Raw genomic sequence first — 60,948 nt, forward strand, 5'->3', positions numbered from 1 at the left:
TCTCCTCCCCAGAGTTTGTTGTTGCTGCTTGTTGTGAGTTAAAGTCATTTGTATGTTTAATGATTTTTCCTAAACTATGTTTTGAAAGACTATTCTTTCTCTTGTGTGGCCACTGAAGTCTTTGTTTTTCACTAGCGTAATGGTCAGGTAGTGATTTGATGGAGATTTCCTTAAATATCTGGAAACAAACAAGTCTTTGCAGATTGCCTTTGTGTTGGGGCACTCCTTCAACACCTCTCCGGGATGTTTAGAGCTCTTAGTTTTTACTTGCTGCTTGTGTAGGGCCTAAAGGTCAACCAAAGGTGAAAGCTTAGGTTTTTTTTCTGGGCATGTGTCCAGCTCTGGGCATGTGTAGTCCTTCTAGATTCCCTGGTATAGGTGGGAGCTTTTCAAAGCTCTTATTCTCCCATGCATCTCCTTCCCAAACTTCTGGTCTGTCTACTGCTTGGGAAACCTTGCCCCGGGTGGCTATGATTAGTATATATGCCTTTAAATGCTTTAACAAATGCTATCTAGGAGACTGCTTCAGCCCTGAGAAAACTCTGAGGCGGGTGAAACAAAGGCAAGTCCCTGGCTATTCCCTCAGGGAGCCACCAGACAGGTCAAGCACACAACTCTAATTCTTTGGGAACAAGATTTTTATTGTTCCCTCTGCCACCAGCAAGGAATGTGGCCAGGAATGTGGGCTGTCTTCATGACCACTGACAAGCTGGGGATTAAGGGATGGCAGGCAGGTTAAGTAAAATGCTACAACATTCTCTTACCAAAATTCAACAGCCTCTTTCTTCATTGAGCATTCTCCTGTTTTGTTTTGTTTTGAATTAGATTCCAGAGTTCTGAAAAAGTCGATTCTGACAGTTTTTGAGAACCTAATCATTGCTTTAGTGGAAGGACAGAGATTTGGAGTCCCCACTCTGCCATTTTTAGTGATGTCACTCTTATTAAATCTGGCGGGTTCTCAGTCACTATCACTTTGAATATTTCTTCTCTATTCTCTTGAGTGTCTTCTTCTGGAACTCCTATTAGGCTTATGATGAACTTTCTCATTCCATATTCTATGTTTCAACTTCTCTCTTTCATATTTTCTCTCTTTATCTGTCAGTACTATAATCTGGGTAATTTCCCCACATCCTTCAGCTCATTACTTCCCCAGCTTTTGTCTGATATGCTTTTTAACCCATTTATTGACATTTTTATTTCAGTAACTATATGTTCAATTCTAGACATTATATCTTGTACTTAAAAAAAAATCTGTCTATTCCATCCTAATAATGTCTTATTCTTTTCTTAGGGCTTTTATTTATGTCTTTATAATTTAAGTATATTTTAAATTATTTTCTGACAGCTCTTTTATTATCTCATATTCTCAGGGTTCTAATCCTCCCATTTCTTACTTTTGCTGGTTCTTGATTCTTAGTCATGGGGATTTAAAAATCAGGTGTTTTGTAGTTTTGAACTGTGAGTTCATTTTTGTACCCCCCCACCCCCCCACCCATATCTGTCCTGTGAGAATCTCTTTATGCTTTGATTATGATTTTGCATTTGTTTTTCAGGAGTCCCATGGATTTCTTCAGAATACCATCAAATTGGGATCGATTTTTATGCCAGTTCCCAGGCACTACATTTTCTAAGCTGCATGAAGGTTTCTAGGCTGAAGGTAGGAAAAACTTAAACCAAATCTGTACAAAGTGTAGGCTTAAGGTTTGTATTTCTCAAGGTGGTCTTTTTTGCTCTTCCCCACTCAAAACTCGGGCAGAGATGAACATGCTTTCTTGTTCCTCTGTGTGGGTGAAAGGTATCTTCTCTGTCTTTTCCCTTAGGGTGCAGTCTTTGCAGGGTACTGGCCTTATGCAGGATTCTCAGTTCTAAATCCCCACTTTGCTTGGGACCAAGGCCTCATCTCCTAACTTGAGAGTATATGAGAATCCATATTCTAGGTTCCTGGGATAATATCTCGTGGGTCATTTCCACCCACATTGAAGCAGCTGATTTGTCACTGCTCCTGTTTTCCATTTCTAGCACCTCTGTGTTTCCCCTTCTTTTTTTTGCCAGCTCAGCCATTCAGTTAAAGCAATAGTGTTTACATTTCCTCTAGTAGTTTTAGGAAAGTGCAGCAGGAGGATTTTCAGGGTTCAATGATTTTTCATCTTGCTGGAACTAAATGTATCTTCTCAAGCACCTTGGCTGGGAATCTGTCCTCTGCCTGTCTCTTTACTTTGTCCTCTGCGTATCCGTTTCCCAAGAGTCTTATATGGCCCTCTTTTCCTTTCTCCTGATACTGGAAGTCCTCATCTACCCCACTGAGACCTGTGGATCCCTGGACCCTAATAACTTTTAATAAGTAGGCAGGACAGAGTGTAGTTAGGGACTCAAGACTCTACTGATAAAGCTGGGTTTGAATCCTTTTTCTGCCACTTACTACCTGAGTTACCTGGGGGCAAGTTACTTGGCCATTCTGAACCCATTTCATGTATAAAGTGAATGAAACAGTGAACATAGGGCTCTGGAGACATTCTGTGAATGTGCAATAAACAAGGGACCTTGGGTTAGTCCGGAGTTAGGTAGGTAAGCTTTGTGATTATAGAGGTAATGGGCAGGGATTCAAGTCCATGAGTCTTCAGGCACAGCATCAAGGGCTTTACTTTTACTCCTAAGGAACAATCTCACACAAGAGTATTACTGTCTTCATGTTACAGATGAGGAAACAGAGTCTGGGAGTGGTTGGTAACTTGCCCAGCTCAGTCCCATTCCAGTGGATGACTGCTTTGGGCTGAACATCCTTCTGGGCTTAATATCCCTTGCAGGGATAGTCACTGGAGATCTGAGGCTGCTTTAGATGTGATTTTTTTTTTTTTTGATTCTCATTTTATATTACTGATTTTTTTCTTTGAATTCTGGGGATGGGGTACCTTCAGAGTGGTCTTTCCAGTCAGGTGTGAGCTGGCACAGGGGTTGGAAGGAACCACTGATTGCTACACCTCCCCTGCTCCCAAGGAGAGCAAAGCCTCAGGAAGGCAAAGACTCCTTCCTTTGACCACCAGGTAGGAAAGAGGCCCTCCACCCCCAAGCTGGGCTTTCTGGAAGCCTTTTCTACCTAACTTAAGCTGCCGCTGCTCTGGCCCCACTGGAAGGTCTGAGCCCATGCCCGGAGCACAAATAAGGGAGATGAGGCATATCTCTCTGTTCAGTCACTTTCCAGGTGCCAAGATACACGCGTGAACGCATACCAGGCTCAGGCACTCCCCACTGCCCCTCACTTACAGAAATGGGCCACAGGATGAAGGGCATGTATCTCTGGATGGCGAAGGTGTAGATAATGATGAAGAAGGTGAAGATGGACAACTCCATGGTGATGATGAGTGTCAGGAGGGGGTGCACAGTGGTCCCCGTGAACATTATCAGCGAACCTATTAGGCAGCCCTGCCGGGAGACATGCCCTTTGAGCCACGGCAGAGGGCTGGGGCTAGAGGAGGCCTCGGGGAGCCCGCTCCTTCTCCCCCTTCCCGTCTTTGGGCACTCCCCCACCCCCCACGCCCTGCCCAGGGATATGGGCCCACTTACCAAGCTAATGAGCTTGACCTCAGCGTACCCCATAACCCAGAACTCTCTATTGCTGTCCTTGAATTCCCACTTGTAACGGCGACACCCCTTCCTCGTTCCCACTTCATCCTTGGGCTGCTCGGACTTTTTCTTCTCCTCTGTCTTTTCCTCAGGCTTGTCGCCCGGAGGAGGGGCCGCCCCCGGCGCGGCTGCGGCGGCAGCCGGGGCCGGGGCCGGCGCTGCTGTGGCCCCGGGTTTGCCGTTTTTGCCTTTGCCAGCCATCTTGCCGTGGAGTTCTCAGCTTCTCACGGCCTGCCCAATTTTTGCTGTCTCCGGCCAGGCCTGGCCTTTGAGCGAGCCGGATGCCCACCGACCTGCTTAAAGGCCGCGCTCAGCCAACGGCCGGGAAGGACGAGCGAAGGCCAGCGCTTAGCGCCCTCTCGGCGCGCGCCTAGTCTCCGCACGCGAGTCCCCTCCGCCCAGCCACCCCCCGCCGCCGGCGCGCCACGCGGGGCCCGGCGCGCCCGGCAGCAAGCACCTCGGGTGTCCGCGGCCGCCCAGACCCTGCGCGGGAGCCCCCGCGCCCACGCCGGCTCCGGTGGTGGCCCCGCCTCCGCGCGGAGCATTCCCCACGCGGCCTCGCGAGGCCTCTGGGGGCTGCCGGGGGCTGTAGCCGCTGCTCCCGCCTTCGGGTCGGGTTGGCTGAAACTGTGGCCTCCTGGGGCAGCCGCGCCCAGAGCCCCGCGGGCGCATTGGCACTCGCCTGAAAATGTAACGCGACTTTTACACAAGGCAGCACGAGCAAGCAGAAGTGTTCCGGGTTTAGCAGCCCTGATTTTATGATCACATGTGGGCTGAAATGGGTGACAGCGTGCGAGCTCAGCGGCGGGAGGGAGAAGACGATGGTGCTTGCGAAGGTGTCCGCGACGGTGGCCGAGAGGGTGCCCGCGACGGTGCCCAAGAGGGTGGCCGAGAGGGTCCCCGCGAGGGTGCTTCCGAGGGTGGCTCCGACAGGCCGCGTTGCTTCATGGTTGCCCTTGTAGGTGCCCTTGGGCTTCCCCTTGTGGGTACCCTTGTGGGTGGGATGGGTTCTTGGGCGGCGGAGGCACTGGCTTTGGTTTCGATTCCCAGGGCTTTTTTCATGGTATTCCTCATCGTCTTGGTGACCACAGTCTCATCGATGAGACACACGATTGCCGCTGTGAGACACAGGGACTGTCAGACACAAGACCATATGCGGGAAGGAAAGGCGGGGTTATTTTGCAGCTCCGCAGCAGCCTGGCCTCCCTATCCGGGCGGCGGGCGTGCGGCCTCCTGTCCCTCTCTGACCCTCCACTACCTTCCTGGTGTCTGCCCAGTTGGCTGCTGCAGCCTATTCTGGCATTCCCAGAGAAAGGGTTTTTGGAAATGGGCTTTTCTGCCAGTGACGGCCTTGCCTAAGGTCTGAGGCACCAGGACAGGAGTAGGGCACTGATCCTAGGAGGCTTCGGGTGGCAGTGGGGTCCTGAGAAGGCCCCTCAGTGGAAAGGACTCTTGGGCTATGTTTGAAAGGGCAGGAAGGCGTTTCCAAGGGGACCAACTGGGAGGAGAAGAACTCCAGGTACTGGACTGGGGTCTCCAAGGAATCTGGTGTGGGTGAGACGTCTGGAGCTGGTGAGGGTGGGGGCAGAGTTGAGGCTGGGGAGGTGCAGGATCTGGGACTTCATCAAGAGGGGAGAGGAGGTTCCAGATTCAGAAAGCCCACTTGTTGCAAGATGAATGGAAAGAGAACCAGGCTGGAGGCAGGGAGACCAGTGGGGGGTGGTGGGAACCCCTGCCATCCAGGTAAGAATTGATGGAGACCAGGTGGTGGGAGCTCCTGGCAGGTAGGAGAAGGCTTGGTGGCGGAGTTAGCAGATGGGGGTCAGCGGGCTACAACACCCTAGATTCCAAGTGCTCCCCAGCTCCTGTCTACCTTGTATGTTTCTCTTTACGGTCACTTAATCCTTGGCTGCCTTCATGAACTTTTCCTAGGTAGGTCTTGCTCTAGCTAATCTATGAGCTCCCTAAGGGGGAAGGGACTCTATCTCCAACACTGAGCTCAGGCCTGGCGCAGTCGAATGGGATCAACAAATACTTACTGATCATAGAATGAATTCAAAGAACTTAAACTTTTTTTTTTCTGGATTAATTTCTGTTCCCATAGCTTAACTTCTTGAATCAAAGTCTCACCACCCCATTCCCCACCCCCTATCTTCCAAGCATTTAATCTGCCATTTCTTGTGGTCTTCATATGATGAGGATTTGTCCCAGCCTTGTGAGCCAGGGTAAGGTATTTAACCTCAGTTCCCATATCTGTAAAAATGAGAGTTATAAAGATTAAAACAGAACGTGCCTAGCCTGGTGTGGGAACTTCTTCTTCCTTCCTCAACAGGCTGAGTCACTCACTTTTGACAATGCACTTTTTCTTTTCTACAATCATTTTTTTCTTGTGATTTAAAGTATGATTTTCTAGTCCAGAAAAGTCAAAGTCCTACTTATAGATAAGAACATCTTGTTGCAACATTTAAAAAAATAGTGTGTATGATTTTCAAAAGAGGTTCTGTAGATTGTTTTCGTACCTATTTGGAGAATGAGCTTAGAGTTTGTGCAACTTCAAATCTTCTGAAGAAGTCAGCGCAAGAAAGAGAAAGGGTGGTGGTGGGGATGGTGTTCTATAAATGAAATAATGATAGTCTGCCAGTTTCCCTTTTTCAAAGAGTCTTGAAATACTGATCTTAAATGGAGTCATGAAGGCCTCTACTTACCCCTCCAACGTAGAATAAATGACTTCTTTCCTTTTCTTGCATCGCCAAGACGGCAACTAAGAAAAGGAACACAGCAGTAATGAAACTGTTGATAAGATCCTGCAATACAGAATTGAAAATTGTCAACTTTACATGAAAATGTAATTTCATAAAATATTTAAATTGGTCAGTTACCCATCTAAGGATGGATGCCTTTTAAAAACTTTCCCCTTGAGGAAACCTCCTACACTGTTGGTGGGAATGTAAATTGATACAGCCACTATGGAGAACAGTATGGAGGTTCCTTAAAAAACTAAAAATAGAACTACCATATGACCCAGCAATCCCACTACTGGGCATATACCCTGAGAAAACCATAATTCAAAAAGAGACATGCACCACAATATTCATTGCAGCACTATTTACAATAGCCAGGACATGGAAGCAACCTAAATGCCCATCAACAGACGAATGGATAAAGAAGATGTGGTACATATATACAATGTAATATTACTCAGCCATAAAAAGGAACGAAACTGGGTCATTTGTAGAGACATGGATGGACCTAGAGACTGTCATACAGAGTGAAGTAAGTCAGAAAGAGAAAAACAAATACCGTATGCTAACACATATATATGGAATCTAAAAAGAAAAAAAAAATGGTTCTGATGAACGTGATTGCAGGGCAGGAATAAAGAGGTAGACATAGAGAATGGACTTGAGGACTTGGGGTGGGAGGGGGAAGCTGGGGCAAAGTGAGAGTAGCATCGACATATATACACTACCAAATGTAAAATAGATAGCTAGTGGGAAGCAGCAGCATAGCACAGGGAGGTTGGCTCGGTGCTTTGCGATGACCTAGAGGGGTGGGAAAGGGAGGATGGGAGGGAGGCTAAAGAGGGAGGGGATATGGGGACATGTGTATGCATATGGCTGATTTGCTTTGTTGTGCAACAGAAACTAACACAGTATTGTGAAACAATTATACTCCAATAAAGATCTATTAAAAAAAAAAACCCCAAAAAACCTTTCCCTTTGATTAATATTAAGAGGAACTCTCAGCAGCATAATTCTTATATCTTCCAGAGACATGAGTTTATGTGATTATAAGGTTCTGGATAGGATCGTCAGCAGAAATGGGTTTAACTTCATTAAACAACACTCTTAAAAAAAAAAACAAACTGACAACTTTTCCATCAGACTTTTTAAAGGTCATAGGAAAATGGGCAAGAAAAAAACCTAGAGGTCTAGGGGCCTCACCCATATTGACCCTCCATAAATATGATCTTATTGATGTTTTGTATTTTAAATTAATGTAAATTCTGCATTCTATTCCATAATACATTTGTTTTAATATAAAAATAAAAATGTAGATGAACACTTTACTGATTTAATTCTACTTCCAAATCTGCAAATCAGTAGAACTGATACTTTGGAAGTTGGATCATATTTATTCTTTAGGGTCCCACATCCCAAGAAGCAGGAACCCATCTGAGGAGCTAGCCTGAGGTTCTGGAGTGAAAGTGACTTTCTCTCTTTCCTAAAACATGGCCAGAATTGAGTCTGCCCTGACATCTATAGGCTATCTGTGTCCTTCTTTTTGGACATTGGTACTGGGTTCTTCAAATGCTGGCCCAATCTGTTTCTTCATGTGCTAAATAAAGGATGAGGATGAGTGGGAGGGGGCACACTCCTGAGGATAAGCAGAGCCTGGGCTTTGGTAGCACAGTGATAATGAAATAGAAGGTACTCACTGAATCAGTGGCACTAGTGTTGGAGGATGAGTAAAACCCCGGGGTCCTATAACCTCCATATGGCCCAGGTAACTAATCTGAATATTTTAAGTTTTTACGTCTTGGTGGCATGATTTGGTAGTGTCAGCTTGTCCGGTGCGCTTGCCCAAACCCAGTGAAGAGCCCTGCTGTCTAATCATAATGGGTCTAAGTGGAGCTCCTCAGCGTGCCGAGCGTTTCCCCTGTTATCTCATTTAACCCTCACAAACACCCTCCAAAGTCAGGATGGCTAGGATCCCCATTTTAAGATGTAACAGAGGCCTAGAGAAGTTCATTAAATTGACTATGATTGAATATCTGCCAAGGAGTGGAGTCAGAACTCAACTCACTATTTCCTCCCATCAGGGACACCCAAATAAGGAGGAAATGATCTATCCCTCAAGGCTGGAAGTGCAGCATCCATCTTTGGCATTTTCTGTGAAATGGGTAATGGAGGGTCAAAATGGTATGGGACAAATAAGGACAAATAATTGGCCTGCCAATTCCTAGATGTATGACCTGGGGCGTGTTTTATCACCCCTCTGTGCCAACAGGCTAGGATCTTAGTTCCCTGACCAGTGAATGAACCTATGCCCCCTGCAGTGGAAGTGCGGAGTCTTAACCACTGGACCACCAGGGAATTCCCCCAGTAGGCTAATTTTTAATATGCGGATGATGATTGGGATTCATTGGGTTCTTCTGACGATTAAGTGGCACAATGAATCTGAAAGCATCAGATGAGGTGTAGTGGGAATGCATCAAAGAGTAGATTCCTGATATCTGCCTTCAAGATAGTAAACTTTTCTGTGAACTTCAGGTGTTCTTCCTGTTGAGACTGTTGAGCAAGGAGCCCTGTTGTGGAATGGGACTTGCCTCTTGGAAAGGCAGTAGTGTCTGTTATTTGGGCGCCTGGTGAGTAACACTGGACGGGGCACATGGTGCAGGGCTGGTGAGGGTTGGAAGTCAGTTCCAGTTGGGTTCTGTAGGCTGAGTGAGAGGTCTGCCCACACTGGGGCAGGTACAATGGTTTGCAGCTTTGCAGGAAGCATAGGATCTGAGGATTGTGTAAACCAAGATATCAAAAAATGTGAACAAGGACTCAAGCGGAGTGTAAACTTATAAAATTAAAAATTAGGGCTTCCCTGGTGGCACAGTGGTTGAGAGTCTGCCTGCCAATGCAGGGGACACGGGTTCGAGCCCTGGTCTGGGAAGATCCCACATGCCGCGGAGCAGCTGGGCCCGTGAGCCACAATTACTGAGCCTGCGCGTCTGGAGCCTGTGCTCCGCAACAAGAGAGGCCGCGACAGTGAGAGGCCCGCGCACCGCGATGAAGAGTGGCCCCCGCTTGCCACAACTGGAGGAAGCCCTCGCACAGAAACGAAGACCCAACACAGCCAAAAATAAATAAATTAATTAATTAAATTAAAAAAAAAAATTAACTAACTGCGGTCTAGATCATTGAGAATTTGGATGCATGCACACTAACAATGATAAAAGTAACAAAACAAATGCAGACTTGGTCTCCCTAGCCAATTGTTGACTCCCTGTCAGAATTCCATCTCCTCGCTGGACTATTGGACATTATAGTTTACTGTGGTCCTTACTTGCAAGGAAGTGCTCTTCTGAACTGTCCCTTGGAAGTAATGCTTTCTTTGTACCTAACATTTCTATTGTAGCTCACATATCTTGAGCACTTACTGTGTGTCACATACGGTGCCAAGGTGTTCATATGTGATCTCATTTGATTCTCACAACAAACTCTCATTATCCTCAATTTACAGATGGGTAAGCAACTTGCCTGGGGTTGCTCAGCCAGTAAGTGGCTATGACCCTCCTCAGTCTGACTTGAGAGCCCACGGGTCTTCTCCTGACTAACACCCCCTCCCTTTTGCCTTAGACACAGACCCTCTTGTTGGCCTCATCTTTGACAGAGAGAAAGATATGTTCTCCCAGATGGGGTAAAACTACAGCTGAGTCTTGCCATGTGCAAAAGCACTTCTGGTTTCCCCATAAATGTCATCCTTACTCATCATCTTTTTCTTTCTCACTTTGACTAAATACCTTATTGACTCAAGTAGCTGCCTCTGACACAGTGAGAGATGGGTTTGTGACTTGACTATTATTTTTCTGTAAAGCCCCCAAACCGTTCCCTGAGATAAACAAAATTGTATAGAATTAAAATTGGGAAAGAAAAAGATGCTTTGATGGTGAATGCTTATTTTTTTTAAAAATCACTGAATATTAGGAAGAAGTCAAACATTTACACTTTGTTTCACAAAATGTGGTATTTGTAAGAAGGATATATATACAATAAACATTATGCGGTATTTGTGCCTTGGAGTTCTCCAAACACATGGCAGACCTGATCAGTCATCACCAGAATTTGAAGGGGACATTCTGAAGCTGATACCTTTTACTTATAAATGTAAAGATATTGCTGGTAGTTTTGGAATCATCCCTTCAATAGAGTTCTAGTTAAATATGTTTATTATGTTCCTTTTTCTAAATTGCTTTCTATTGGAAAAAACATCAGCTTGACCAGAACTCAGTTTCTCGGACTGTATGGGGAAATACCTTTTTTACAATGTAGAAGTGTTTAAAATATGGGCTATTCAGAAGACAATAATTATACTTCATACTTTTCTTGGGTACCCTGATTAGTGACATAAGACTAGGGTGGGTAAAGTTGATAATGAAATCTAACAATGAAGACAGTGACCCCACCACAGGTGGGGTGAGGAAAGCTGGCCACACCCTGGAGGACAGGAGCAAGAAAAAGGCAGGGGCTTTGTATCACGCTCTGGGCTCCCATAGCTATCCAAAGAAAAGAGGATGCCCTCCCCCAAGGACAGAGGTAGCAAAAGGGGGCCTGGCTTTACCAGAGTTGCCTAGAGGCCTGCAGCTCTCCACAAGCCTGGCTTTACCGGAGTTGCCTAGAGGCCTGCAGCTCTCCACAAGCCTGGCCTGAGCTGCCCGTGACTGTGGGAACAGCTCCTCTCGCAGCACCTGCTTCATGCTCAGGAGACCCTGGCTCCTGCCTCTCCCTGAGACTCTTCCTGGACGCTCCCCCGGACCCTCCAGCAAAGCACGGGGCCTTGAGGCTCGCTCCAGCTCTCCAGCTTTATGGCCGTGGGCCTTTAGAGGGCTCCGGCCCACCTGACCACAGCTGCTGACCTTGGTGCAGCCCTCATTCGCCGACCCCCAGAGGCTTGTACCCTGCCCTCCACTCCGGGAAAATCAATTCACCGTTCGTTGCACATTTTAAGGAAACCATGAGAAAATGGGAGAGGATTCAGAGAAGATAAGATTTTGAGAATGTGAGGAAGACAAAGATGTAGGGAGGGTGAAGATAAACCATCACAAGGCATAAAGGGCATAAAGTCTGGAAAGAGTCTGGGCTTTAGAGTCAGACAGACCTGGGCTCATATCTGAGTTTCCATGTGCCTAGATACAACCATGGGCAACACAGTCTCTTTAATCCAATTTTCTCATCTGTTCAAGGGGGAGTGGGGGATGACCACAACCTCGCAGGGTTGTTGTGAGGATTAAATAAGGTAATCTATATGAAGAAGTATCTGGTACGTGGCATGTGCTCAAAAACAGTTATTTTACCTTCCCCTTTTGAAAATTTCCATGGACAGAGATTTTAGTTTCCCCTCAGAAACCTCTCCATGGTTATAGCTCTCCATAACTGAGAGGGTCTTCCACGTGTCCAATTAAAGCTGCTCAGAGTTTGCTTCGTGTGCTTTCTGCTGCTCAGCACTCTGTGGGACAGAGAGAGCTCAGCAGCCTTTTCAGAAAATCCCTCAGACGCTTGAAGAAAGTATTTTGAGTTTTAGTTCAATAGCAAACAATCCTACCTTACAGTTTAAAAAAGGTACCATAAAAAAGTATGATGTGGAACAGGCATGGGCTCGGAGTTAGGATGGTTCACCATGCAAAAGATAAAAGGGTAAAAGCCACCCAACTGCCTCAGGGGGTCCAACCCACACTTTGTAGCGAATATTTACTTTGTGGCAAGCCTTTTGTGATCTTTGCTTTAAACACATTTAAATGTTACAGGATCCCTATAGACAGCTCTTATCATCACACTTTTCCTTCTCTGAATTTCCCGGATGGGGAAACTGAGGCTAAAGTTCTCACAGCTAGTAAGGTGGCAGGGCCAGGAACTGGACCCATGTCTGTATCTGGACAAAACTATGCTTCCTCTCCAGTCTGTGAGGATACAGAGCCTCAGACTCTGGAATAAAAAGGATTTTTCTGAGGCCTGAGGAATTAGCTTTGGGAATTTTTCAGTTGGTAAGGAGTATGAAATTCTGGAAAAAGCTATTGAAGAAGGCTATGCAGTGTCTTTTCCTGAATACTCCACCATACGGCACCCCTTTGGAAAAGATGGACCCTTAACACATGAAAAGTTTGACTCTTGCACTCTTTCAGGGCACACGTGACAGTTTTCTGCCACTTAGCCATGTTGTAGAAACATGCTTTTCAGAGGGATGTTTGTAATCTGTTAGAGAGGGTGCTGTTTGACAAGTAGAAGAAGCATGTGCCGTTTTACAAGCAATATACTACTGAACATACTGAGTAAAATTTTCTTTAGGACCAGCTGAAAAGTACCACGTGTTTAGGGCTGTAATGAGATGGAAGCAGGTGTGTGTGTTGGTTGTCCTATAGACAGAGGGATTCAAGGAATCTTTCTGGGCTTTAGACTAGTTTCCTCTCTGGGATGAGGGTGACACTCTGTCATAGCTCAGCTATGTCCTTGTCCAGAGACATCTCTCTGTTGCACTTCCTTGAGGAGAGCCTTTACTGTGGGGCTGAGGGCAAAGCTTATATGAAAATTATGAAAATGAACACTTACAAGTAAGGGCCAATGTAAATAAGTCATCAAGTGGTGAAGGGTTAGCATATATATTAGAATGAAATAAAGAACGATGCAGGTTTCCAGGACTGTGATTGCTATATAGGACTCCTGGGCTTCAGCAATGATGAAACAAACTAGTGCCCCTATGAGAAGGCCCTGCAGTAAAAGAAACAGGATTTGTTTTAATGCAAATGGGCTATTAAAAAACAAAGTAAAATCATAAACAGTCAGACTGTAAACCTGATTATATTGCAATTGCCTGTATTGTTTTGCACATACATATTATTTTTAAAATTCCTTACATGTTTAAGAAATGAAATAATACACACAAAAAATGCACACAGTACAGAAGTTTCTTTCTCCTCCCTCATCCCAACCCTAGTCTATCTCCTTAAAAGTAATCACTGTTAACAGTGTATATTTCATACCAGAAAGAATTGTGTATATACAGGTCAAGTAAAGTAAAAATATATTGATTTTGATAGAAAGAGTGAGGTAGAGTCCCAGCTTTCTTTCTTTCTGAACAGCTGTTGATTATCCCAACATCATTTATTGGGAAACAGCACTGATCTGAAATCCAACCTTTATCATATACTAAATTTTCATATGTATTCGGGATGCTTTTGAAACTCTTTTCTTCTATTGAGTTGCTGATTTCTTTTCTAGTACTTCTGAAATTACAAGCAACTCATTTTATGTTGTATTATTGTCTGATTTAGTCCCCCTTTTGGTACTCATTCTCAGGTTGTTTATGTTTCTCAATTTTGTCTTGGTCAAGTTCCCGAAGCTAAGCCTGTTGGTATTTTAATTGGGATTTCCTTTAACTTATAATATGGAAAGATTACAAAATTTAGTCTTAACTCTTCAAGAACAAAGTATATCTTTCTGGTTATTTTAGTGGTTTTTAAAATATCTCTCAACAGTGTTCTAAAGTTTTCTTCATATATCTTTCAAATTTATTTCATTTAATCTTAGATATTTTGTCATCTTGATTGCTATTGTAAAGAGAAACATTTTCTTCTATTTTAAGTGCTTGTTTGCTCATTTCTACTAATGAGTTAGTAGAAATTATCTTGTTCTAAATTGTTTCCCAGTTGATTTTATTTTTTAGATCTTTGATCATATCAGCTGTAAGAAATGATATATTTTGCCTCTTCTTTTCAAATATTCTTACTTATTCCTTTTTCCTGTCTGATTGTGGTGACTAGTGGGCATCCTCTTTGTTCCTCATTTTAATGGGAATACTTCTGAGGTTTAATTATATATGATTCTGACTTTTGGGTTTATTTTTATAATGTCACTGAAATATCTGTGTATTCCTATTTAACTGGTCTCTCTCTTCTTCCCTTGCTCACTTTTTTTTCACTCAGAGATGAATGTTGAATTTTGTCAAATGTGTTCTGTACCCTATTTGATAGAGTGTCCTAATTTTTTCTCCTTTTACTTATGGCGGATTAGTTTAATAGAGTCCTAATATTGAATCATCCTTATGTTTCTTCTTCATGGTGTGTTTTGAAGAAGTACTGATGAGCATTTTCTGTTAATATATTGATACTGCTGCTTTGATACAAAGAGATTGAGATTTCTATTTAGTTTTCTTTTTCTGAACTTGGTCAGGTTTTGATATCAGTGTTACACTGACTTTGTAAAAATAGTTCAGAAGTGTTTCTTCTTTCTCTATTCTTTGAAAAAGTTTGAATAGTATCAGACTTGCATCCCATGAAGGTTTGAAAAGAGTTAACCTGTGAAAAAGTCTGGGCCTGACACATTTCTGAAAGATACTCTCATTTTCCCCCCTGTGCTTATATTGGTCTGTTTAGGTTTTTCTCTGTTCTGGGATCAGTTTTGGTAATTTATAGTTTCTCAGAAAATCAACTCTTTGATCCAATTATTCACATTTATTTGTTTTGCAAAGTGCTCTTGTGAATCCTTTCAGTTTCTTCGGGGTTTGCATTATTTTCCCTTTCTGGTTTCTAACTTTAAATATATGTCCTGTTTTACCCCATTTTTTCCTGTTATATTGGCCAGTGGTTTATCAACTTTATTGGTCAAGTCTATTATTCTTGTTTGCTAATGTACACATGGCTATTATCTCCATTGCTTCCCTAATTCCCTTTGTGAGGGGAAACCTGAGGAATATAAAAGTGAGGGGTGGGGGGAAGCGTGCCAAATTTAGTAGCAAGGGTAGAGTGTGTGGGAGGAGCAAAGGGAGAGGAGGAAGAAAGGGGAGGCGAAACAATGTGGACCCGCAAAGGGAATTAGGGAAGTTTCCCCCAGGTGGCGCCCCTGGGAATCACTCACTCCCTGCGGCCGAAGCCGGCCTGCATCCGCCCTTGCATCCGCCCAGCGGGCCACCAGCTCTCTCTGCTCACCAGCCTAACGATCTTCAAGATTCCTGTGGGCGAGAAGAAAAAACCCTTGAGGCTGTCCCTGAGTTTGGGCGGGACTTTGGCGCGGCCCTCAGCACGCTTTTGTATGGCCTTCTTCTCCCGCTGGCTGGGGATCGCGGGTTGTGCAGTGGGCTTGAATGTGGGTGCAGTGCGCCCCCGGGATGCTGAGGGCGCCGCGCTTGTGTCCCGCACCGAGCTTGTGGATGGCGCCGAGCGCTCGGGATGCGCCGCACGGGCGACGTTTACTGAGCGGGAGGGACGTCCCCCGGATTTCGAGTCCCCCGAACGTGCGTTGTCGTCTTCAGGATTCATGGTGGACCCCCGGGCCTGGTGGTGTCTGGCGGGCCCCTCGACTCTGAGCCTGCACGGCGGCGGCCGGCTCTCCCCTGGGAACCAGCGTCGCGCCGCAACGGCTGCCGGCCGCCTCTTCCCTCGCGCGCACTCAGCTCTCGCTGCCGGCAGACAAACCAAGCCCTTCAGCCGCCCTCGTAGCCACCGGGATGCGACGCCGCTGCCTAGCCTGGGAACACAAGGCCCCCTCAACGCCACCACCTCCGTGCTGCCAGCCAGCCGGGGAGCGGGCTCTGAAGACCATTTCGGGCCTCCTGGCCTTTCTCCTCTGCCTGCCGGGCCCAGGAACAGGAAAACCGGATCCCATAAGATTCAGGCGCTCGAGCGCTCCCTTGGAAGTTACAGCGCTGGCCCACAGTTCCTAAATCTCTTCTTCCAGCTCCCATATAGAGATTAAAATGAGAACTGCAGAAAACGTGTTAGAATAAAGAGATATGTTTAATAATTAGCATCAACTAAAAAGGAATATAAATTTACAAAACTTATAGTTTGTCATGAACAGCACTTTTCTGATAAGGACCACTTGGATTAAACAGCAGCTTCCGGTAAATAAGGGCCCCGTCGGCAATACAGAACACCGAGGCCACGAGTCCAAACACCTGAAACAAAGACACAGTGTCACTGCTGTGGCCATGGTCGCACAGGTTTTAGGTGGTCTGCCCACCGGTTTCCTCTCCTGCGAGGGCACCAGGATTGCTCCCTACGCTGTCACCTAATACTAAAATGGGAAGAGACTTCAGAGATCATTTTATTCTCATTCCCAAGTTTTCCCAGTACCTTCCTAGAGAAAGGGAAAGATAATTTAAGTGAGCAGAAACAATACTGAGGTGGTGTGGGCTCTGAAACAAATACTTGTCTGGATCTCTTGACTTGCTCCTGGATATACTGTTTAAAGCCCTGCTGATGATACTTAGTTACCAATCAGCATTTCTATACCCAATGATCAACTGTTTGACTTTCCTATTGCAAACTGTACTGGAGAAAAGGTCAGGTTAACACCAGCTCAAGATTTAACCATGGTGATAGTAGCTGTGTTAAGAGCTTTGGAGAACTGGAGTGATAAGATGACCCAAAGTGAACTCTCAAAGGCTGGGCTACATCCACTTAAGAGGTGGGATTCTAAATAGGCCTCAGGAAAACAAAACTGATGTAAAGGGAATAAACTAGAACATGGTCTTTAGGTACTCTGATGGCTATTTGAGAACTGGTGCCGGGGCTGCAGAAAGGGGATATCAGTGTTATTTCACCAGCTCCATCCAACTGCCAAGAAATCTGGCTTTCTGGCTTCAGACACTGTTCCTTTTCCATCCTGAATCTCAAACGCAGCTTCCTAGGTTCTGACCACGCTAAGTACCTCCTACCGGTGCTTTCATGACTCTGGTACACAGCATGTTGCTGGTTCCTCCACCTGGAACCATCCCCGTTTCCTCCCCTTTAGTCCTGGCAAACCACGATTCCACTGTCGGAGAGAGGTAGCTGCTTCCTTTTCTCTGTGCCCCACAGTACTCTGCTAACAGCTCAGACACAGCTGTTTGCACTTTTGTCTCCTGTATTAGGCTCTAAGCAACTTGAGGATATAGGGCTCACATTCTAGTCCAGAGTTGTCCAAACGAAATATAATGTGAGTCACCAATGTAAGCCACATAATTAATTTTCTAATTGCCACATTAAAAAGTAAAGAAAAAACAAGTGAAATTAATTTTAATAATATATTTTATTTAGCCTGATACATCCAAAATAATGTAATTTTAACATGTCATCAATATAATAAAATTATAAATTCTACACTCTCTTTTGGGGCCAGTAAGTCTTTGAAATCCAGTGTGTATTTTGCACTTACAGCTCATCTCAATTCAGACCAGCCACATTTCCAGTGCTCAATAGCCACCTGTGGCTTGTGGCTCTATATTTTGTCAGCACCTACTGAAGTGCACTTAAAGAATGAATCAATGAGTGAATGAGTAAATAAGTGAGTGAAAGTAAACCCTATGCCTCATCCCTCTTTCTCCATAATTATCTTTAAAGACATCTAGGAGAAATTGCTATTACAGCACTATGTCATTTCTAGAGTAATTCCCATCCCTCATGAAGTTGCTTTGGGCCTAATGAAGTAGTTGAAAAGCCATGGATTCTGACATATGTGGCCAGTTCCCCTAAGTGGCCCATACTATGAAAAGACAAGGAAGTAGGAGGGAGATTTATTTAAGAAGAACTTAATAATTCACTTCTCTAAATCAGAACCTAGAAAAGCCAAATGATTTTGAACCCCCTATAAGAAATCTCAGAAGAATATCCGATGGAACTGTAACTAAATTACTTGACTCTTCGTTTGTTTTGGCTTGCCTTCCAAATTAAACTGATTTGCTTCTCTTCAGTGTTCAAAATAATCCTTTAGTTACAAGGCTTCCTACCACCATTCCCTTACGATGACACATCTATTAAATTCCATCTGAAGCAGGATCTGGACAAGAAATAACTGAGCTCAGAACAGTCTCTCACCTTAACAAGTGGGATGTATCCTTTTCTTGAAAAGGGAGAGCTCTGAAATTCATCCATGGTTTGTTTTTTTCTTGACAGGTTTCTGAGAGTTTAGTACTGTAACTGATTCCAGTAGCTTTTCTCAGTCTAGTCTAGCCCTACATATCTATGAGAAATATGGAGGAATCTCTTTATTTGGTTAACTTCAATTTTAGCGTGAAATCATACTCCTTGACATTAATCAGGGCACGTGTTCACACACAAAAGTATTAAGCCATTAGGTACTGTGTACTGGCATAGAAGCCTCAAGGATGAATACAGTCTAGCTTTCTGTTCTTGTATTTATTTTTCAAGTAAATTTGAATTCTGATCAAACCTGAAGGAAGAAACCAGAAATACCTCCACTTACCCCTCCAATGACTATATATGTTGTGGTTTCTGGGATCAGTGCCAACACAGATATAACTATCATGAATACTGCTGTAACCACTGAGTTGATAATATCCTGAAAACACAGAATAGAAAGGTCAGCTTTACATGAAGATCACCAACAAAATGAATCAGCTCCCTAAAGATTTCGAAAGTTCCATTTTATTAAATTTATTTAGTTTAAATAGTTTTATTTAGTTTTAGGAAATCAAACTGCTGCAGTAAAATGACACATATATTGTATTTGGCCTATAATGATGCCTAATGGGTCTCTTAACCTATGATACACCAATCATTTAACTCCTTAACAGGCTTATGTCTTTTTTATTTAAATGTAGTTGGAGGGAGAGCTCATCTGGTTAGGAGTGGATGCTGTATTATGCGGAACATTTAAAGTAGAATGGTACACTGGGAAGTCAGTATGCTCAATTTTAATAATATAAGAGAAAGTGTGGAGTGCTCTACACCATAAAATAAACAACTTTATAATGTTACTCCAAATGCAATTAATAAAACTTAGGGCTGGAGAAAGTGGTAATTTTCGGGAAAAAGCTCCCACATATCTGTATGCAACAGCTGGCCAATTATGCAATTATTTTTTGATGATGTAGCTCATTCATTTAATAATTTCTTGAAATGAAGCATTTTCATTCTGAACTGTGGCTTTAAGAGGTGCAACTTACATTTTGAATGGATGTAAACTGTGGGAAAGTTAAATTGTCTTTATTCTGGAATGGTTTATATATATTTGCTGATAACGGTAGCAAGAAGGAATTTTTTTTTTTTTTAAAGGATTTTCTTTTATTTATTTATTTATTTATTTGTTTATTATTTTTGTCTGTATTGGGTCTTCGGTTCGTGCGAGGGCTTTCTCCAGTTGCGGCAAGCGGGGGCCACTCTTCATCGCGGTGCGGGGACCGCTCTTCATCGCGGTGCGCGGGCCTTTCTCTATCGCGGCCCCTCCCGTTGCGGGGCACAGGCTCCAGACGCGCAGGCTCAGCAATTGTGGCTCACGGGCCCAGTTGCTCCGTGGCATGTGGGATCTTCCCAGACCAGGGCTCGAACCCGTGTCCCCTGCATTAGCAGGCAGATTCTCAACCACTGCGCCACCAGGGAAGCCCGCAAGAAGGAATTTTTAACACAGAAACATCAAACTTCAAAACTCTGGTAACTTAGAAAAGTAGTTATTACAAAGAAAATAGAAAGAGGTTCAACAGGGACAGGGCAAGATTAGATACACTTAGGCAGGAAAAAAGTCCTCATTTGCAGGAGATATTGAGTTCTAGGTTAATGCTCCTCTGTGCTAGGTATTTTGCTCTGCTTCAAGGCAATAGACCACACCTCTGCTTCAGACAGGCAGCCCTGCCTCCTGTTAGTAATTTGGCTAAGTGTATATGAATGGCTTCAGATAAAAATGGTGTTCTAGGGAGTGCAGAGAATCACAGGGGGGAAAAAAAGGATGCACCTGCTCCAGAACATCAGTGATCCTTAATGGTGGTTTAAAGCATTGCTTTTCTATTAAAACCAAACGTCAGTATGCCATGGAGTAGAATATAAATTTAATTACAAAAATGGAGATTTCATAGAAATTTTGAGCCTGTACTTACGTATCACCACAAAGCCCTGGGTTGGCTCACTTTGTGTGTTTTCTGTCACTGGAGCACTTGAGGGGAACAGTCAGAGGAAGCCTGCTCTACAAACTGTGTTAGTTACTGCAACTTTGGGACAATGACACATATCACAAATCTGTGTGCAGACGGCCAAGCTCTTTCCTAATCAGTGAAGACAGTGGCCATCAGATAGAAGTATTTACAGGTTACCTTTTCCCCACCTACAGATTAATTGGAATCTTCAGCCATCTTTGTGTCCTTCACTTTTGTTATAGTGAAAGAGCCACAGACAACTTCTCCAGCTGTGCTCTGGCCCCATTCCCGTCAACCACTCTGCTGGGACCTCACTGTTTATTGCCCTCCTTTGTCCCTGGCCAGGTTTCCTCAACTCAGTGGTGGCCCCTCTAGTTACAGCTGTGTCCTTCCCTGCTCAGTCTAACTATCCCCACTGCTTTACGGTCACCTGTCCATTCAAGGCAAACCACTCTGGGAAAGGTCACTGGGGGCCTCTATTGATACAGTCAGTGAATATAGATATATTTTTTTCTGGGCTTTCTTCCTTTACCTGTGACATTATTCACCACTTCTTTCTTCTTGAAATGCTCTCCTCTCTTGGCTTCTGGGACATGGGTCTCCCTTGGGTCCTCTCCTGTCCTCCTCTGGCCACTCCTCCTTTCCACGCCAGATGTTGGTATTTCCCAGTCTTGCCTTATCTTGCTCTACTCTCCCTCGGAGCCATTTTCCCAGAGCTCATTTACCATCACGAGGTGATGACTCGCAAAGCTGCAGCTCTGACTTCTCTCTCCTAAGCTTCAGACCTGAACATTTCCATCTGAATATCCCATAAGCAACTAAAACCTTCTGTTCCTCAAACTGAACTCATTACATACCACTCTCCTTGGCCCTTCCTTGAAGCTGTGCTTCCTCCTATACTTCCTGTCTCATTATCCTCTTAAGACAGTTCTTTAAATGGCAGCTATCCTTGATTTTCCTGTTACCCAGGAAAATCCTATCAGTTTTCATCAACACTTCTTCTCACCAGCTACCGTTTTAACCTTAATTTAGGCCTTTCTCATTTCCATGTCTGGATTATGATAAGAGACTTTTAAGCGGTCTCTGAGACCTACCTCTAGTTTGGTTCCTCTTCAAGCCATTATCGACACTGCCACCAGTGATCTCCTCAGATATGAGCTAATCATGTCACTCTCCTACTTAAAAACCTCCCAAAGCTTCCAGCGGCCTTTGGATTAAAACTCAGGGCATTCAAAGCCTTGCATGCTCTGACCTCCTACTGCCTCTCAGACCTCCACTCTTGCCCCTCCCTTCTTCACAGCCACTCAGAACTCCTGCAGGTCCTTGAGGGTCCAGCTCTTTCTCCCCCTAGACCCTCACACACACTGCTCCCTGTACTGGGAAAGCTCTCTCAGCCCCGTATCAGTCGGCTAACTACTTTTCATCCTCCAGCCCTCAACGCAGGCGTAGTTTTCCTCAGGCAAGCCTGTTGTGACTTGGTCCCCTTCCCTTCCACACCATCCGGGTATACATCTATCACAGCACCTGTTATACTGGATTGCTCACCTATCTTACTTCCTGGCTACATTGACAGTTTCTCAGGTGCAAGATTTGTGTCTTGTTTTATCAAAGAAGCTAGTATAGAATCTGGGATTAGCAGATACTTAATATTTGTTGAGTAAATGATTTCATGAGATCAAGAGCAGAGAGGAATCTGGGTTTCATGATGGAGTAATAACTTGGTTGACCAATATAGCACCGTATCTAAGAGTACAGTATCAGCCAAGTGTGAGCCTCAGAGATTTGGAGACTACTTTCAGTATGCTATACATAGGCCACGCTCCTTCTCAGTGTGTTCTGTTAACTTTAGGACTCCAAGTTTATTACTGGGACGTGTAAGAAGCTCCAGAGAATTACTACAGTTTGAGGAAACATAAATGCTAAAATGTGTTAGTTTTATTAACTTTGGAAAAGCAGAGTGTGAAGAGCAACTATACGACTTTTTGGGTACAAGATTAACAGGATGTGGACGATATTCCTCATCTCCTTGAAGAAATCCTTGGGATAATTTAGTTTAGTCCTTTCTGCTACTAAATGGTATTACATACCCTGAGGGCCAACTGAGGAAGGCTTTGTAATCTCTTGTCCCAGACCTTACTTCAGTCAGGTCCAGCTCCAAAATGTAGGTCAAGGAGGATTGTGGAGAGTTGCCATGAAGATCCTATCTATTTCCCAGCTTTCCACTTTGGGGACTTTCTCAGCTTGTGATTAGCCTGAAATGCTCATCATTGGTCTTCAAAAGTGGTTCCAGAAGGCACCACTTTAAGGGACGCTTATGGTTTGAGAATAGCTCTAAAGTCCTCTCTTCTTAATACGGGTCATCAGCTTGGATATCAGCACTCCGGAATCCCAGAGGATGAGACAAGTGGTGCTACCAGCCCAGCCAAAGGGTGGAAGGGCAGCAGGGGTCTCAGAAAGGAGACCTACGGAGATAGGATTCTGGGGATAAGACTTCAAAGAGGAGCAGTGAAGTCACTCAGTTCTTCCTAGAACCAGCTTATGGTCCAGGCTGAAGGGCCAAGTATCCCTTAGTTAATATCTTCAATGTGCCTATTTTGAAAGTTTCCAGACCATCTGGGCATTCCCCTGGGCAGTTATTCCTAATGCTGTGAGTATGGCAGGTAAAGTCCATAAGCTACTAAATAAGGTTCTACAAGATGAGTTAAAAATTATGTGGCATTAATGATTACAGACATTTTGAAGTAAGAAAATGTTGTGCTTTATTCAGCCTCTAAATTATTTTGATTTTCCGTTTAGTGATCAGGGATGTGTAAGATGTAGATACTTGTGTATCTGTCTCCATTTCTATTCCCCAATTTTGAGGTCATATCAACATGCATTTAAAAAGGAGGTAAAGATTAAGAATGCTGTATAATTTCATTGACCATGATCTTAAATTTAAATTTCTTTTGAAGATCTACACCTACGTGAATTCTCCTTAGAAAGAAAGGTCTGAAAGGTCAGCCACATCTACTGATAGAGCTCAGAGGAGAATTTATGCTCCGTGGCTGCCCTGGTTCCCTGAGAATCTCCCCAGAGCACATTAGCAGTAGGTAGAGTTCCTCCTTCCTAAGCCTGTCAGAGATTCCTTAAAGGCTTAAGAAAACTAAAGAACAGAGTTTATTAAAATGTCTCTCTATGGCAGGAAAAAGTAGTTAACTTTAACAGTGAAACTGAACACTTACAAGCAAAGGCCAAAATATACAGTCAATTAATCGATCAAGTCTGAGTATATATAAAACTATGAAAAAGAAATTAACAGTGACTTCAAATCCAGTGACAACAATGTATGGCTCTGGGGCTTGTGCGATGATAAAAAGGGTCATAGATGTCACAGTTAGCGCCTATAGGAAAAAAAAAAACATGATATATTCAGTGATTATTGAATACAAGTTTAAGCTGTAAAAATGATCATTTCTAAAATAACAAAATAAATGGGTTTCTTCCATATACACACACATCTAAAAGAGGAAGACTAAAATGTATGGATGTTGACTTCTCTTTGTGTTTTAGAGAACTAGGTATCCCTCTCTGTTTTAAGTCTAATTAATTACTCCGCTTGTATACCTAATACCATCACTTCCCACATCTGTTCCCTTGATCTTTTTCCACTAAATATCTCCTTTTCCCTCTCGTACCTTCAGTCTCTCCTCCTCCACTAGTTCCTTTCCTCATCATCCTCTAAACATATCTAAGTTATCTTCTCTTAAAACACACATACCTTCCTTTCACCCTGCTCCCCACAGAAATTCCCGTTTTCTACTTCTCCCTGTACTGTCTCAAAAAAGTGTGTATACTGGCTGCTATAATTCCTTATCATCCACTCATCACTCCTTAACTCTTAACAATCTGGAATCTGCTGTCAAATTTAAACTTAGAATGTTGCCATGAAAAATACTGGGGAGGAAAGTTGAAAACAAATTGTCAGAGAAAAACAATTCTCTAAAGAATCCTGTGAGGAAGAAAAGGACAAAAAACCAAAAAACAAAAAAACCCAACAATTCTGATGCTTCGCTTTTTAGCACACTTCCTCTTATCTAAACATAATGCAATCAGAATTAACAAAAACTTAAGTGGAAAAAAAAACCCTTGAAGATTATTAATCTAATCCAATTTCCTCATTTCCGAATGAAGATATAGAAAACAGAAATGAAAAGTGACTTAAAGGAAAAAATAAGCTGGTAGGTCCCTGGGAGTCTGTCAATGTCATGATGTTCTTAGGAGACACAGCTCTATCCACAGTCTCTGTGTTCTTGGAGAATGGTTTTGTCAAGAGTTTTCCCTGGCTAGACTTTTATGATCAGTCTGTCAGCATCCACATTCTCTTTTTAACCTTAGATCTATATAGGCTACTTATTCATAACTCTTTCAATTACTTTACTACTGTAAAAGTAGCTTACCTTTAAACTTCTAAATTGGTCAGTTTGCTTACACAGTAAATATAACTGTGTAAGCAGTAACAGTAAATATAACTAGTTACTAAATAACTCATTCTTTATAATTAATATAATTATGATCAGCAACATGTCATCTCAAATCACTTCATTTACTCTACTGAACCAAGGTCTTGAGTTCATGGGTTTATGAAATCAAGGGTCACTTTTTCAGTCCCCATCTTCTGTAACCTTGGAATTTGGCACTGGTGATTAACCCATTTTCTTAATTCCCATGATTTCAGTCACACTGGGTTCTCCCCTAATCCATACTAACAGCTCATATCTTTCCTAACTCCTGGCCTTTGTTTTCAGTTAGCTTTTAAATATTCCACTAATACCTCAAACATTTCTTCACCACTCTATGTAGACTGCTTTTGCCAAGATCATCAATGATTGCAAAATTACTAAATTTAACAAACATTTTTCAATCCTTATCCTACTGGCCCCCATGACTTATTTGCAATTGGCTTTTTCCTACTTTTCTACTCCTTGGCTCCCATGTCACCTTTTCTAGTTCTTATACCTCTGAAACTATTCTCTCGGTGGGCTTTCCTTTTACCCATCTCTTTAAAATGATGGCATTCCTTTAGATTCTGTCCACAACCTGGGTCTCTGTCCCAGGTCTATCCTCAACATCTCACACATAAATAGCCATTTAGAATCTTTAATTCACCGTGTGCAAAACTGTCACCTTGCCCCTTCCTCCTGTATTCACTATCTTAATTGGTGATATGACCATCTATCTTTTCACCTGCCCCTGGAAACCTAAGATCACTGCTCCAACTTACTCCTCACAACTGACCAATCAGCAGGTCCTGCTGACTTAATGCCTAAGCATTTTGGGAATCCACTTTGTCCCTAAAACAACGGCCCTTCAGTATCTTTTCCTTGAATTACCATGACAAAGATACTACAGTAAAATTTCTGAAATAAAAATGTGTGCAATTCTTCACCTATTTAAAACCCTTCAATGGCTCCCCATGGTTTTTAGAATAGAGCCTACCTTCACCACGGTATTCAAAGTCTTCCATGACTCAGCTCCTGTCTACTTATCTAGCAAAGAGTTGTTCACAATTTATCCACAGGATAATTCCAATGTTCAATTCTCAGTCCTCATCTTGAACTATCATCAGTATTTGACACAGTTGATCATTCCGTCGGAAAAGTTTTCATTCGGCTTCTAGGACACCATACTTTTAGTTTCTCCTACCTTCCTAATTGTGCTTTCTCATTCTTCTTTGCTGGTTCCTCCTCATCTCCCCAATCTCTTAATGTTGAAGTGTTCTGGGGCTCCATCCATGGTCCTCTTCTCCACTCTATGTACACTCATCTCTTGATGATCTCATCAGTCTTGTGACTTTAAATACTTCTATTTCTGCAGTGCCAATCTCGCTCCTAAAATCCAGTCTTGTATATTCCAAATGCCTGTTCAGTATTGCCACTTGGATGTCTAATAGACATCTCTAAAGTGAAATCCAAAATTGAACTTCTGATCCTCTGCCTACATTGACTTCACCCACAGGCTTTCAGTGGATGGCAACTCCATTCTTCCTGCTGCTTAGGCCAAAAACTTTGGAGTGATGTTGGACTCCTCTCTCTCTCACACCGCATCTGGTTCAGCAGCAAATCTTGTTGGGGTAACTTTCAAAATATATCCGAAATGTGATCATTTCTTATAGCCTGCTCCGCTAACAGCCTGGTCTGAGCCACTATCATCTCTTGCCCAGATTACTGCAATAGCCCCAACTCATCTCCTTTTTTTCTACCCTTGCCTCTTCAGGAATCCTCCTGTCCCCACCAGCCCCCACCTCCCAATCTATTGCCAACATATTAGCTGGTGTAGTTTTTATTTATTTATTTATTTTTTGGCTGTGTTGGGTCTTCGTTTCTGTGTGGGGGCTTTCTCTAGTTGCGTCAAGCAGGGGCCACTCTTCATCGCGGTGCGCGGGCCTGTCACTATCGCGGCCTCTCTTGTTGCGGAACACAGGCTCCAGACGCGCAGGCTCAGTAGTTGTGGCCCACGGGCCCATTTGCTCCGCGGCATGTGGGATCTTCCCAGACCAGGGCTCGAACCCGTGTCCCCTGCATTGGCAGGCAGATTCTCAACCACTGCACCACCAGGGAAGCCCCTGGTGTAGTTTTTAAAAATGTTAGATCATATACAACTTTACTCAAAACCTTCTTCATCTCCCACTGTGTCCCTATGTCAGTCCACTCCCGCTATACTGGTTTCCTTGCTTTTCCTTGAACCCTTCAGGTACATTCCTGCCATAGGGCCATTGTACTGGATTTTCCTTTGCCTAAAACACTCTTCCTTCAGATATTCATAGCTTAACTCCCTCATCTCACTCAACGCTTTGCTCAGAAGTCACCTCAACAAGGCCTAACTTGACCATTCTATTCCTGCGATCTTACTCTCCAACCCTACCTTCCCTTATACTCTCTTACTTGGCTTTAGTTTTCTCTTGTTCCACAGCACTTACCCCCTTCTAGAATACTACACCATTTATTTATTGTGTTTATTGTTTGTCTTCCCTGCCCTCCCACCCCAATATGTAAACTCCATGCAGACAGGCATCTTTGCTTTGTCCCCTGATATCTCCCAAGAGCCTGGAACAGTGCCTGGCACATGACAGGCTTTCAATAAATATCTGTTGGCTGAAAAAAATAAGGCAAAACTCAACTTCTTATGGTTTGCTGCATAAATCATGCTGGTTTTTTTTTTTTTTTTTTTTTTTTTTTGGCCTCCACGCCTTTGCTCAGGTGGCTGTCCCTTACACCCTGCCCAATGTCCCCCTAGGAAGTTTCCTGACACCTCCTTGGTTAGATGCCTCACTCTGTGCTCTAACTTCATCCTGTCACACATCACAGCTATCTGCTTGTGTGCCTCTCTCTGACTAAACTAAAGGACTCCATAGTCAGGGACTTTTGTCTTGGGTGTCTTTGTTGTTTCAAGTCCTAACTCAGGGCTGGGAATACATTAAATATTCAAAATTTTGTTGAGGGAATTAATATATCAAAAATGAAACCTTTCTGGAGACTATCAAACCAGAAATAGAGGAATGATAAATGTGTTTCATTCACACTATAGAATACTTTGAAGCATATACAAATGATAAGAAAGATTTATAATTATATTTTTAAAAAATGGAACCTTTCTCACAAAATCCCATTTCTCCTCCAGTGTTCCAAAGCTTTCAGTACCTGGCATAAAACCCCAGACCCTCAGGTCACTTCTTTCCTGATTATTTACTCCCAACCCAAGGTAATTTCTCCGTTTTTTGAACTCCAGAGTAGTTTTCTAAACTTCTTTCATGCATTCTGACTTGCATTATGTCATAGTTATTTCTCAGAATCACAGACTTTGGTGTGAGAAGGACCTTGCATGCAGTTTGTTCTGCCCACTCACCTGAAGCTGAAGTTGCCATCACAACATGCTAAGTGCTCATCTGTGCCTGCTACCTTTTCTGTCTGGGAATGTACTGCCTTCCCAAATGGCCACTTAATTTTGGCAACTTTCCCAATAAAAAAAATTCTTCCTCATAATAAGCAGGACTGTTTCCCTGTAACCTTTGACTTTCCACCTCCTCTCCTTATATGTCACCTGTTTAAATTTTAAGAATTATTTTTTTCCTTCCCCTTTTCTCTTCTTGAATTCCTTCAACATATTCTCTTATGATAATTTCCACTTCTCTAACTAGCCGTGTCGCCTTCCTCCAAATGACGATTCATTCTCTCCCAACCTCTGCCAGAACTTGCTGCAATGCTCCTGGCATGTCTGACACCCCAGGAACCAGGAGTTCCATCGTCCTTGCTCTGGACTATATCAGCCTTGAGCTCACTCACATAAAAACTACTGAGCTCTAGCAGGTAAACACAGCATCCACTGAAACCCCTCAGTGCTTTTGTTTTTGTTTTTGTTTTTAATCTTGTTGGCATCTGAGTGGTACAACTGCAGCTGCCTCCCCTGGTAACCTGGGTACCTGGTTTGTGGGTCCAAGTGTGGGCCATTCATGTAGGTGTGTGGATTTTGCCTTATGAGTGGGTCCGTAAAGCCCCTGATGGGGGAGGACAGCACCCTATTTCTCGCCTTCTACCCCCAGGGTGCAGAGCGAAATGCCTTGCCTCTAGGAAGGCCTTGACAGAGGTTCAACAAGGTTGAAAGAGAGGACAGGGCATCGGCTTCGTACTTTGCAGCCCTACCTCCTTGCGGGGGAGCGCGCTGGGACACCGTCCCTCACCCCGAGACCCCGCCCTCACCAGCCGCAGCATCTTCACGTGGCCTTTCACGCTGAAGCAGAAGGGGCGGTGCTTCGGTTTCAGCTTCACCGTCAGCATCTCGCCTGCAGACCCAGCAGCAGCACTTCTCCGTCAGTTCCCCTCCTCAGCGGATCGCTCTGCCAGGCCTCGCGCCGCAGCTGCAACGGCCACTGGGGCCTCGAGCCGCCCTTGAAGGCGTCCCGCCCTCGCGGCGCGCATGCGCAGGTCACCTCGGGCCGCACTTGGGTGCACGGGGCAGCCACCCCGACCCTGTCCGCCGCCACCTACTGGTGGCCCCCGCTATGCGGAAAGCCAGTGTTCGCGCGCAGCGTTTCCTCAGACCTAGAGGGGAGCCAAGCAGGCCAGCTTCTCCCCACCCCCTAGTTGTCTGTCCAGTGGGAACGTTGGTTGTGCCTTTGTTAAAAGATAAATTGAGGCATATTAAAAATATTAAGATTTTATTTGAACAAAAATGGATGCAAATCGGGTGGCATCTGAACTTGAATCCAGCCTCTGTACCCTGCCACCGAATTAATCTCGGAGACAGAGTTTTGGGTGAAGTAGAAAAGTTTTATTGCTTTGCCAGGCAAAGGGGGCCACAGCGCGCTAATGCCCTCAAAACTGTGTGTCCCAACTTGGAGAGGTTAGTCAGAAGGTTTACAGTAATTGTTCAAAGAGGGCGTGATCAGCTCCTGGACATTCTTCTGATTGGTTGGTGGTGAGGTAAGTGGGAGTCAGCACCATTAACCTTCTGGTTCCAAGGTGTCTGGGGTCTGCGTGCTTGTGGGCAGCATACCGTCCTTAACCATTGACTTCTCCCATCTGATGGGGGTTTCCGTATCTGCAAAACAGCTCAAAGATATTGTCGTGTATATCGCTTGATGGGGAGCCAGGACCTTGCCCCAAGTCTGCACTATTGTTTCTCTCTCTCTTTTTTTTTAATTGTTTCTCTTGACTGTTTGTTTCTCCTTTGTCTTGCATCCCCTTCCTTCCCTAATTAGCAGCTGCTTGAATATGCCAGATGGAATTTAGGGAAGGTCATAGGCTGAATGAAGCCTATTTCCTGTAATCAAAGAGATGGGGCACATAGAAAGGCTTTTGTGCCCAGGAGCCCCACAGGATCCTGCTCAGTATCACACCCAATCTAACATAGAAAGGAGCTCTGAAGAGCTGTACAAAATGAAAGACTTTTATAGGCAGAAGGGAGCGAGAACAAGGACGTTGGTTATTGCAAGGTTACTTTTCTTTAGGGGATGGCAGGGGGTCTATCAGGCAGGTCACCTAACTAGTGCTGATCAGACGGAGCCTGATTGACTGGAGAGCCAAAACTATAATTAAGTCTTGGTTTGGTGAGTGGGGCTTAGCATAAGCGACTCCATTTGGGGCCTGTTTTCTTTTCTTTTCTTTTTTTTAAAATAACTTCCTGAGGGATCTAATATATTTACAGTCCAGACCCTGGAAATGTCAAAGTTCAGAGGAAAGAGTGCTGGCTGTGAAGCAAGATAGATGAGCATGAATTCCAGCTCCACCCCTTAATGTTTCTGATCACTTTTTACGAGTTACCTAAGTTTCCAAGGATCAGCTCAGCCCGGAGAATGGGATTGACAATATCCACCTATATGGTTGTTGGGAAGAATAAATGACACCTTGCGTGACAGGTGCCTGGATACAACAGATGCTCAATTAACTAATCTCCAATAGTTAATTAACCAATCAGTCGCTGGTGTTATTGGCCACCCATGCCCCGAGTCTTGCCAAATCATGGGTTCATTCTGCCAGCGTCTCGTTGGCGGGAAGATTTCCAGGCTGCAAAGGGCGAACCCCTCACCTTCTCCGAGAGAGGGTGAAATGAGACGGGGTCTCTTTAAGAGCCGGCAGGGCGGGGCGGGCGCGGGGCTGGAGGCGGGGCGTGGAGGCGGGCCCAGTCGCTGGGCCGCGCTCGCGCCGAAGTGCGCCGCAAGGAAGGTCGGGTCCGTTGGATTCGCCCGCGGGGCAATGTTGCTGCGGCCGCTGCGGAGCTGGGCCTCCCGGGCGCTGCGCCGCGACAGGCCCCGGAGCCCCGCCTCCAGCCCGGGGTCGCTAGGGGCGCAGCGTTGGGCCTGGCCTCGGGGTAACGCGTCTCTCAGTCCCCCTCGCTGGCGTCCCGGAGGCGGCCCTCAGTCCCACTCCGCGCCCTCAGCTCGCGGAACCAGCCTGAACCCGAAACCCCTTCTCCGAGGCGCCGGGGTTTCCTCGGGCGGCCTGGGGGGAGGGGCGGGGCGGTCTCTGGCTGGTGTCCCAGACGCCAGCCGGCAGGGAGCGGGTGGGGCCTTGGGGCTCCGGGCCCAACTCTTGTCCCGAGCTGGGGAGCCCTCTAAAGAGCGGAAAGAACCCCCTCCCCCAAGGTTCCTGGGCCCATTCTTTTGGCCTTGGGGGAGATGCCGACGAGCGGTGGGTGGGTTAGGCTCGGTGCGCTCCTTCTCCTGCTGGGAGTGGAGACCCTCCCCTTCAGAAGTGAGAGCCCCTGTTGTGGCCAAGTTCTGGCGTTCTTTGGCCTCGGGGTGTTCAGTGGCACCTGAGAACCCCTGTGGGGTGGGTGGGCCGCGATGTCAGCCCCGGGCCTGCAGGAGAAGCCTGAGTCCTGTGCTGAAACCCACCCCTGGGTTTCAGTGGCTCGCCCGCCAACCCCTCTTACACCGGAGCTACGAGTGGAGGTCACTCTGCGTTTTAACTAGCTGGACACCCATCAGTGAGGATCATAAATATAAAATGTGTGGAAAACGGAAAGCAGAATATACTAAGTGACCAAAGCTGAGCACAACTGGGGCCCTGACGTGCCAACAGGACCCCGGCGGCAGTTTCAGTGTCACACAGGTAGATAGCAGTGGTGGGCCTGCCTCCGTCCACATAGGGAGGGTCCCAGGTGTCACTGGAAAACGTTTTTAGGCCAGGGAGCAAGCATAAAAATTACTGTTTTTGTCGTGGTTTAGAAAATTAGGACAAAGAAGAGTGAGCTATTTAAAACTAAGTTAAAAAATTGATTTCCTTTCTTTTCTAGATAAAGATAGAGAAAATGAAAAAGAGAAAAAATCAGTGGTAAGTCTCCCTCTTATGTGCACTCTTTCCAGTGTAGGATTATATATGTGTAATACACACACACGCATAATACACACATGTTTTGAGGAGGGGAGTGAAGGAATATGTGCACATAGTTAAAAAAACAAATACAAGAGGATTTCCAGGGATAAGGAAGTCTGTCTCCACTCCTGGGCCCTGGACTCCTTCCCCAGAGACCACCTCTGTAACCAGTTTCTGTTAATGTCCTTCCTGAGAATCTACATAGGTGGGAGAATACATGTATTCATAGCCTTTAGGTGGATTTGGACTATTAGCTTGATGAATGATTACAAGGGGATTTGAAGAGTGGAAGTTTAGTTTGACTGGGTTAGTGGGTGGCAGCCTGGCTGTGAGGGCAGGTCTGCTGACCGCTGCCCCCAGAATACCAATGCTGAGACTGGTGGGTGGGGGAGGGATAACAGAGAATTCATGGGGGTCCACAGAGAAGGGTTCCACCAGTGCAGTGACTTTGAGGTGCTACCTCTGGGGTGGGACTGTGGCTGGTGTGAGGTTGAAGGTCAAGGAAGGGTCAAACTGGACATGCCCATGGGATGTTTAAGACTTTAGCTGGCTGTGGTGGGGAGCAGTATTTCGGTCACCGTTGATCCAGAGGCTCAGTTCCTTAAGGGAGCTGGAAGTTGGTAGATATGGCTGGAAAGGGATTTGATTGGAGGGTGTGGTCAGGAGTACCTTGGCTGGGATATGCAGAAGGCGGAAGGTGTGGGGAGGCCCCCTGGGGTATTTGGGGTGATGGAGAGGGCCTGGGAAGGAGTGAAGTCACACGGAGAGGACTGGTGATGAAATGCTTGAGATTTATGGAAGTTTGTTGAAACTAGAGGTGGGGTGGGGTATGGCATAGGCATCATAGCAGAGGGAAGGGGTTGGTAAGTTAAGCTGGATGGGAATTGATGCAGTATTGTACTATTAATTATTGAGCTAGCATTGTTGTGAGCCTGCCCTGTCCTAGGTGCTTTCTGGGTGTGGTCTGTTACCCCCAGACACACAGTAGGTGGTCCATGGGAAGTGGTGTGGAGCCTGCATTCAGGCCCAGGGCTGCTCTTAGTCATTCAAATCCTCTGAGTTCCTTTGTGGACCTGGGGACCTGGGAATCCAACAGCCCCTGTTAGTGAGCCTGTTGGTTGGATGAGGGGGGGGATGGCAGTGAATAGGACAATGGTGGATCTAGAACAACAGGGAGTAGGGACAGGGCTTCTAGAGGATGATGACTGAGGGGAGACTTGAGGCCTCCTGGGAGAAGGAGAGGGCGAGGCAGGAGTGTTGGAGCAGAGGGAACTGCAGGGGTAAGTCACAGAGGGATGAGAGACTGAGGCTTGTGGCCAGTCCCAGAGAGGTGGCTGGGGAGGGCTTGGGGGTCGGGAAGCAGGACCGGAGACAGATCCCAGCGCCCGGAGCCACTGAAAGACTTTACCAGCTGTGATCTGGTTTGCGTCTCAGGAAGAGGTGGTGGACCATGGATAGGGGATGAGGGACCTGGCTGGGCTGGACGGGAGGGGGAGAGGCCAGCAGGGAGGTTGCTCCCACAAGGAAGGTTAGAGACCTTAACTAGGGGCCAAGGAGACAGGCCAGGTTCTGCAGGTGAGTAGGAAGTGGGGCCCAGAGGTATTGCTGAGTTGCTGGGTGAGGAGAGAAGACATCCAGGGCCTTGAGGGTGTCTGGGTGGATGGTGCAGCCTTTCCTGAGGACAGGAACGGGAAGAGAAGCCATATGTGGGTGTTGGGGGGTGATAAATTGAGGTGCCCATGGGACATCCCATGGGATTGGACAGGACAGGGAATATCTGGGCTGAGCTGCAGCTGCGAAGTGAGTCACCGCCACAGAATTACAAAGTAAATTCCAAAGTCGGGTTAAAAAGAAGTGACTAATGTTTTCAGGTGAACAAAGTTTGAACAGACATTTCCTGAGTGAATTTATTAATGGCTAATAAACATAAGAAAGTGCTCAACCTCCCTAACAGAGAAAGAATGCTTTGGGAGATGGAGTGATGAAAGCTGTGGATCAGACCTCAGACCTGGGTTCCAGTCCCAGCTCTGCTCTTTAGTAGAGGTGGATAAATCCTTAATCTCTTAGAGCTTCAGTTTCCCCATCTGTGCAAATATTCGTAGCTGTGACTGTTGTGAGGATCAATGTGACAATGTTTGCAAAGTACAGAACCCACAGGGGCTAATTTTATAGACATTATTATTATTAACAATGAAATTAACGAAGATTTAGGATGGGATATGCCCAGTATTGGCACAGTATGGTAATAGGCTCACTCTCATCCTTCTAAAAGGGGTGTGAATTGGGTCAGCATTTTAGAGAGTAATTTGGCATCATGCATCAACAGCTATAAAAACTCACTTATCCTTTGATGCAGTGATTATATTTCTAGAAGTCTATTGAAGGGATAATCAGAGCCAATGACAAGGATTTATGTACAGGAATGTTCACCACAGCACAACTTATCATATCAAAAAAATGGGTGTCACAACACAGTTTTATAATAAAATAAAAGTAACTGGACAGAATGTAACATCCAACAGTAGGGATTTCAGTAATTCATGGTATATCTTATATGATGGAATATTATTCAGCCATTCAAAATCATGTTTTTGAAAAATATTTAATGACATAGGAAGGTACTCAGTATGTAAGAGATGAAAAAGAAAAGAATAAAAAAATATAAAGTATGATCCAAATGAAATAATAACTGTTCATAGGGGAAAGAAAGGAAAGAAATTGTCAGTCTGGTTAAGGGAAAGTTGGGAAGTCATAACAGTGGGTGTGTATGAGGGAGAGGGAGAGAGAATTTGGGGGGTGAGGGTGGAAAGTCAGATTCTCTTAGTTCTTTGAATGTTAGATAAACTGGGTTCCTTTTTTTAAAAAAATGGCTTTATTGAGTTATGATTTACATACCCCCAAATTCACTTAATTTTAAGTTTACAATTTAATGATTTTTTTTAGTAAATTTATAGAGTTGTGCAACATCACAGTCTAATTTTAGAACATTTCCATCATTCAGAAAAGAAACCTCGTGCCCATTTGCAGTCACTCCCCCAGATCCAGGCAACCACTACTCTGCTTCCTGTCTCTATGGATTTGCCTTTTCTGGATATTTCCTGTAAAATGGAATCATATAGTATTTGGTCTTTGTGTCTAGCTTTTTTCTCTTTGCGAAATGTTTTTGAGGTGCACCCACGTTGTAGCATGTATCAGCACTTCATTTCTTTTTCTTGCCAAATAGCGATACTATAGTGTTCCGTTTTGTGCACGTACCCCACTTTGTTGGCCATTTGGGCAAGTTTCCTTTTTATGGCAGATTTCTCAGGGTCTTTAATAGGACAATATATATTTTGATTCTTCCAGTGGGGGCTTTGGGGCTCTAACCTATTTGCCTCTGGAAAGTTTGGTTCTGATTAAACATTTAAATGATGGTTATCTCTGGAATTATGAGTGATTTTTATTATCTTCTTTTAGTTCTCCGTATTTCTTACTGTGAGAATGCTTAAAGTCTATTTTCAGAAAAGATGAGATGTTATTATTTAAAAATAAGGATAGATGGTGCATCACAGCATCAGTTATAATCATGGGACGTTGGAATCAAGGCCTAATAGCAGAGTGGTGGGCCTGGCTGGCCATGTGCTCCCATGGCATGGTGAACATCTTTTCTTGTAATTGCCTCTTACTTTCCTCCCCATCTTCACACTCATGAACTCAGTGGGTGCTGGGACTGGCTCCTGAATCCACATTGCCTGGCACATGCAAGGCCTCCAGTGAGCAGTTGAAAGACTCTCAAAGATGAGAAATGTATAGAGAAAACAGTACTTGCCTGAAATATACTAAAATGTAGTGATGTTTATCTCCCAGTGGTGGGATTATGGGCAGTATTTTCTGCTTTATGATTTTCTCAATTTTTTTCATTGGGTGTGCACTCCTCTTACAATGTTTTCAGACATCACTTTAAAAAAAAGTTAAAGACTTCCTTTGCTTGACTCCTCTTTCTTCCCTCCATGACAGGGGAACTTGGTGAGATTCTCCATGCCTTGCCTGGTCTAACGAGAAAACCAGTTGGTAATCCAAGGCCCTAGATTTACCAACTTTCAGGATTTCGTGGTAGGAATAGGAACACATAGTTTTGGAAGAATGTCTCATCTGAACAACACGTTCCTTGCAATGAACAGGAAAGAAACAGTCTGTGCAGAATGATGTCTAGGTTGAGCTCTTTTTAAATATCTAGGAAAAGTTGTTTCCTTTAAAGAACAACAATAAAAATAAAATCCACTGGTGCCCTGATGGGATCTCCCTTTTGCACACTCACTGTGTTTACTTGTGCTGAAGGAGTAAGCTGACAGGGAGCCCGGGTTGGAGGGCCAGGCCTCTGTTGGAACTGTGATTGTCCGTCCAGCTCTCCTAGGTAGTCGTTAGGATCAAGGCAGGAGGAAATCTTCGCAGCCAACTGAGAGTTCAGTTGCTGGGGAGAGTTTGTAGAGGTGGGGCAAGGTGAGACAGCCCACTGTGCCCCTGTGTTTTATGCAGGGTGTGACTGAGGCTCCACTGGGGTCATGAGAAGAGAGTTGCCAGGCCTAGGTGTGAATTCCAGCTCTTTCCCCCGCCAGCCCTGGCACTTGGGGCAAGTCACTTAAGTGGCTCACGTTTCTCTGTGGGTGCTTCCAACCTGGGTGTAAAGGTCACTGTGCAGCAGGACAGGTCCCTTCTGGCTGTGTGTACCCCATGGGACATGTAATATGTGTTGTCAAGGGCACGTTTGTCTTCTCACATATGTGGAACTGCCCATTTCCTCTCGTGATCTGATGGAACCAAAGCCATTTGGCCCGTGTCACCAACAGTCCTGGCTGAGCAGCGTCTTGTCAGAATTGCTGGGCAGCAGGTTCAAGGGTCCCAACCCAGAGTCTGATTCAGAGGGTCTGGGTGCTCCGCTGGTGCTTCTGGAGCAGGGTGTCTGTGGACCAGTCATTGAGAAACCCTGCCATGGGTCCGTGGTACTCAGCTTCCTCCATGTTGAAATCACCTGGAGAGCTTTCCAAGGTACTGAGGCCTGAGTCCCACCCTGAGATCATGCCAGAATTGGCCTGGGTTGTGGCTTCCTTGTGTGGATTCTTAAAAGTTCCCAGGTGATTGTAGCACATGCGTAAGACTGAGAACCACAGCTTCAGTTGCTTTCTTTCCCTGCAGTGGGTACTTGTAGGAGGCTCCTTGTCTTTCTTGTGGGTAGACTTCTCCCACCAGTGCCAAGACAACCCCTTCCCCCCAGTACACTTAGTGTGAGCAGAGTGAACGTTCAAGCTCTACTCCTTGCCTTATGCCCTTCGAGAGCCTCATTTTTCTCTTCTGTGAAAATGTTAGAACCCGCTTCTCAGGTTCTGGCAAGGTTAAGTGCAGGATTGGTGTATGTTGCCCATCTTAGTCCTTTTCTCCTGTCCTCATACCTTCCAGTCCACGGCCAAGCATATTTTTCTGCACAGAGCAGTGCATTAGGTTCTAGGTAACATACACGTGCTTCCCAACCTGAAAGCCATTAGGTTCTGGTGAAGGAGGCAGGACATTTAGGCCTAAAATCTAATAGTCTGAGGGGTTGAGCTAGGGAAGGGCAGAGCTAGCGTGGCCGAGGGCAAGCTGTGTGGGGTCTAGGGGTTGACCTAAGGGAGTGTCTGTCCCGGAGGGCAGTGGCCTGGTGGCCAGCAGCGGTGGGCCTGTAGCCTGCCACTGAGGGGAAAGATCGGGTGGTTGTTATTACTAACAACAGGACCCTGGGGGTTTCCTCCAGAGGGATTTTCGTGTACACACTGAAGTCTTGGGCTGAACCAGTTATGCTGTTCACCTGAGCCCTTCCCTAGAAATTCTTCCTGGTATTCCCCCGGGCACTCGATTTCTGGTCCTAACATGCGTTTGTCTTTTGCTAGATCTGTGTCGAGGGCAATATTGCAAGTGGGAAGACGACATGCCTGGAGTTCTTCTCCAACACAACTGACATCGAGGTACGGCTTCCACACCAGGTTTGAAGGAACCTGCAAAAGCTTGGTGCATTTATAAAGGGTGCAAACCAGACCTGCGCTATAGAAATGCTGCTGGGGGAGTGCGTCTTGTGTGAGAGGAGGGAGAGGCCCCTTGGAAGCTTGTGCCTGGTTTTCCCCCAGATTTTGCTCCACACACCCTTTTCCTTGGCTGATTTTGCTTTGTAACCTCTCACTGTAATAAATCTTAGCTATGAGTATGACTATATGCTGTATCTGGTAAGTCCTCCCAGTGAATCCTCAGACCCGGGGAGGCGGGCGTCTTGAGGACTCCCGACACACCTGTCCTGAGCTGTGTAACTCTCGCTGACACTTTAGAAGCACATGTATTCTCACTGAACACCTTGGAGCCAATGTACAACAACAATACCATCAGCAAGGAGGGTGAACAGCTAACGAGGGTAATACTCTATGCCAGGCACTGTGTTGAGGCGTCGTTATATTATCTAATTGATTTCATCCTTACAGGAGTAGTCGCTATGAGACAGGTCCTGTTACTACTTCAGTTGCAGAGGAGGAAACTGAGGCTCAGTAAGGTGGCATGGCTTGGCCAGGGTCGCACGGCTAGTGCATGTGGTGCCATGTCCCGGCCCAGGCTGTCGGCTGCAGGGGCCAGGCCCTTGTTTGGCTCTATAGTACACAGAGCTTTTTTGGCTTTAGGAAAACCACCCAGCCTTCAGATCTCAGCTCTGCTCTCTGACCTCCCCAGCTAGGTTACCCTCCATGGTGTAGGTCCTTCTGGCTCCTCTGTATCCTTATTTTGTACTACTTCTCGGGGTTTGAAAACATGTGTTGCTTTCTGTGATGACCTGATTAATGTCTGCTTCCCCGGTAAGTTTAAAGTTGAAAGCATGAAAGCAGGGCTGGGGTGGTTTTTCTCTTGCTGAATCCTTGGTACCTAGCGTGGCACCTGGCACAGTGGGTGCTCAGTATTTGTTCAGTGACAGTGCCACAGATGGGGCACAGGTCGAGGCTGCCTGTGTCCCAGCCTCTGGTGGGCCTGAGTGGTACAGCATATGCTACTCAGGGGACAGGACCAGAGTGCTGAAGACCCAGAAGAAGGAGAGGGAGGTTGGGAGGAGCAGGGAATGATTCACAGAGAAAGGGATATTTGAACTGGATACTGAAGGATGTATAGGAGTTTTCCATGTAATGAAAGTTGAGGTGAAATGAGGTGAGGTGGGCATACTGGGCAGAACAACAGCATGAGCAAAGGCACAGAGGGGTAAAAGGTGGGGGGAGGTTACTCTTCAAGGGTCCCATGCAGTGCTTTCCTTTGGTCTCTTGTGCCCTGTGGCACCTACTCACATAGACTTGAAAGTCCCCAGAGGGATCCGGATATTCTCAAAATCTTGGCCCCAAGAGCGCCATTTACTTATTTATTTACCTTGGCTGTGCTGGGTCTTAGTTGTGGCATGCATGTGGGATCTAGTTCCCTGACCAGGGATCGATCCCGGACCCCCTGCATTGGGAGCGCAGAGTCTTACCCACTGGACCACCAGGGAAGTCCCAAGGACACCATTTAAACCCTTTCCAGTACACACCTGCACAGCTTAGGGAGGCTACTAAAGAAACAGGACTCTTTGCCGTCATTGTGCCCAACACAGAGATCAGAGGGAGGAAAGGGAGGCAGAGCACGCTGCCGAGGTCGCTGGAGAGCCCTCAGGCCGGAAGCTGGGTGCAGGCTGCAGCCTGAAGTGCAAGAAGCAGCCTCCCTCTTGGCTTCTCTCACCTCCCTGCCTTCCTGATGTGGTGGGCAGTAAGGGGCAGGGTGGAACACATGAAGGGGGGATTGGGAGAACCCATCTTGCCCCCGGGGAGCTCCCGTGGCAGCAGGAGAAGTGGCGTGTGCATATGCTTGTATACAGGGGTGGACAGAGTGGTTCTCAAGTCATTTCTCGAAGCTGCGCCTGGAGCCATGTCTACATGGAGTTGTGGCCTCGCAGGGAGGGTTGCTCCACTCTTTTGGCCCACCCTGGGTGCCCAAATCTTGACTCTCTCCCCCATCCCACCCCTAACAGGAGCCTTCACAGAGCTCAGACTGAGGAGCAGCAGCTCTCTGATGTTTTCTTTCCTGACAGGTGTTAACGGAGCCCGTGCCCAAGTGGAGAAACGTCCGAGGCCATAATCCTCTGGTGAGTGTGTTGTTTGACGCGTGAACCGCCAGCTGCCCCCTAAGTGTGCAGGAACAGCGCTGCTGGTGCCTGAGCCTGCACCCTGTCCAGACGTGTCCTTGCTCTTCACTGGGTGGTGGGGGAGAGGGAGGGGACAAAGGGAAAATGGTGGCATGTCGATGGTCTGAGGTCCAGGTTCTTTGAGGCCTGGCTGGGCATGTAAGGAGCCCAGGGACCTCCTGTCAGCTATCCCAAACTGTCCCAAGTGGTCGGCCCCAGCTACTGGGGGGCCCGTCTCCTGCTGCTCATTCTTACCCCACCCTCTCCTAGAAGAAACCCAGGTCTCCTCAGGCCTAGCCCCCCAGGACCTGTCCCTAAGTAACTAGCTTCCTTGGTAAACCTCTGATTGGGGTTTGCACTTGGCAATGCCCAGGGGCTGCCTCAGGCTCACCCTGAAGCTACCAGTCTGCTTTCCCAAGGGTGGACCTAGCAAGTAGGGGCTGTAATGTGCCTGTGCCCCTCCCACCTCCTTCCCCGTTCAGAAGGCTCAGCTCTGGCTGCTTGAAAGAGGTGGGTGGAGTCTGGGTCCTGTAAGAGTGAGCTCAAGAAAGGGATGTTGGTTCTGGGCTCCTGTCCCATGATGGAGGAACGATTAGTTTCGTTTTTCAGGTAAGGAAACCGTGGCTGAAATAGGTTGCCCAAGGTCACACAGCTGGTAAATGACAGATCTAGGTTTGAACCTTGGACTAGGGGGGGCCTGTGCTGTCCCCTCATTTCTGGCAACACAACTGGCATCTCCTTGTGTGGTTCTTTAGACTCTGAGTTCTGCTAAGGGCAGGGAGTGTGTCTAATTTGGCTCACCGTTTTTTGCTAGAACATAGCACAGTGCTGAGCACTTAGTAGGTGCTTGTTCACTGCTTGATTCAGCCAGTATTCACTGCATGCCTGCCACGTGCCAGACACTATTCTAGACGCTGGGGCGGTGAGCACCTCGAAGCTTCTGCTCTGCTGGCCCTAATATCCCAGTGTGGGGAGGCAGAAGGCAATTAAAAAGTGTGTGATACGGCGGGTGGTGACAGGAGCCAAGAAGGCATCTAAAGCAGGTAAAAGGATATTATTTAAATAAGGCAAAACCTCTCAGAGCTTTTGAATAAAGAATCCCAGAGATGGGAAAAGAGTTTCACCTCTCAGATGGGAAAAGAGTTTCACCTTCTCAGGGAGAAGATGGAATGCCAGTCGTGGGCATAACAAGGAAGCTCAGAAACATTCCTGTCTTCTAGGAAACCAGGAGGAACCAGGGCTGGATCGTTATGTAAGACAACTAGAGTTGCAGACGTTAGGGGTTAGAGGTGACATTCACAGGACCCAGTCCCAGTCTCAGAAGTCTGAGTACCGTGGCACAAAGAGCATTGCCAATGACAGTTTTATAATTAAAAAAACAATAGAATTAGATATTTTTACACAAGTTTCCACTCTAGACAGAGGAGCAAGACTGATAGTTTTGTGAAAAGTCTCAGTTCATCACTTTATCTGAATCGGTTTTCTGATGCAGAAAGGTCTTTTTTTCTGCAGCTGTCAGGCAAGAGGGAGTGTTTCTCCTAACTTTTCTGAGATTCTTTCACCCGCAGTTAGGAGTTTGCAGTTTTCAATGCAGAGCACCGGAGTTTCATTAGTTAGCACCAAGAGAAAAAGAAGCAAAAATGTGGAAAAGAGCAGAATAGGATTATTAGCAAGTGGAACATGGAGCAGGAAGTATTTTGTATCTACAGGCAGTAGAGAGTGATTGGGGGGATGTATTCTGTTTTAGAGAGGATGGTTGGGAAGGCATCTCTGACAAAGTGACATTTGAGCAGAAACCTAAACAAAGCATGGGAGTGAGCAGTGCAGGTATCTGGGGGAGAGTGTTCAGACAGAAGGCACAGCAGATGCAGAGGCCCTGAGGTGAAATCGCACTTGGGTGTTTGTTTGGGTAACGCTAAGGAGGCTCATGTGGTTGCAAGCTCACAGAGCCAAAGGAAGAATGGTTGGAGACAAGAGAAGATGGAAGTGATTGTCTAGGGCCCTGTGGGCCTTGGTCAGGGCTTTGGATTTCATTGTGAATGCAGTGGGAAGCCAGGGAGGGTCCTGAGCAGGGGAGTGACGATAACTGGCTCCTGTAGTGTAACAGGCTCCCTGGCTGCCGGATAGAGAGCAGGCTGCAGGGCTCAGGGAACATGATTGAATGCCTGAACGAATGCTCCCTGGGACTTTATGTAGGCTTCTGTTACAGCTGTTCCCAGGCTGTACTGTAACTGCTCCAGTGTCTGTCTCTGTCCACTCTGTGACCGGGCTGGGAGTCCTACAGATACAGCACTGCATTCTCCCCTCTTTAGGGTCTGATGTACCAGGACGCCTGTCGATGGGGCCTCACGCTGCAGACATATGTGCAGCTTACCATGCTGGACCAGCACACTCGTCCTCAGGTACATTTCAGATGCTTGGTTTCAACCTTCTTAAACACAGTTTTCTTCAAATGAGTGGCGCGTGGTTGCCAGGAAGGGAAACCTCACAAGGAAGCCCCGCTGGGCCTTCAGAGCTGCTCAGCCTTCTCTGTCTCTGGGACCAAGGTCTCTGTTTCTACAGCTCTCTGAGGACCAGCCTCCAGTGCCCCCACCCACCAACCTCAGGTAGCCAAGAACTTGCTATGATGCCGTGTGAGCCCGAGTCTTCCTGACCCGACTGCTCCTGGGCTCGGCTCCCTTTAACTCAGTTCTTCTCAAAGTGTGGTCCCTGGCCTAGGAGCGGCAGCGGCACCTGGAGGCTTGTTAGAAATGCACATTTTCTGGCCCCAGGCTGGACCTGCTGGATCAGAAATTCTGGGGTGAGGCCCAGCAATCTGGGTTTTATCACGCTCTCCAGGTGATTTTAACCCATCCCTTATTTGTTTGCAAATTTGTTTGCATGAGAACTGCTGATCTAACCTTCACAAGGCTTGTTTGCATTCTCAGTTCAGGTTCTTGAGAGAAAGAATCTGATTGGCTCAGCTTGGGTCAGGTGTCCAACCCTGGTCCAGTCAGGTATTGGGGCAGGTCACAAACACGGCCACTTAGGCCCCTTCGATCAGCGGGGTGTGAGTAGGGGCAGAGTCTCTTAGAAGAAAGGCTGACTGAGAGATCCGGTTGGCACCTGTGGTTCAGAATGGCAAGTACAACCTAAGAGACTGGCTTTGGAGGCTCTCCTTGAAGGAGACAGGAGATCCATCGGCCAGTTTCTCTGACACAGCCATTCAGTGGTTTGATGCAAGGCTGGGCACTTGCAACCATAGCTATCATTCTTCTACAAATCTGTGTCTTTTAATATTAGAAAAAGATATGAGCAGAACCGTATGAATTTCTATCTCCCCAAAAATCTGTCTAAAAGATACATGTCAGAGTATGGTCTGAGGTTGGCATGCACCCTACTTTTCCTGAGTGGGCACTCGATTGCAAATGTAAATTGTATCTAATATATCTGAATAGAATGGGCTGTATGTGTGTTCCTCTGTTTAAGGAAATCTATCAGGAAGGAGGCAGAGAAAGAGAGATGGACAGATGAGGAAAGAGGAGAAGGAGAGAGGGATAAATGGGGAACTAGCAAAAGATGGGCAGCAGAGAGTCATAAGTAAGGAGAGGACTGAAAAATAGAAAAGAAGGCAGATGGACAGATAGACAAATAGGAGAGTCAGGAAATTCCTGGGTTATGGCTTTAAATCAGCCTCTGATTTGCTGGTCCAGGTCCCGTTGGGTGCTGTGGGCCAGGCTCAGTGAGAGCAGTGTTTGCCCACTTGGTGTCAAGAGTAAGAGCACCTCCGGCTTCCCAATGGGACACTGTGGACAAAGGGAAAGGCCTTCTGTGGAGGGTGTGTGCATGCTGGCAGAGAGGGGCCACGTCAGTGTCGTCCTCCCTCTTCCTGGGCACAGCCCTTTCCAGTTTTGAAGGGCAGCAGTGATCCCCGGCCAGCCCTGTGAGGAGGCGGTGAAGTTGGCAGGCGTGCTGGTGGGGTTCCATAAAGCCACAGCCCAGCCCTCTCGGAGCTCTGCCTCTGCTTAAGCAAATGCATCCTATTTAGGTCCATGATAATCACCACACTTTGTGCTTGCCACCACTTTCCGGGGGGGCACTTGGCAGTTTTTCTAGCACTTCCCCAAACCCACAGTCCAGTGGAGCCTCACCCCTCCTGTGAAGGAGGCTGCTGCTGACAGGCCCTCCGCCTGGCCTTGCTGCACTGACCACTGAGCTTCAGGGTATGGTATGGGGAGGGTCCAGGGCCCAGGGAGCCTAACGTGGGACACACGGTTCTCTGGTGTCCACCTCCCTCTCCTGAGGCTTCTCAATTCTTGTATTCAGCATAGACCGTAGGCAGGGGGAGCAACAGGCATTCTTCAAGGCTTCCTGACCCCTTCCTCTTTGCCTGAGTTAGTGAATCACTTTTTGTTTTCTTGTAGACATTGCCTGTACGGTTGATGGAGCGGTCGATTCACAGCGCAAGATACGTTTTTGTAGAAAACTTGTATAGAAGGTACCGTAGTTTGCACAATCGATAATTTATTAAACCATTAAATTTTTAGAAATGAAATTGGAACTTATTTATCTAATTGACACATACTGAGCACCTACTGTGTTGCCACAGTAACACTGTGTAACAACCAACCACGAAACCTCAGTGACAAACAGCTCTGCGCGCTGATGGCTCGGCCGTCCAGGACGGTCGGCCCGGCGGCTCTGCTGACCTTGGCTGGCTCAGTGATATGTCCAGGGGTTGTCTGGTCTAGGGTGGCCCGGTGAGGGTGACTGGGGTGACTCATCTCTCATCTGCTTGCTGATCTTCCTCCTGGGACTGGCAAGCTGGCCTGGGCATTCACGTCTCATGGCGATGGCAGATCGAAAGCACCGTAGTTCTTTTTCAGGTCTCTGCTTCATGTTCGCTAACATCCATTGGCCAAAGCAGGTCACAGCAGCCCACCCCAGTCTGAGAGGGGGCAGGGCCCTGTGGGTTACACGGCAAAGTGGGAGGAGACAGGGAGGGGTGAAGATTCAGAGCGACTAGAGCAATCAGTCCAGGAATGTGCATGATATTTGTTGTGGTTTCACTCACAGCTGTCTTCTGCCCTCATGGGAGCAGACTCTGTCACACAGACCTAGCTGGAGGGGCTTCTGGTGGCCCTCAGAGGTGTGGGGTCCTCCACTCCTGCGCTCAGTTGACTGCTGATGTTTGGGGGTCTTGGGGAATGGGCTGCAGCTTCTTCTCTGCGTCTCCCTTCTTGGTAGCTTTGAGCTTCACTCCCTCACAGAGCTGGTCCTGATATCTGCCTTCCACTCTCTATACCCTGGCTCCCTGTTCCCTCCCATCTGCAGCTGTGGTCCCAGCCTCCCTGTCTAGGTGGGTTGAGCCTCTCATTCTTTTTTTTAAAATTTTTATTTATTTATTTATTTATTTATGGCTGTGTTGGGTCTTCGTTTCTGTGCGCGGGCTTTCTCTAGTTGTGGCAAACGGGGGCCACTCTTCATCGCGGTGCGCAGGCCTCTCACTATCGTGGCCTCTCTTGTTGCGGAGCACAGGCTCCAGACGCGCAGGCTCAGTAATTGTGGCTCACGGGCCCAGCTGCTCCACGGCATGTGGGATCCTCCCAGACCAGGGCTCGAACCCGTGTCCCCTGCATTGGCAGGCAGATTCTCACCCACTGCGCCACCAGGGAAGCCCCTCTTTTCTTTTATTTATTTATTTTTGGCTGCGTTGGGTCTTCGCTGCTGTGCGTGGACTTTCTCTAGTTGTGGCGAGTGGGGGCTACTCTTAGTTGCGGTGCGCGGGCTTCTCATTGCGGTGGCTTCTCTTTGTTGTGGAGCACCGGCTCTAGGGCGCACGGGCTTTAGTAGTTGTGGCTCGCGGGCTCTAGAACTCAGGCTCAGTAGTTGTGATGCACGGGCTTAGTTGCTCCGAGGCACGTGGGATCTTCCCAGACCAGGGCTCAAACCCACGTCCCCTGCGTTGGCAGGTGGATTCTTAACCACTGCACTACCAGGGAAGCCCCTCTTGTTATTCTTCTTTTTTTTTTTTAATAAATTTATTTATTTTTATTTTCGGCTGCATTGTGTCTTTGTTGCTGTGCGCAGGCTTTCTCTTAGTTGTGGCAAGCGGTGGCTACTCTTGGTTGCGGTGCGCGGGCTTCTCATTGCGGTGGCTTCTCTTGTTGCGGAGCACGGGCTCTAGGCGTGTGGACTTCAGTAGTTGTGGCTCGCGGGCTCTAAAGCACAGGCTCAGTAGTTGTGGCGCATGGGCTTAGTTGCTCCACGGCATGTGGGATCTTCCCAGACCAGGGCTTGAACCCGTGTCCCCTGCATTGGCAGGCAGATTCTTAACCACTGCACCACCAAGGAAGCCCCCTCTTGTTATTCTTAATTACTTCTTTCTGTTGGTTTTCTTCGTGGTATTCAAGACAACTTCTAATTAGGTTGAACCGTATGAAATTGTTAACACTTGACCAATTTTGACCTACAAAAATCGCAGTTTTATGTGGTTTAACTTAGTATCTATTTACTTGTTTGTCTATTGCATGTACCGCCAACTGAACCATAAGCTCCTTGAAGGCAAGGGAGCAAGTCTGGTTTGCTGGCCTAGCTGGTACCCAGCACAGAGCTGGCACCTGGGTGATGCTTGTTAGCTATTGCTGGGTGTCGGGACCTGTGGCTGGTCTTTGGTCTCCAGCCCAACTTGCCCCTCAGCTGTTTCACAGCCCTTCCTCTGAGGGCGCCACAAAAAGGCTTCTCCCTGGGTCCTGAGCTGCCAAGGATCGTGCCCTAGAGCCTGTGTGGCCCCAGGGTGAGAGCCTCTGCCCCCACCCACTCCAAGCATCCCCAGTGCTATGGGGTCAGGGTTGGCAGCCAGGGCAAGTCCTGACTGTAGCTTTGTCCTTGGACCTCAGAACTTCCTTGTGGGCTCTACCCTTCCAGCAGGCAGCATTCCTGCTGCTGGAGCCCCGTCCGCACCTGGCTGCCTGCGTGTCTAGTGGGGCTGGCGTGCCCACTGCTAGGTTTACACAGCCCTTCGCCCTCCCTTGCTCCTGCTCATTAGTGCCTCCACCACGGGGAGGACGGTCAGAGGAGAGGAGAGGAGAGGAGAGAGGAGGATGAGGGAACCCCTCCGGTGTTCATTTACTGCGGACCCCGGCAGTGGGTGGGATTCCCTGTGACCCTCGCGTAGCTGGGCTGTCTCTGTTTGCTAATTTCAGTCAGCCTGGCTAGTTCTGTGTGGCAGCCAGTGGCTCTTTTTGAAGAGGGTGACCTGGAATGGAATGACCAGAAGTCAAGGGGAGAGAGTGGAGGGTGGACTTCAGTGCACCTCAGTTCCATCCTGGCTCTGGAGGCATTGTGAGCACACCCAGGTTCCTGAACCTCTCTGAGCCCTTCTGCTCTCTGATTCTGTTGTCCGTCTCTGGAAAGCCTTTGGAGTGGTTGCCTGGTTAAGGTTTGTGTCCCTTGCCCACATTGGTCTGCACGAAATTTGCCAGTTGAACCCCCTCCCCCCACAGGCTGCCTAACGTCTGGTGAGCTTGCCCAGGAGCTGCTTGTGTTGCTGCCTGGGCGCAGTTTTAAATTTTAGCTGATGTCCCGGGCTTTGGTTCCTCACACCCATGGTCCTTCATCTCAGCACTTCTGATGGGTGGTTCTCTGTTCCCTGACCTCCGTGGCTGTGGTCCAGGTGATGGGGCCTTGATGGGGCCTTGCCCTGGGCTGTTTGGTGGGTAGGGAAAGGCTGTAGCTTTTCATTTTTTGAGCTCTTTTCCTTCATATTTACACCTCCCCCTGGCCCTCCCAGAATGCCTGGCATCTGTGGGTAGGATTTCTGTGGGACAGTGAACCACAGAAGAAATTCACAGCGTCCTTGTTTCTGTTCCCGGGACCTAATTGTTTTAAGTTCACACAGCCTCCAGAGGGCATGGATTTCCTTGAAGATCTTGTTGGAGCCTCGAGACTGATCTCTGGTATCACTTGATGGAGCCCAAAGGCTGTGGGTTGGCCCGAGGGATCACTGTGGCACCCTGGGGGGCCAGGCCATCCGCCACTTTGGTTTCAGGGAAATGGGAGAAGGCAGTGCTCCTCAAACCCTTTCCCTGAAGTCTCCAAAGGCAGAGAAATGCTCACCCAGGCGGCCGCTTCCCTGCAGGTTTTCCCAGCCTGTGTACCCGAAGCAGCCGGCTAACTTACTGGAAATTTCTTTGAAGACTTCTCTTCGAAGTCTTTGCATTCTATCCCATAACATATCCTTGTGATTGTAACGACTGGTGTGCTTAGGACGTGGCTGGGAGTCCCCCTCACTCAGCCACACTCCCCAGAGAGCCCAAGTTTGGGCGGCAGAGATCCAAGGGCAGGGGCAACAAGAGGCACCTTCCCAGTGCAGGCCATGCACTTGTGGGACTGGTCCAGCTTATCTGAGGGTAGGCACGGCTCATGCGGTTGAAGGGCAGGCCAGGGACCCGTGGGCAGGAGCTACAGTTATTGTCCTTCCGTTTGAACCCTCAAGGCGGCACTGAGATGGGCACTGTTGACCGTGTTTGGCAGATCAGGAACCACGTGGGGTCCGAAGGCCTTGCTCCTTCCTGGTTGGGCAGGAAACTGACCGGGGGACTGACCTGCACACTGCTATGTGGGGCAGCAGTGAAGGAGGAAGTGGTGAGGCATCTAGATTTCTCTCTTTAAGGCCAGAGGCTTCAGGCCCCAGGGGAGCCCCCAGTGTGCTGGCTCCGGGGGACCAGGCCTCTGCCCCTTTCCACCCAGGCCCTACACTCAGCTTCTCCCACAGACTCCGTGCATCTTGTTAATGCACCCATGCTGCTTCCAGGGTGGGGCCCGAGAGCCTGCATTTCTAGCAGACAAGCACCCTGGGTAGCTATCATCCTGCTGGTTGGCGTCACACTTGGAGGGGCAGCCTCCGAAGAAGGCAGCAGCCAGGTGGCCCGCAAGGGGCCCTCTGTGCCAATCATGGTCCTTTCCCCTGGGAGTTTTGCCCCGTGGCTTCCTGGGGGCCTCACCTGGGCCTTAGGGGTCGTTGAAAGCAACACCTGCGGGCTGTCTTTGTGGGGGGCAGCGGGGCAGGTGGCCAGCCAGCGTGAAAGTTCTTCATGGAGCAGGATTTCCTCAGCTTCCTGCACCACCTGCAGTTTCTTCATTTCACATTTGTGGCTTCAGATTTTGGTTGTTGGGGGTTTTGTTGTATTACCTTTGTTTTCAGGGTCTCTGGGTGTATTCCTAGGTCAGGAGTGAGGCAGCTGTAGGCCAAAGGTTTTCTTTTTGGAGGCACAGTAAACAGCATTTCTAGCCAGAGCTAAAGAAGTGACAAGTGGGAGGAAGCGTAGGATGTGGGCTTTCTTCTTGGTCACTTTCGTTAGAAACCCAGCTTCTCTCCATGCAATGGGCCTTCCACAGTGAAGTGGTGCTGCGAAAGTAGATGTTTCCATGCCCCCCAAATACAGATTACCATCATTTTGAGCCTAAACCAAATGATGCCTAGAACTGGGTTTGGCTGGATCCTTTGCTGATACCCAGAATAGGATGTTTTGGTTCCCACCCGTGGAAGTTCGGCTGGGTACTGGCAACCACAAGACGGCTTGTGTGGGCTGTCAGCTCTTGCCTGGGAGCTTGTGTGGGGACAGCCCTTACACAAGGCGGGGGTGCACGGCCGCTGCCCCTTCAGCCTTGGGGTTGGTCCTTTTCTCTTTCACAGCAGCCCTTGCAGCCTTGGCTTGGAATCTGGAGGGACTGGGATGGAAGGAAGTACGGTAGGCATGGCCTTGCTGTCTGCAGTTGCAGGCTCGGGTGCCCAGAAAAGCCCACATTCTGCAGTTCTGCATCCCCCAAAGCCAAATTTCTGGAAGGGCTTTCTTGCCTTTTGGGCCTCGGACAAGTGAGGAGCTCCTCCAGGGAGAGACCCGCCTCTTTTGCCCCCATCCTCACCCCAGCGAGTTTGGGGTGGGCAGAACATACATGCAATTATGCCACCAGGGGTTAATTGCCAACAAGGAAGATTCTGGTTCCACAGTCTCCTTGAAGACTTAAAGAACCTGAAGAACTTCTGAGGTGTGGGCGCTGTGCTGGAATGAACAGCTGAAGGTGGCGAGAAAGACTCAGGCAGCTAAAGCAGCCACGCAGGCCACTGTGTGGCCCGACCCTGGGGGCTAGTTGAACACACAGGTTTTACAGGATCGCCTGATCGGTGTTTTCTAAGAGCAGAAGGAAGGGAATTGCATGGGGCCCAGCTGGGGAAGTGACACACTGACTCACCTGGGGCTGCCGGTGGCGGACATCCATTAAGACCCTGTGTTTGGAGCAACAGGCGGGTCTGCCTACTACCCTGATGGGCCCTGGGGACTCACTGCCTGGGTCATGGGCCTGCAAGCGGTGGCTTTCCTCAGGCTGAGGCTAGAGAGACACTGGACGGGCCCAGGGGCAGCCCCCTCAGCTGACAGACGGGGCAGGTGGGGTTGGGGCACGTGGTGCAGCCAGGAGCATATGGGTTTGGGGGCCGCCGAGAGCCAGGCTTCAGTCCCTGGCTCAGAGCTGGGCTGAGCTTCTCTGGGCCTCAGTTTTCCTCATCTATAAGTTGGGGCTAAAATTGACCTCACAAGGTCTTGTGAGAAACAAAAGAAAGTCATGTGTACAAGGAGGCTGGCATTTGAGTGTGGGATTTCTGTTTTAACCCATGCTCTCTGGGCCTCAGGGGGAAGGCGGCAGCAAACTGTGCCAAACAAAACAGCAGGATTCGTGTGGACCCATGATCTCAGTTTTGCCCCCCTAGGATAAGGGGAAGGCACCGTGAAACCCCCTCAGTCCACCGTTGGTGGGTCTGCAGAGAGGTGCTGCCCTCTGTGTGTTCTGTGGAAATAAAAGCAGTGCCTTGGTGGTGGTGCTGGGTGCCCCATTCTCGAGGCAGACACAGGAGGAGCCGGGCAGATTCCCAGGAGGAAAACTGCAGATACAGATAAAACAGCGCCCGCTGCCTGACATCCCTCAGAATCATGGAAGGCAGCTTCTGTTTCCTCACTCCGCTCAGCCGGTGGCCAGTTGTCCTGGACCCCCCAGCACATGGCTCCTGGTAGTCTTGGAAGGGTTTTCTGGAGGTCTGCCGGCCGACGCTGCCCTCAGGGAGGCTGCCCGGAGCCATCTGCACAGGGGACCTCTGAGGAGAGCATCGGGAAGGGAGGACCTGCTTCCTCCGTTTCCTCGCAGTCCCAGGTTTACCTGCGCCAGGTGGGAATGGGAGGTTCCTGAGCCACCCAGGAGGTGTCCTGAGACCGCCTGGAGCCGATTTCCAGCAGAGCAGTGGCTCTCAGGCCCCAACACTTTTTGTGGTGTCAGTTGGTTTGGTTTTAGTTAACACTGTGCTACCTGTGTCCTGAATTGTGACTCAGTTTGGTGGCCACAGCTAAGGGTATCCTCCCAGCTCTGGGGTTTGACGGACCCTCCCTTGAGCCTTACAGACACCGGTGAAGTCCTCAGGGGCAGTCTCACACCAACTGTCCAGCGTCCATGACGTGGGAGGCTGTTGGGCAACTTTCCCTCCACGTGTGCTGCTCACTGGCCCACACCCTCGAGTTGCCAGTCTGTGCTGTGTCCCCAGGCTGCGTGTTTGGTGGAGCGAGTGGGGCTGATCAGCAGCTTCTTTTTTGCAAATCCTCATTCCCTCGGAGTCAGCTTTGTTCCAGAGAAGGAAAACATGTCAAGAAGAGTGGTTTGGTGTCTGAATATCAAATACTCTCAGCTGCAACTAACTGCAGCCCAGCTCAAAGTAGCCTGAACACTGAGGTTGTTACGGGCTGTCTTAACAGCAGGCTTTGGGGTTGGTTTCATTCGGTGGCCCTAGTGCTGTTTCTCTCTGTTTTCCTACTCTATCTTGTTTGTGTCCTCAATATGATTCCCTCTTGGTGACACAATGCCTGTGGCAGAACTGGGCTTCTCATTGCTGGCCAGAGGGTGGATGTCTTGCCAGTGGCTCTCCTCTAAGTGTGAGGAAGCATGGTTTCCATAAACCCCAGCAAACCTCCCTCATGTCTCACTGGTCAGGTTGGGCCCTTTGGCCTGGGCTGATCAACTCAGCCTGGCCAGTGGAGAGGACGTCCCTCAGACCAGTTGGTTTACTCTGAAGCTTGGGCTGGGGTCAGGTTTCCCTGAACACTCAGTCCTGTGGGATGGACCCTGAATAGATCATGGGCTACTTTTAAGGAGGTAGGAGGAAAGAATTGGGGGATGGGCAACCATATGAGCCGTGATCACAAAGTTGTTACCTTTAGTATCTGAATTTTGGTCCCTTCTGCAATGTCCTGGGACTTCCTCCCTCTCCCCTCCCCTACAAAGCCTCCCCCACTTATTTGGGGGGGCGGGTGCTGGTCCTCACACGTTAGTCTGCTCTGGTGTCCCTGCTGAAGTCTGATGCCTGAGACCCCTCAAGGCGCTGACAACTGCCCGTCTGCCCCTGCTGTTCTCCCGGGCGCCGTGCATTTTCCTGCTGCTCTGCCAGGCACAGCTCTTCTGTGCTGAGGGTGTCGGGTGGTCTCAGGGACTAGGGGAGGATGTCCCCCTCCAGTCTGTGCCCCGCCCCATCGTTTGGGCCCCCAGGCAGGGCTGCTTGAGCCTGTCATCTTCAGAGCGCCTTCCTCCACGCCCATCCTGCCCCCTCCCCCAGGTGGGAGTCAGTTCACCACCCGTGGCGGGGGCAGCTGCAAACCACCCTCTCCACCGGCCTCTTTTCCCCGCCTCCCCTTCTTTAGTCAACAGGCAGAAGACCCCCAGCTGCACACAGCTCAGGCACCTCCACTCCCCTGTAGCCCGCCTTGCCAAACCCAGTTCTGAGTGGATCCACGATGATATTCAAGACGGGTGGAGGATGTTGAAAGGAATTCCTCTCCTGGGCCTTTGAGGGTCACCCCGCAGCTGCCTGGTTTGTTTCCTCCAGCTGCTGCCCCTCCTCCCGCTCTTCCCTGCTCATTTCCTCCAGGGCAGAGGACAGACGCCAGGTCTCTCTCACTTGTGGGCTGCTTCTTCCTTTCTTTCTTTTTCAGTTATCACTTTAAATATGTAGTAATTCTTCCCCCACCCCCACCCCGAATTGAGAACTAGTATGTTGTTAAATTTTGGAAAATACAGAAAGAGATAAAGATAAAGAAAAAAATGTCTCCCATAGTCCTACAGTTCAGAGAAAAGCACTGTTAACCTTTTGGTGGTTTTCTTTCCAGTCTCCTTTCCAAAATGTGTGGATGAATACTCTTGAAAGTATGGTTGGGTCGTGCTGTATGCACAGTTTTATGTCCTCCTGTTTTCATTGAATAATGAGAATTTGATTATGAGCATTTTCCATGTCATTAAATATTATTTTATAGCCTCATCTTTCAGTTGCTGTGTGGTTTTCTGTTAGATAGATGTACCATGATTTAGTTTTTCATTATTTTTTAAATAGTGCTACAGAGGGCAGCCACGATTATTTCCACAAAATAAATTTCTAGAGGTGAAACAGGTTTGCTGTTCCACCTCCCAGCCTGAGTGCTGTCCGTGCTCTCAGGGGACAGGCTTCATAGCCCCTTCCTTGGCTTGGAGTTCAAATCCCAAATGAATTCTCCCCTCGGGCAATGCCAAGATACTTGCTGCATTATACCATCACCCGTCCCTGGGCAGCGGGAGGTCGGAGGTGTTTCGGGTCCTTGTCGTCACTACCCGCCCAGTATCATGTGATCACACTATGTCATGGTGCCCTTGGCACTGCCCTTTCAATAAAAGCAGTGCCCAGATGTTTTGGGGGAATGGCACAGCCCAGGAACTTTCTCATGGGATAATAAAACGCTTACAACTCTCGTTACAGTGGGAAGATGCCTGAAGTGGACTATGTGGTCCTCTCGGAATGGTTTGACTGGATTGTGAGGAACATCGACGTGTCCATTGACTTGATCGGTGAGACAGTCCCTCCCTGGCCTCCCTCCCCTGGGCCCAGTGAGGAGGTGGTTGGCTGGGCCCCAAGCAGCAGGCGCGGTGGGCAGGGCCCTCACCATCAGCGATTCTTCCCCTACCTTGACTCAGCCTTCTCTCAAAGGGCAGATGGAATCTGGGGCTTTTGGTCCCTCCTGGAGAAGCACCCTGGCCAGTTCCTCAAACTGCTTTCCCCTCGGTCCATTGTGATATGATGGGTTTTTTCTAGTTTGTAAAGGAGGGAGGAGGGACAGAACCTCGACAGTTACTGAGGCAGGCTGGGTGCCAGGCCCTGTGCTAAGCTCTGTCAATGTACGGAACCTATTCAGCTTCACGGTGACCCTGTGGGGCTGGTGACGTGGAAAGAGAATGAAAGTCAGGATGAGGGTCAAGATGCCTGTCTGGCCACACAGCTGGTCTGCCTCTCCTGCTCAGGGCTGCTGGCAGATGTTTCTCTCCACGCCTTGCCCACACGCCTTCCTTCCCCCTACCCCTCACTTTCACTTCCAAGCCATGAACAGAGTAATTAAAGCCCCATATATGTTTTTTAAAATCTCAGTTTATCTCCAGACCACTCCTGAGACCTGTTACCAGAGGCTAAAGATGAGATGTAGGGAAGAGGAGAAGGTCATTCCACTGGTAAGAGCCCCTTTAACCTGGGGAAAGGTGCAACTTCATCCCAGCCTGGCCCCACCCTCTGTGAGATCATTGTGCTGTTGTTGCAGGGAGAGAAACAGGAACTGAGCACGTTGGAGGGTGAACTCTGACTTCCTCTGAGCTGGAGACCCTGTGCGGTGTCCAGGTCTGCTTCACTTCCTGTGGCCCCAGACTCAGTGGTGGGCACCCCCGGGGCTCAGAGGCGTCCCTTCTCCCGTTCCCGCCCAGGTGTCCCCCGGGCTTGTTTGGTCCACCTCCTGAAAATTGCTTGCCTTTGTGCCGTCCCCTGGATCCTCGCTAGGACGTGCCCACTTGCTCGCTGCTGCATTGCCCGTGCTTGGCACAGTGCCTGGCTGGGAGGTGAAACTCACTAGTGTCTGCCCAGTGCCTCACCCTTCTGGGTTCTGGCTCAGGGCCACATCAACTCTAGTCAGGGCTGTCTTAGCAGGCTTGGACTGCTCTCCTTGCCCTGGTCCCTCACTATCCGCATCCCCCTCAGAAATCCATCCTCCACACTGCTGCTTGGGTGATGTCTCCAGTACAGAACACCACACATGCAATTCCCTAACCCCACCTGCTTCAGTGCCTCACCACTGTCTAGGATAAAGTCCCCACTTGTAGCATGCCATCCGAGATCCTGCATGATTGGCTTCATCAGCTTCCACTCCCTGCCTTTCGTGCTCTGGCCATAAAGAACTAGTTGTGGCTACACATGCTCTCTCTCTCTCTCTTCCCCTCTCTCCCTCTCTCCCCCTCTCCCCCTTCCCTTTCCCCTCTCCCCTCTCCCCCCTCCCCCTCCCTCTCCCCTTCCCCCTCCCCCTCCCCCTCCCCCTCCCCCTCCCCCCACCCCTCACCAGGGAGTTACACAAATGTACCTTTGCCATAGTGGTTTATTTTGCCTCAGGTGTCACCTCCTCCAAGAAGCTTTCTCTGACCTTCCCTCTGTTGTGGTCCCCCAGCCTCTGTGCTTATTATGATCACAGCCATTAGGACAAATATTCTGAAACTATTTCTTTATGTGTTTGCTCCCCATCCCTCAGAAAACTACCATGAACTTTTTAAGATTAGATCTTATTCCCTCTGCGTCCCTAGAATGTGTCCCAGGCCTTGGCACCTAGGGGTTGCTCAGTTAATATTGATCGGAATGCCCCATGTGAATGCTACTGGAAGTACACAGACAGAGGCTGGGCAAGCATTTACTGGGATATCATGGGGGTCTGAGCCCAGGATGGGCTGGACTGGGGTCCTAGAAGGCCAGTCCAGCTCCTGAGGCCCTCCCAGCCTTGTTTGCCCCAGGCACCAGCAAGGTGGATTCCAGCCATGAAGGCCCAAGCCTCGTTCTGGGCAGCTGCTTTGAAATCTGGAGACAGGAGTGATTAGAGTAAGGGTGAAATGGGGCGGGTCTGGGCCAAGCTGGGACGGGGCACAGCAGCTCTGTGCAGTGACCCAGATGTTCGGAAGAAGTGACAGATCTGGAGTCCTTCCAAGTCATTGTCCAGGACATTGTCTTAATGGTTTTGACAAGGCCTCCAGGACAAGTCTGTTGTTGCCAAGGGAGAACTCGGTGGTGGGTAAAGAGGCAGCAGTGTGGTTTACCCGAGAGCCTCAGGGCTGGGAGTAAATTGCTGCTTGAGGAGGTGTTTGCCAGCGGCTGAGAGCACCCGGGCCTGCCTGTGGGAGAGTGCCGTCCAGTCCTACCGGATGCGCAGGCGTGGATGCCTTAGGGGCGGGTCCGGGCCTCTTTTCCCTTGGGTTTCACCTTGTCCTCCTTCTGAAGTTGGCCCTTAAGCTTTCAAGGATCCACAGGTTACAAGTTGTCTGTTGGGGTGAGAGCAGCCGAGTGGGGCTCCTGGGCCAGTGAGGGCCGCAGTCCTCTTGGTGGGAAGGACAGAGGGAGGGTTCAGAGGCTTCCCAGGCCCCCGTGAAGGAACAGAGGCCCTGCTGATGGAGAAGTGGCAGGAAACGAGAGCAGCCAGGTGGGAGGATGCGTCCAAAGTGCCAGTGGAGCAGAGTGCGCTGGAGGGATGGGCGGGTGGCCAGAGGGACGCTTCTGACTGTTGCGACACGTGGGCTGGCCGGCAGAGTGCTTGGCCGCGTTTATCATTGTCCATCTGAGCCAGGGTGGCTGTTGCAGGTCCTTAGTCCAAGCCACTGCCCTGTGGTCATTGACATTCACCTCACCTGCCCCTGAGACCCCTTGGGGGGGAGAGGTCTGCTCCCTATGTGCTCCTGACAGCCCTTGCATTTTTCCCCCCTCCGGCAGGAATACCTGGATGCTATTCACCACCTGTACGAGGAGTGGCTCATCAAAGGGAGCCTTTTCCCCGTGGCGGCCCCTGTTCTGGTAAGCCCCCCTAACAGGGCGGGAGACTTTTCTAGAAGGAGGAGCGACTCGGGGGATGTCGGTCACTCTGCAGCTGGAGAATTTGAAAGAAGGAAGCGGGGAGGGTGGAAGGGACTCTGTCTCACAGTCCCCGTTCTGGACTGAGCCTTAGTGAGCTGGACAGACCTGGGAGAAGGTGACCTGTCCCAGTGTCACTACACCGGTGGCACAGTAGCATCTCACTTATCCAGCATTGTCAGCAAAGGAGTGTTCCGGATGGCCAGAGCCCCTGGACCTGGGTTTTGGCCTTAACCGCTTGGGGTGGTGGTCTTTCTGACGTGCCCGTCCCTTCTCCAGTGGGTGGCAGGCCCAAAGCCTTATTGCACCTTTTCTTGGTGACCCAGGGCATCTGAAGGAACGTCAGTTGCTGTTCTGGTCTGTCACACAATGATGCCCCCTTAGGAGGTGCTGAGGTGTGTAGGACTGTTTGCCCCAGACTACTAATGCCTTTGAATTCCCGTGTTTGCTTTTTACCCTCCTTTCTCCTGCTGGCACTCACCATTTCTAACTGTTGATGCTTCTGCCCCATTAATGTTTCCCCGCTTCCTTGTCCCCTCGTTTTCTGATTTGCTGCTGCCGACTTTCTTTAGGCAGGCCATTGGGTCCCTCGGACTGTTAGGAACACGTGTACAGTGTGGGATCTGAGGGAGGGCTGTGCACAAACTTGTATGCATGGCCTTGGGGACATCTGTCTGGACTGCTCAAACGCTGTACTCATGGCTCTTCCAGACAGTGAGGTTGCTGGAAAGTGAGACATTACTGTACTGGATTTTTAAAGAAAAATTTTTTTTTCCCCTCATTATAGAAAAATGGTTGATATCAAATGATGAGAAAAAAATCGTTCATGAGCTTGCCGCAGGGACGACTATCGTGGATTCTTAAGTGAAAATATAGTTGAGAATGTGGATTGACTTAGAAACGGGAGCTGTTTGGCCCTAACCTTCCTTTTTCTCTGCCTGTGACCTTGGGCTTCCCTGCCTCTCCCTGCCTCATTCTGCCTGCCCCCGTCTCTCTCTCTTCATCAGTGAGGGGAGGATGATGTTGAGGTCAGGGGCAGCCCTGTGACCTGTGTGTTTAATTTCCAGGTGATTGAGGCTGACCACGACATGGAGAAAATGTTAGAACTCTTTGAACAAAACCGGCACCGAATACTAATTCCAGAGGATCGGAAGCTTGGTCCATAGGATGGGGAAGATCATGCCAGAGAAATGCCCGCTGCTGCCAAGTTAGCTCTCACGAGCAATTTGGAACAATCCACTCTTGGGAGGGCTTTCTATCTGGGCACATTTGTCTTCCTAATGGTCTTCTCTCCTTTACCAGTGTCTTTTTCCTGGGATTCTGGCCCTCGTGGGTAAATGACATGATGGGACCAATGGGTTTGTCGCAGCCTTTTGGTGTCGCAGCCTTGCATTCCCCCGGTGGTTTCCCACCTCTGGATTCCTCTAAGTTAGGGAAGAGCCACCTGACTGACCCTGGGCTCATGGTCTCTAGCCCTTCAGACCATCCTCGAGGGCGAGGTAGCGGTCTTACATCCCAGGGGAGGAAGTTGAAGCTCAGACAGGCTAAGGGACTCCCCGGGGTCACACAGCCAGTGACAGTGGAGTCAGCACCATTCAGACTTTTGGTGACTCCCAAACGATCAGTCTCTTGCCCCAGGCTGCCTCATCCCAAGAGCCCTACCTTCCCTGCTGGAGAGCCCCGCACGTGCGTGGGAGTGTGTGTGTGTGTGTGAGTGTGTGAGTGTGTGTGTGTGTGTGTGTGTAGTGGGGGCAGCAGTGCATGCAGCCAGCATCATCATTTTCTCCTGATTTGAGCAGCTCCTGAGGACAGTTAGCATTTCTAGACTTTCACAAAATTGTGCGGTATTTGGCTCGAGCCCAGTGTTCAGTAATTCACTAGCATGAGGCTGATGTGGTACTTACCACCTCGTCATCGGGACTTCCCCATCCTTAGAAGAATCATGGTTTGGCTCCTGAATGGTGCTCGGTCTTCTTGGTGACGAAGGTCCTGCTTGAGCTGCTGCCGATTCCCCGGCAGGGCAATGGCCTGTGGCGCCAGGCTGGTGTGCCCAGTGCTGTGCTGGGGCAAGGGGCTGCCAGCCTGGCTTCTGAGGCTCCCTTCCTCCATAGTGGCCTTGTGTGAAGAGCTTCACCCTTGGAATTCCTGGGAGTTTGTGGCCCAGGGGAGAGACACAGTGGCCTTACGTCTTTTTGAAATGTTTTTCCATCCAAAGGGACACCATGGGCCCTAGGGCATGAACCATCTTTATTAGTTCAGAGACTATCTTAGCTCCCCTCAGCTGTAACAATGCACTGAAGGCACGGCTTTCTCCTGAGTCAAGTAGGAAGCAAGAGAAAGGAAGAACATTCTCTTCAGGGACAGTCTGGGCAGGAAACTTGGGGCTGGCAAGCAAAGGCTCTTGGAGCACTGGAGCTCCTGAATTTTGGAGGTGGGTGGAGAGAGCTTCCAGAAGGCTGTTTGCAGACACGGGGAAGGATTGATTATGAACTTGGGGAAACAGGCCTTGGCCTCTCCCGAGTGGTGGTTGGTGTACCTGAAGGTTGGAAGGCCTCGTCCCAGCCTCTGTGTGAGTGTGGCACCTGTGCACGTAATTCTCTGACGCTACATAGGTGAGAGGTGCCCCTGGTGGCCCGGGCCCAGAGGCAGCACTAGGAGGGCAGCACTCTGGCTTCCGGCCCTTTCTGGCTGGACTGACTCCTGGGCCGTGTGCACAGGGTGAGGGCGGGAGCCGGGTGGGGATGTGTCTCTCAGCCCAGTTGTTGGTGATGGACCAGAAACCTGGGGAAGGCAGCGCCTCTGCTTCCAGGCATCTGGACATGCTGGGACCATCTTTGGGCCTTTGCAAACAAACAGTCCAATTTCCCCTCAACTTGAGCATCTGTTTTGGGGGAAATGTGATTTAAAAAAAAAAAAAATCTTGCTCTGTGATAGCCAATAAATCCTTCACTTAAAACCTGGTGATAATTTTGGAGTGCTTCCTATGCCAGTGATTTTAGGTCCCTGCAGCATCCTTGTACCAGCAGGGTAATGTTTTAATTTTTAAACACTGTGTTCCTAACGGGATGTTCAGGTCCATAAGAGCTCTCTGTCCTCCCACCCCGGCATCTTGGAGAGGATGCTATATGTACCCACAGTGGCTGGGGCTTGTCGCAAAAATCTCCCGGCCCAGAGGTGTCACAGGAAATGGCTGGAGCCCAGCCCACCAAGGGTTGCTCTCCCCCATGTGGCAGGCAGGGCTGGTGGTGGCAAGGGTCACAGAGCAGTTATGAACACTGCTGAGAACCAGGGCAGGGAAAGGGCAGATGGCACGTGGTAGGTACGGGGCCCAGTTCCTCCAGCAGAGGGAGGCACTCCCCAGGGACTCCCAGGAATGGCCGTGAGGAGCGTGGCAGGGCGTGGCAGGCCCTTGCTAAACATGGACCCTGGGAAATGCTGTCACCCAGCTTGTTTTTCCCTTTCTGTTTCTCTTCCTGCCTCTTTTCTTCCTTTCCACCTGAGCCCCTCACCTAGATGAGATGTACCCCCCTGCCTGGGGAATGCATCAGTCAGAGACCCTTCCTGGGGCTCCCGCAGGCTCCCACCATCTGACCTGTGGAAGGAAGGATTGAGGTATTTATTGCTCTGAGAGCAGCTAGGAGATGTTTCCAAAACCTGTCTACCCCTGGGTGCTATGGAATCCGCATCGCCCTTGTTTTCCTAGAGCCTGGGGCCGG

The 60,948-nt window shown here is 48.3% G+C and overlaps 3 protein-coding genes across 9 annotated transcripts; 1 reads left to right on the plus strand and 2 right to left on the minus strand.

Annotated features, from left to right (window-relative positions):
- Positions 1 to 3,094: 3,094 nt before the first annotated feature.
- Positions 3,095 to 3,822, minus strand: CMTM2 (CKLF like MARVEL transmembrane domain containing 2). Its single transcript, XM_057534547.1, has 3 exons — positions 3,562 to 3,822; positions 3,262 to 3,420; positions 3,095 to 3,133 (listed from the first exon to the last, which is right to left on the minus strand). The coding sequence occupies exons 1-3, from the start codon at positions 3,820 to 3,822 to the stop codon at positions 3,095 to 3,097; spliced, it is 459 nt and encodes a 152-aa protein (XP_057390530.1).
- A 169-nt stretch (positions 3,823 to 3,991) lies between these two features.
- Positions 3,992 to 29,045, minus strand: LOC103011935 (uncharacterized). The gene is made up of 5 exons (XM_007198301.2): positions 28,968 to 29,045; positions 18,570 to 18,665; positions 6,327 to 6,425; positions 4,612 to 4,755; positions 3,992 to 4,303 (listed from the first exon to the last, which is right to left on the minus strand). Exons 1-5 carry the CDS (start codon positions 29,043 to 29,045, stop codon positions 3,992 to 3,994), a joined length of 729 nt encoding a protein of 242 aa, XP_007198363.2.
- Positions 29,046 to 30,907: 1,862 nt separating this feature from the next.
- TK2 (thymidine kinase 2) lies at positions 30,908 to 60,187 on the plus strand. Of its 7 annotated transcripts, XR_009006052.1 has the most exons (12): positions 30,908 to 31,077; positions 32,005 to 32,042; positions 37,985 to 38,059; positions 40,177 to 40,230; positions 42,582 to 42,671; positions 44,673 to 44,746; positions 54,071 to 54,159; positions 54,734 to 54,813; positions 54,900 to 54,976; positions 57,095 to 57,175; positions 57,559 to 57,627; positions 58,300 to 60,187. XR_009006052.1 is itself a non-coding variant. In XM_057533887.1 (11 exons), the coding sequence occupies exons 6-11, from the start codon at positions 42,588 to 42,590 to the stop codon at positions 58,396 to 58,398; spliced, it is 507 nt and encodes a 168-aa protein (XP_057389870.1). In that variant the 5' UTR covers positions 30,965 to 31,077; positions 31,617 to 31,820; positions 32,005 to 32,042; positions 37,985 to 38,059; positions 40,177 to 40,230; positions 42,582 to 42,587; the 3' UTR covers positions 58,399 to 60,187. The 7 variants fall into 7 exon arrangements, 3 of the variants coding, with proteins under 3 accessions (XP_007198118.1, XP_007198119.1, XP_057389870.1); XR_452541.2 differs by lacking the exon at positions 54,900 to 54,976; XR_009006053.1 differs by lacking the exon at positions 57,559 to 57,627 and having other exon boundaries at positions 58,300 to 58,356.
- The last annotated feature ends 761 nt before the right edge of the window (positions 60,188 to 60,948 follow it).

The sequence above is a fragment of the Balaenoptera acutorostrata genome, chromosome 19 (assembly GCF_949987535.1).
Source record: "Balaenoptera acutorostrata chromosome 19, mBalAcu1.1, whole genome shotgun sequence".
NCBI lineage: Eukaryota > Metazoa > Chordata > Mammalia > Artiodactyla > Balaenopteridae > Balaenoptera > Balaenoptera acutorostrata.

Bases quoted from the DNA above. Each gene is read 5' to 3' on its own strand.
- LOC103011935 (XM_007198301.2), bottom strand. From the start codon at position 29,045: ATGCTGACGGTGAAGCTGAAACCGAAGCACCGCCCCTTCTGCTTCAGC. The intron at 18,666-28,967 runs GTGAGGGCGGGG...CTGTGTTTTCAG, and splicing joins ACGTGAAGATGCTGCGGCTG to GATATTATCAACTCAGTGGT. The intron at 6,426-18,569 runs GTAAGTGGAGGT...TCTGTATTGCAG, and splicing joins CATATATAGTCATTGGAGGG to GATCTTATCAACAGTTTCAT.
- CMTM2 (XM_057534547.1), bottom strand. From the start codon at position 3,822: ATGGCTGGCAAAGGCAAAAACGGCAAACCCGGGGCCACAGCAGCGCCG. The intron at 3,421-3,561 runs GTAAGTGGGCCC...GTCTCCCGGCAG, and splicing joins AGGTCAAGCTCATTAGCTTG to GGCTGCCTAATAGGTTCGCT. The intron at 3,134-3,261 runs GTAAGTGAGGGG...GCATGGGCTCAG, and splicing joins TCATCCTGTGGCCCATTTCT to ACCTTCCAGTGGGGCCAGAG.
- TK2 (XM_007198056.2), top strand. From the start codon at position 30,963: ATGTTGCTGCGGCCGCTGCGGAGCTGGGCCTCCCGGGCGCTGCGCCGC. The intron at 31,078-32,004 runs GTAACGCGTCTC...TTTCTTTTCTAG, and splicing joins GCGTTGGGCCTGGCCTCGGG to ATAAAGATAGAGAAAATGAA. The intron at 42,672-44,672 runs GTACATTTCAGA...GTTTTCTTGTAG, and splicing joins ACCAGCACACTCGTCCTCAG to ACATTGCCTGTACGGTTGAT.